Source organism: Pteropus medius, unplaced genomic scaffold, assembly GCF_902729225.1.
Source record: "Pteropus medius unplaced genomic scaffold, Ma_sr-lr_union100, whole genome shotgun sequence".
Classification (NCBI taxonomy): Eukaryota; Metazoa; Chordata; class Mammalia; order Chiroptera; family Pteropodidae; genus Pteropus; species Pteropus medius.
Window position 1 is genome coordinate 6,408,990 of NW_024355206.1, and position 62,687 is coordinate 6,471,676.

The 62,687-nt window shown below is 58.3% G+C and overlaps 3 protein-coding genes and 2 long non-coding RNA genes across 12 annotated transcripts; 2 read left to right on the forward strand and 3 right to left on the reverse strand.

Annotated features, from left to right (window-relative positions):
• Positions 1-8,709: 8,709 nt before the first annotated feature.
• On the forward strand, positions 8,710-12,352 carry LOC120599367 (uncharacterized). Of its 2 annotated transcripts, none has more exons than XR_005651879.1 (2): positions 8,710-9,353; positions 11,709-12,352. It is a non-coding gene; the product is annotated as an uncharacterized LOC120599367 (long non-coding RNA). The 2 variants fall into 2 exon arrangements; XR_005651878.1 differs by lacking the exon at positions 8,710-9,353 and adding an exon at positions 9,370-9,604.
• Positions 12,353-22,741: 10,389 nt separating this feature from the next.
• LOC120599368 (uncharacterized) lies at positions 22,742-24,739 on the reverse strand. The gene is made up of 3 exons (XR_005651880.1): positions 24,641-24,739; positions 23,494-23,592; positions 22,742-22,818 (listed from the first exon to the last, which is right to left on the reverse strand). It is a non-coding gene; the product is annotated as an uncharacterized LOC120599368 (long non-coding RNA).
• Positions 24,740-29,446: 4,707 nt separating this feature from the next.
• Positions 29,447-34,543, reverse strand: LOC120599324 (basic salivary proline-rich protein 4-like). The gene is made up of 5 exons (XM_039858330.1): positions 34,465-34,543; positions 33,762-34,267; positions 31,828-31,937; positions 29,684-30,435; positions 29,447-29,503 (listed from the first exon to the last, which is right to left on the reverse strand). Exons 1-4 carry the CDS (start codon positions 34,541-34,543, stop codon positions 30,216-30,218), a joined length of 915 nt encoding a protein of 304 aa, XP_039714264.1. The 3' UTR covers positions 29,447-29,503; positions 29,684-30,215.
• Positions 34,544-34,651: 108 nt separating this feature from the next.
• DNAJA4 (DnaJ heat shock protein family (Hsp40) member A4) lies at positions 34,652-44,785 on the forward strand. 3 transcript variants are annotated; one of them, XM_039858365.1, is made up of 7 exons: positions 34,652-34,861; positions 38,858-39,038; positions 40,388-40,492; positions 41,363-41,590; positions 41,704-41,934; positions 42,857-42,957; positions 43,049-44,785. In XM_039858365.1, the coding sequence occupies exons 1-7, from the start codon at positions 34,730-34,732 to the stop codon at positions 43,262-43,264; spliced, it is 1,194 nt and encodes a 397-aa protein (XP_039714299.1). In that variant the 5' UTR covers positions 34,652-34,729; the 3' UTR covers positions 43,265-44,785. The 3 variants fall into 3 exon arrangements, with proteins under 3 accessions (XP_039714299.1, XP_039714300.1, XP_039714298.1); XM_039858364.1 differs by lacking the exon at positions 34,652-34,861 and having other exon boundaries at positions 38,551-39,038; XM_039858366.1 differs by lacking the exons at positions 38,858-39,038; positions 40,388-40,492 and having other exon boundaries at positions 34,732-34,861.
• A 776-nt stretch (positions 44,786-45,561) lies between these two features.
• SKIC8 (SKI8 subunit of superkiller complex) lies at positions 45,562-58,721 on the reverse strand. Of its 5 annotated transcripts, none has more exons than XM_039858377.1 (12): positions 58,625-58,704; positions 57,556-57,614; positions 55,871-55,921; positions 55,151-55,178; positions 53,364-53,469; positions 52,936-53,108; positions 49,745-49,893; positions 49,454-49,547; positions 48,612-48,705; positions 47,794-47,886; positions 47,261-47,339; positions 45,562-45,836 (listed from the first exon to the last, which is right to left on the reverse strand). In XM_039858377.1, the coding sequence occupies exons 3-12, from the start codon at positions 55,880-55,882 to the stop codon at positions 45,747-45,749; spliced, it is 918 nt and encodes a 305-aa protein (XP_039714311.1). In that variant the 5' UTR covers positions 55,883-55,921; positions 57,556-57,614; positions 58,625-58,704; the 3' UTR covers positions 45,562-45,746. The 5 variants fall into 5 exon arrangements, with proteins under 5 accessions (XP_039714311.1, XP_039714312.1, XP_039714314.1 ...); XM_039858378.1 differs by lacking the exon at positions 58,625-58,704 and adding an exon at positions 58,397-58,606; XM_039858380.1 differs by lacking the exon at positions 58,625-58,704 and adding an exon at positions 58,322-58,345.
• Positions 58,722-62,687: the final 3,966 nt, after the last annotated feature.

Sequence of the window (62,687 nt, forward strand, 5' to 3'; positions counted from 1 at the left end):
ACAAAAAGCAACACTTAAAACTAGACACACGCAGCTTCGGAATCGTCGGCTGTCGTGGGCACGAGACCTAGCGAGTGCAGACTCCGGTGCCGCAACCAGCCAGGGGGCCTAGGAGACCCGCCGGGAGTCCGCATGCCCTGACCCAAGAGGACGCGGGCTCGGGAACACGCCCCCGCCGCCTTCACGAGGCGCCGGGGGACCCGGTCACTTGCTGTGCTCTTGGTAGAAGGAGTCGTTGATGGCTTTGTACTTCTCCAAGACCGTGAACCGTTTCAGTTTCATCGTGGGACCTAAAGGAGAGATTAGAAGAACTGAGTGAGGCCTGGGCTCCGAGACGCCCGAGAAGGTACGAGGTAAAGACCTCGCCGCTGGCGTGGAGCAGCCAGCCTGAGACGGCCCTCGGCCGTCCGTGCTCCCGCCGGTCACCTCCCCCATGGCACAGTGGCCTTGGTCTGGGTGGCAGTCTGTCACTTCCGAGAACAGTCACGAGAGGCTGCAGCTCCTCTCGCATACACAGTGAAGTGCGAGCCGCGTCCACCTCACCCTCTACCCGCGCCCGCTTCTGATCCTCAGCGCATTTGTCGATCTGTCCTTTGAAGGAGCAGAGGATTCGAGCCACCCAGACAGCGAAAGACGAGTTGGTCCAGGCTGCTCAGACCATCATCCCCGGGGCTGCGGCTGCTGCGTTGTGGGGACACAGAGAGCCCTGTGCAGGGGTCCACTGGTTTGGCCGACAGCCCTCCCGCTCCAGCTGACATTTGCTGTACCCACGGGAGAGGCCCCGCGGGCCACCCAGCTAAGCGGCTGGGTTTCTGGCCCACAGAAACTGACACCAAGTGCTTACTGCCGGGTCACCTGCTACGATAACGAATACGCAAATCCGTCTGCATCTCCGTTGAGAGTTCACACGATGCTGGGCACCCTGCTTTGACCGCCCCGAGGACGGGGGGGTGCCCTGGCTGGGGTCGGCTCTGCCATGGTCTCCGTGAGAGGGTGTCCCCGAACCACCTTTCTTGGCCTTGGTCCCCCCTCGAAAGCAACGGTGAAAGGGCTCCGATTTGAGGTTGCGGGCAGCTGAAAGCCCATTTCGTGGGAGCTGACTCTCAGCCGTGGAACTGGGGACCTGGGCATCGTTTCTGTGAACGGCTTAGCGAGGACATGACCGTCCGGCTGACCGGCACTCCACGTTACAGCAGATGGCCGGACTCACTCGGCACTCTGGGCAGTGTGTCAGCGTGCGGCCTCGATGGGCTCAAGGGAACCTCGTGAGGACACCGTTTCCGCACCCCGCCCGCCCCCCAGCCGTGGACACCCAGGCACTCTGTCTACCTGGCTGATGCTGCACCAGAGGCCTTGGCTGGTTCTGCGGACCGCGGACCGCGGACCACTGCCCATAGGGGGCTTCACTCCCTTACCTGTCATGGGAGCTGACTTTACAGATTATGGTGGTCTCACTCCCTAGAACCAGGTGACTCCAGCCCAAACATTAACGTGACTTTGGTGCCTTCCTGGTGGTCCCACAGTGATTCCGGGGGACAGTGGTTCCACAGTCAAAGCAAAGTCAAATGTTGTATGTTCAAATTAACGAGTTCCAGCACATGTCCCATAATGTGGCAGGCCCTCACAACCGAGCCCACGCACTGAGCAGTGAATGTTCCCCACGGGGAGGACGTGGGTGTTCATCACCCCAAGTACCCTTGGGGACCTTCCTGCAGGCACCTCGCAGGCTCTGCCACGGCCTCCGCCTTCCCACACATCACCTGGCAGAGTCGAAGCTGAAGCCCACCTACCCAGCTCTCCACCCGAGACGGAGAAGTCCCTCTCGAGAACAGCCCACTTCTGGATGTGGTAGGGCTGGGCCATCGCATTCCTGTTGACCCTCTGGATGCCCTCTTCGATGGCCCGGTACACAGCCTCATCCTTCGTCCCCACGATCTCGGACACCGTGGTGGCTGTGCTGCCCACCCGCTGGCAGAACTCCACGGCCTGCTCGGCCAGGTGGTCAGTCGGGTCCGACGTGTCCGGGTCCAGAACGCACTGAAAAGCAGACCGGGTCAGGGCCGAGCTGGTCACGCTGCTGGTGTCGTGGTGGGGTGTCACCGTGAGCTCCAGATCTAGCGGGACAAGGCTGTGGCCCCATCGTGCTGTAGGCGGGGTGCTCGCAGGTGGGACAGAGACCGTGCCCCCGGCGGCCTCCGCCCCGGAGGCCAAGCACCCGCTGAGCTAAGAAAAGCAGCAGCACTTCGTGACTCGGCTACGCCGGGACCCGTGCCGTCGACCGCACCCACGGGCGCGGGAGGGCCTACCCGGGCGCCAGGGGCACCTCGGCCATGCCAGATATGTCCTGGCTGTGCGTGGCTTCCGCTTGGGCCAGGCCCCAGACACACCTTCAGGGTGACCAGCGTGGACAGGAACTTCCTCTGGTCCCCAATCAGCATGGCGCAGCTGACGATGGGCAGCTCCTTCCTCACGGCGTCCTCAATGGGTTTCGGGGCCACGTTCTCCCCGCCGGATGTGATGATGAGTTCTGGGAGGCAAGGCCAGGCCCCGCTGAGCCTGGAGCGGGCCTCGGCCGGCACCCCTGGCACGAGCCGCAGCAGCACTGTGGGACACTCAGGGAGGCCCAGAGGAGCAGCATCCCCGGAAGCCCTCACTCCTGCTGGGGGTGGCACTCCCAGTGGACAAACACTCACCCGGGGCTCCCCCACCCCGCTCATCCCCCAAGACTCGCCCGCTCACACGTCCCGGCCGCCAGGCCTCAGCGGACCTCCTACCTCACCCCTCAGGTCCCCATGTCGCCCCTCCCAGCCTCTGCTGAGTGACCACCACCCGTCGCCTACAGAGCACTGACCACATGTGGGCACCGTGCCAAGTGCTGTGCGCGTGGTAAGTCATTCAACCCTCACCGCAGGCCTGTGACACGGCATCCTTCTTGTTTTACAGATAAGGGGCCCAAGGCACAGAGAGGTCAAGGGGCTTGTCCAGGGTCACGGGGCAGAGCTAAGGGTCGTGCGGTCCCGCAGTCCGTGCGCCTCCCCACCTTGCTGGAGGCCTGTCAGCTTGCTCACTCCTTCCCGCCGGGACACCCTCCCCTTCGCCCTGTCAACAGATGGCCTATTCTTCAGGACCGGCTCGGCCACTTCCTTCACGAAGCGTGTCCAGCTCTGCCGGGCCACACCCGCTCTGCCTCCTCCGAGCCATGCCCATGCTCACAGTGCCCGTCCCCCGGTCTACTCTTCCATTCAAATTTGCACTGGGTGTGTCTGGGCCCTCGACGCTCTTTGAATGACGGCCATTGGATAAACACTCCGTGAGTGATTTCAGCTGGATTGTGCTCCGGTCCCCAGTTCTGCCTAACTCCATGGAAGTGAGTGGGTCCCGTTCCGTGCACAGGTCCTGTGTTGACATGAGGTACAGAACAGGACGAGACAGTCCGTGGCTGCAAGGAGCCCACATTATAGGGGGCAGTGTGACAGGGAGGCATCTGGCCGGTGGCCGTCACGTCCGCTTGGGCAAGGCCAGCAAAGCCCCCTTCCTACAGACGAGCCCCCGGCTTCTTTCTCTGGGAAAGCCAAATTCTTCAGGAGGAATTTCTCTGAGGTCTCGTGTTTTATTTTGAATCCTGTATCCAATCTGTGTTCTACTCTACATCATATCTGTGTTTGCATATAAAAACGTACTATTTATGTCTCCGATATTTGGGGGAGACTGCCTCGTGTCTCTAGGGAGTCCAAATCCCAGCTCCCCCATTTACCGCTGGGTGACTCTGGACAAGCTGCTTAACCTCTCTGGACATCGTCATCGTAAGTCAGGGTGACAGCAGTATCTACCCCACAGGAGACGAGACCAAAGCGACGTCTCTCGAGGTGGTGGCACCCAGGGGCCCACTGCTCATGGCGCGTGTAAACGGTGGCGGCGGTGTCCCGTGCGCCCGCTGCAACGCGCACCTTTGAGACGCCCGGTGACGTAGAGAAAGCCGTCGGCGTCCAGGCGGCCGATGTCACCGGTGTGCAGCCAGCCGTCAGCGTCGATGGCCTCGCGCGTCTCGTCCTCCTTGTTCAGGTAACCCATGAAGATGTCACGGCCCCACAGGCAGATCTCGCCGGTGCCATCTGCGTCCTGGTTCGTCAGCCTCACCTGGCAGCCGGGCACTAACTTGCCAGAGCTGGGGGGAGGGGGCCCGAGGAATGGTTGGAGGGAGCTGGTTCCTCCAAGCCCCCGCGCAGCGCCCACCAGGAGACCTGGGGTCTCTAACCTCTCTGTCCTCACCGATGGGCAGGTGTTCCCTCCCAGGAATCTGGTATTTTAACAGGGACCTAGTGCTCAGTTCAGGGCCCATGAAAGGTTCTAGGGTGAATGAACGAATGAATGAATGAAATCCTAATGAATGAAAACTCGAAGCACTGGGATAGGCGGGCAGAGACAGGAGGTACTGATTCTGCGACTCGCCCCCTCGACTGACCGGCCTCCCTGCCCCCCGCAGGGCTGGCTCTGGCCCCCAACTCCCACCCCAAGTGGAGTCTGAGCCATCGGCAATGCTGGGACGCCCTCTAACACACCTCCATCCTGGATGGGGACAAAGGGAGACTCTCCAACAGAACTCTGTCCAGGGGTCCCGGGGCCGTTATGCTGCCTTCAACCACAGACTCGGGTGACACCGGCAGAGACCGCCTCCGTGAGACTGAGGCCTGGCCGGGGAACTAGGCCCAAGACGGAACTGCTGGCATTCGGGGACCCATTCAGCAGGTGGGCACCAAGGGGCACGGGCAAGGGTGGGGCCATACCTGTACAGCCAGCCGGTAGTTGTTGGGGCTGGATACGAAGTGGGAGCCCGAGGCCTCGCTGAGGCCGTAGCCTGAGTACAAGCGGACGTTGAGGCCCAGGAAGAAGCGCTCAGCCTCCACAGTCATGGGGCAGTTCCATAGAAGCACAACCGGCACCTGGCAAAGCCCGGCGCCTGGCGGACCTTGGCCAGCACCAGGTAATCCACCAGCCTGGCTTTGACGGGCTTCCGGTCTCTGGCGGGAGAGGAAGAACGGGCTACAGAAGGACAAGGACACGCGCGTACCACACTCGCGCGAAAGGGTTGGGCGCGCACTGGCCTGGCCAGTTATCTGTTCCGACTGGTTGGTGCCAATGCTGGACTCATTTCTAAAGCTTTTGAAAACTGGTGCCGGCTATGAACGTGCATGTGCACACGGTGCGCGTGCGTGTAGTTGTGTGCAAACACGTCCCGAGCCAGGAAGTGAGACCAGCAGATTCGGCTATATACAGACACACAGGCGACAACACAGATGCACGCGAGTTTGCACACACAGTAATACGCACGTGCAGAAACTTGAAACACATGTGCATGCACACGCATGGACACACGTGAGCCCGTGTGGAGCCCGTGACTGGGTCAGCCATATCCGTTCACTTTTCAGGTCCGTGCCAGAGAGGTGTGGGTGCAGACACGTGTACACGTCTCAGGAGGCACGATGCGGTTTCAGACACGAGTTGTGGAAAATAATTCCAAATCGGAACAGGCCAGATTGATGTCACTCCCACGGCACTGTGTGGGAGTTTAAAAGGCAACCAAGGCCGCCAGAGATGCACGTGGCCACTCGGGAAAGGCTGGGAAAGCCACATCTCCGGGGCCCCTTCTCAGCCACCCAACACTGAGGTCAGGGGCCGCTACGTGGTGATGAATGCCCCTTGGAGGGAGCAAGTCAGTCCTTAGTTAGAGCCCAAGGACGGTGACTCCTGTGGGGGCTGGGAAGAGGACCGGGTCTCAAGCGCAGCCATCGTTGGGGCCTCTGCACAGGGTCCTCAGAGCTGACAGGCCGGTCGGGCTGGGACAAGCTGGCCTAGTGGATCCCCGGTTATGTACTAGGGTTGGGACCCAGCCCTGCTGCTTCCCCAGGCCTCCCGCCCTCCGCACCTGCCCAGGCAGGTGAGGTTCTGCTCCAGCATCACCGACATGGCCCACAGCAGCATCCTGCGCCGGATGAAGCCTGACCTGGCCATCACCTCCTGGATGCGCTCCATGATCTTCTCCCACATCCGAGGCACCGCGAGGTATATCGTAGGCTCCACCTCCCGCAGCGTGTCCACAATGCTCCCCTGCTTACCGCCAGAGAGACACAGGCCTGCTGGTCCAGGGCCAGCCAGGGGCTGGCGGCCCTGTCACCAGTCAGCGCGCACACGACGCGGCATCCTGCACACAGGTGCGCGGACGGAAGCACACGCACCTCGGCACACACTGTCGGCTGCGACCCAACAGCCATCTGCTCTCTGCTTCTCTGCCCACAGAACCCTGACGCCATTCAGATGCTTCAGAAGCACCTCAGTCCCCAGTCCCGGGTGGTGACCCCTCCTCGGTCTAACTTAACCGTGATATCCTGTCCCCCTGAGCAGTGACTGGCTTAGGAGTGAACACGTGACCCCACTTGGGCCACTGAGAGGCCACGTGGTGGAAAGTGGGCTGTGGGGGAGCATCTGGAAAGTTCTAGTTAGAATAAGAGCCCAAAGAACAGGCGTAGTTGATGAGAGGGGTCGGAGGTCGGGGTGGTGGCCAGCTGTGGCGTTACTTCGAGGATGCCCATCCTCGATGGCAGTGGCCCCGGGACACTATGCTGCCTTGACTTTCCTCTAGGCATCGTCGTCAGCTTCCCTTCCTGTCCAGCCACTAAGGCTGTGCCGGCCGCAGCAGGAAGGGTTCTGACACCGGCACCCCCCAGGAGCGCCTGCAGGGCCCCGAGCACACGCGTGCACGCGCAGCGGCCCGGCTCCCAGACGCGGCACCCGCACGGGCAGAGCGCAGACTGACCTTCAGGGCGTTGGGTTCAGCAAAGCAGATCTTCATCCCCCAGTACATGCCTGTCCACAGGTCGTACCTCTGGGCGGTGATGTGGCTGAGGGGCAGGTAGCTGACCGTCACTTCCCGTGTGGCTTGTGAATGAAAGGCGCTGCTGCTCTGGATGCCGTACCGTGCCGTCCACGTGATCTGGGGAGGGGAGAGCCAGGGGGAGGAGCACCCCTCACTGTTCAGGCCAGCTCACGTCTGTGGCTGCCCAGGGGCTTGGCTATGTCTTTGGGGGACCCCCAGGGTGTTCGCTTTCCTAGGAAGCTCCGCGGGAAGCTCCCAAGGACAGTCCTCTGCTACCCGTGCTGGGCTATCTGGACCACAGACCGAGGGGATGTCCAACCCGTGCCAGCTCCCTCGGCGGAAGGGCGGAGGAGCGTCCCCAGGGGCTGCCGGCCCCGGCCCACCCACAGTCCACTGCACCCACACCTGGGCACCGGCCCTACATTGTCCTGGCTCAGCATCACGCCCTTCGGCGGTCCGGTGGTCCCAGACGTGTAGATCAGCACACAGCACTGGTTGGGCCGCTGCATGTCGATGACGGTGTCCAGGTCTTCCTCAGGCACCTGGGCCCCCAGGTCCAGGACTTCTTCCATCTGGGGCCAGCGGAAGAGAGCGAGCCGTGCAGGTCAGCCGGGCGGGCCAGGAAGGCCTGGCAGACGCCCCGGGCCCCGTGTCCATACCGTGTACACGTTGGCCATCTTCTCTGGAGGAGATTCTCGATAAATCACCACTGCCTTCAGGTGGGGCAGGGTTTTCCATATCTGTGTCAACAGGAAAAGAAGTTCCAATTCCAAAAAAAAAAAAAAACGGTCACCTGAGAAGAGTCCCATCTCTAGGTGTCGCTCTGCCAACAGGCACTTTGTGGCAAGGTTGCTGGCACCCCGGTGCTGACTTTTGACCCAGCAGGACATTAGCCTTCATGCACAGCTTTCCCATGAGGACTTTGGAGCAGTAAAGAGGGACAAGTGGGGGTCAGGGAATGGCTCTCTGTTAGAGGACGATGAGGCGACTGGGGTCCGGCCCAACACTGACTCAGCCTGCGGGTGTGTGGGGGCAAACGGAACTCCGCGGTCCCACCGATTCGGGAGGACAGATCAGAGTTCGGGAAAGCCGAGGTGGCCGAAATCTGTGGGACAGACGCTGGGGAGGGGAGTACCAGGGGGAGGAGCACCCCCGAACTCTCTTTAGGGAACCTCTTCGGTCTTTGGCCGAAGAGCAAGCTGCACAAGCACGGGGCGAAGCTCGGGAAGTGCAAAGAAGGGCAACCACGGAGCCAGTGACGGACCAGGGCTCCTGCTCTGACACAGCGCAGCTGGGCCGCGCCAGGCATCAGGCAGAGACCCCGAGGGTCAGGTCTCAGTGGGGGAGCTAAATTAGCCTTAGAGTGAAGGCTGTCAAAACCTGTCCCCAAATGCATCCAACACGAGGAGAAGGCGTCTCACCCTCTGGCACCCACAGTGTCTCTCTTTATTGTCGCCCACACGCTGTCTGTGGCACCGTCTCTCGAGTGTCTTAATTCAGAACAAAGCCCCAGCTTTTGATCCTCCAGCCACAGACCCGTGTGGTCCCCACTGGCAGCATCGGTGTCCCCAGGGAGCCTGTTAGAAAAGCAGACCCTCGGGCCCCAGACACGGGGCACCGGAAAGGAAGTGTGAGCTCCCTGGTGAAAAAGCTTCAAACTGAAGTTCAGAGAGAAAAAAAAAAACCAGAAGAACAGTGACACGTGGGATAATGCCAACAAGCCTATCGGACATGTAATTTTCGTTTAATTAAATTTCCCCAGAAGTTTTTGTTTAATTGGAAAAAAAAAATGAGAAATTTCCAAATTTGATTATAACTATAAATCTACCAGTCAAAACTCCTGATGAATCCCGAGCAGGGTAATCTCAGGGAAAACCACACCAAGACACAACAGCATGATCAAATTGCTGGAAATCAGTGAAAAGAAAAAAAATCTTAGGAACTGTCAGAGAAACAAGGTAGACCACACGGAGAGGAAGAAAGATAAGAAACCAGGCTCGACCGTGGCGTGGAAGCTTTAAAGTGCTGAAAGAAAAATCAGAAATCTTGGCAACCCAGAATTTGAAACCAAAAGAGAGTATCTTGCAAAAAACGAAGGCACAAATAAACACGTTTTCAGACAAAGAGAAGCTGAGAGAACGTGTCGCCATCCGGCCTGCACCGTAAGAAACGAGCCCGAAGAAAATTCTTAAGGCAGGAGGAAGAACCGTACGAAAACTTGGACCCACATCAAAGAACCAAGAATGCCAGAAATGACAAATATGTGGCTCAGTGTCAAAGACACCCCCACCCCCGCCTTTAAACGATATTTGACCTTTGAAAAAACAACGCGTTTAGGATTTATAACCTATAACACTACGGGTTATAACGGTAAAACGGATGACAGAGGATGGGAGGAGGAGGCCGAAGGGTTCCGGCCCGAGACTCCTCGGTCACGTGTAAAGCAGTGTAACGTCCGAACGGGAACCGGGAGTGGACCGTGGTAAGTGAGAAATGCGCACTAGAAACCTGGGAGCGAACACGAAAGGGGCTGCTCCTTAGCCGGGGGAGAGAGAATGGGGCACCGAACCCCCACTGCGGACGGAGTCAGGAAAGAGGAGGGACGCGTCGGAGAACAGATGGGACAAAGAGGGCACAGCCAGCTGGCAGATTTCTAGTCAATTCTGCCAGGCCGGATGAAACAGCGAGGCCCGAGGACACGCCGCCTACAAGCAACTTGCTTTAAGGACCCGGGTAGGTTAAAAGGAAAACGATGCAAAGATGTGTCCCCCGCAACCATGAACCCCGGGAGGTCTGCAGGGGCAGTGTTACCTTGAGACAAAGTCGCTCCGGAACGAGAACCATTACCAGAGCTACAGAGGGACGCTGACGATAAAGGGGTCGATTCCTCAAGAGGATGGAATCTAAGTGTGAGTGTGCACGACGGACTTCAAAATACAGGAAGCGAAACCCGAAACCTGATAGAACACGATAGAACAGAGAGGAGGAACAGGGAAGTCCGCAACGGGGACGGGAGATGCCGGGAACGCCCCCTCTCAGCGTCTGACAGAACCGGGAGACAGAAAACCAACAGGGATGCGGGTGGCTCAAACGACAGTATGACGCTCTCGGCCAACCCGACATGAACATCAGAGGACACCGCGCCCCCAACTGCTGGACGCACGTTCTTACGGATACGCGTGGCACACTCGCCAGGACACGGGCGGACCCCGGAGGCATGGGGATTCCGGTCCCGACCAGCGCGGCAAAGCGAGTCGCCACCTTTTTTGCTGGCGGAGGTCCTGCCTTCAACTTGCCAAAAACGTGACGTCAGCGAAAACGAGGCGTGCCCGGGGACCGTTATTCTGACTACCACACCTGCTCTGTAGCAAACCGTGCTTCAGGTAGCAGAGAGCCCCAGGTGCTGCTGATGATCGGAGAACCAACACTTTGCAGTCGCTCACAATTAATTAAGTCCGGCAAAGGGTCGTCAGTGGGGCAGGGCTGATGGGGGACGTCACGGTGCATGAGCACGCGGCCACCTAAACCCATTGATGAGCTTCAGCATGATGAGTACAGGTGGCCCCCCTGACAGCATTATGCCAGGGAGATGCAATAGCAAGTCAACAGCGCCACCTACAGGGTGTCCTTGCTCCCCAATTGATCTTTTACCCCCAAAACGTTTCATTTGAAATATGTGAAGCTGCTGACAACAGGAAGTGCAGAGGTTGGAGGAACAGGCTGGACCACAGCAGCGAGAGGAAGCCGGCAGATAAACCCCGGGTGTGGGAGGCTGTTCAGGAGGCCGAACCTAGTTTCTGGAGGTTCTCACACTCGAGCCTGTGTCACAATCACCGGCGGGCGGGGGGAGCATGTTAAATGCGTGGGGGCCCACACTTCCTTTCCGGTGCCCCGTGTCTGGGGCCCGAGGGTCTGCTTTTCTAACAGGCTCCCTGGGGACACCGATGCTGCCGGTGGGGACCACACGGGTCTGTGGCTGGAGGATCAAAAGCTGTGGCTTTGTTCTGAATTAAGACACTCGAGAGACACCACCACAGGCAGCGTGTGGGTGACTATAAAGAGAGACACTGTGGGTCCCAGAGGGTGAGACGCCTTCTCCTCGTGTTGGATGCGACCAAGTCACTGTGATCATTTAAGGAAAAATGTCCTGTTTTTTCAAGGCGCGTATCGCAATTTTCCGGGGATGGAAATGGTGATGTCAGACAGTTGCCTTCAAATACTTCAGCAAAATGATGACTCGACGAATGAGCATGATGAAAAATCATGGGCGATCATTAAACCTGGGCGATCGCTGTATCGCGGTCCATTCTGTGTCTCTATTTTCGTTTGTTCGGAAACTTTCATAACACAAATTTAATTAGCGTAATTACCTAGCGTGGACGTTTCCTAACTCTGGGCCTCGGTTTCTTCAGTTGCCAGTTGGCGGGGGGAATGGGGTGGCATTCCTTGTAAAATTCTTAATCTTTTAGCAGGAAATGAAATGGGACATCTCTCGCAGAGTTAATCTTTTCAGTAAACTTAGTTAACTGTTCTTCCCTTCTTTCTTTGGAAAAAAGGCCCTCTTCCTCAAATCCTGATAATTGCCCCAAACTGGTGACTCAGATCCTCTGGCTCTTGATAAAAGTCATCAGCCCATTGTTAGCAGAAATGGTGTTAAGCCAGACGGGGCCCTTAGAGTCCAAGGGGAGGGGAGGGAACTTTAGGCCAAAGGTCTTTTTCACTCCTTAAGAAATATATTAACCGACTGTTTCCCTTTACTCGCTAAAGAGGCAAATCGATAATAGAAACTAATAGATATTTGATTTACATAACCAGTTTGTATCTTTTCTTTGTCTAGGGACTGAGGTGGCATTTCAGCAGGAAACCCAAGACCCCACCCCGACTGAGGCAGAAAGGGAAAGAGCTCCATGGAACCCCTGTTGGCAGGGACAACGGCCATGCTCAGCAGGAAGCAGATACGGGAGACCTCCTGTCCCTCAACATCCACAGTAATAATAAGGGGGTTCATGGTTCTTAGAAAAGAGTTAGGCAGGAAAATTAGTTAAGCGGTTTCGGGTCTGCCTGCAAAGACACTGAGCTCATCCTATCCCAGAAGGGGGGCAGCAGTGTGGCTGGGAGCTCCCTAATCCGCCCACAATTAAGCAAGCCAGAAGGCATTTTTTTTTTTTTACTCTCACAAAGAAACAAGTAGGCAGAGAATTAGGTACCAGTTTAAGCCACTCACTCGCACCTGCGCAATGAAGAGATTAACGACCTTCAACTCACCTGAGCCTCATTACAGCATCATTATAACATGATGCCCAGAAGTTCATCAACATCGTTATAACAGACTGAATTCTGGGGACAAACATGCGCAGAAAATGAGGAATCACTGAGCCCTGTCAGCCACCAGGCCTTCGAGCCAGGCTTCTCTCGCTCAGGCCCACGTCCACGTCTGGAAGTGGACTTTCCCTTCTAATAAAACTTTTCTTTTCTACTGTGTTTCGGTGTCTTGCTCAATTCTTTGTTCGAGACATCAAGAACCCGGACAACACGCTGGGAGAGGACCCCGCTCTCTGGTAACAGATCAAATCAACATCCGTGGGGAGCAGCTGTCTCCCCGAGGGACAGGACAAATCCCGCTGGGGGCTTTCCACAGCCCTGCCCCGTTTCTGGCGCTGGGGGCACGGTGCTGAGGGGTGGGGCTGCTCCGGCGGGGCAGGGCCTACGAAGCTGCCACCCCTGGTGAACCCTGCAGACCACCGACGGAGCCCGGCAAGCCAGGCCCCTGCCACTACCCTCGAGGTGCCCGTCCCCTCTCTGTGCAGCGAAGGGCCTGGTGCTTAGGGGTGGGGAGGCAAAACGAGCAGGTGCACAGCACCCGTGAGAAGAAGGTTTCTGGAATAACCGTGGAAGGCCGTCGGGAGGGAGCAGACGCAGGTCAGGGCTGGCCAGCGGCCCGGAGCCTGTGGGCAGCGCGGGCTCAGAGGCGCCCCCGGTGGCAGTTTGCCAGCGTGGCGTGTCGGCGCACGGCGCATGCGGGGACAGCTCGATTGGAATAGGTCTTCCTCGCGTCAGGAAGCATCAAGCCCCAGAAAGACCCAGCGGCTCAGGAGGTGTCCGAGCGCCTGCTGTGTCCTCGCTCCGTGGAAGAGCTGCACGTGCCTGGGGTGGCCCGCCTCTGACCCACCCCCGCACAGAGTCACACTGAGGGCTCGAGGTGCCAGGGCCCCGAGCCACGCCCAGTGCACACAACTGTGTCCCCGGCAGAGGACCCCAGCCCCACGGCGGGCACCCTGCCCTGAAAAGGAAGTGCGGGAGGCAGCAGTGGGGCTGGGAGCTCTGGCCCAGGCCTTGTCACGCACTCATAGGTGACGTGGGGCATGTCCCCCGGGCTTTCGGGCCTCGAGGTTCCGACAGGGAAATGGGTAAGAAGCCGCAGCCCTGCCCTGCTCCAGGCCCGTGCACGGGGCCCGCTGCGGAGGGCGCGGAGGGTCCTCTCCGGGGTGGAGGTCGTGAGCACGCCCTGCCTGACGCCCACTCCCCGTGCCCTCGCCCAAACCTGCAGGATCTTCTCCAGCTGCTTCTGCGAGTCCCCCACGACGATGTTGGCGCGGCAGTCGTGGGCGATGTACTGGCAGGCCTCGGGGGAGCTGGTTGTGTAGATGCCCGTGACAACGCCACTGCAGGAGACCGGGCCTTCGTGTCCAGGAGCAGACGGCCGTCCCGTCGGCTCAGCCCCAGCCCCAGAGAACCCGCACTGCCGGACACGCAGGGCTCCCACGGGGGCTCAGCACAGCCACCCCCGCCCCCGCCCCCGCCCCCGCCCCGCGGCGGAGGAGGCCAGGGACGAGATAAGATGCTGGGGAGTGGGTGGGGCCTCTAAGAAGAGACAGTGACCCTCTCTCCACCCCCGGCTCCCTGGAGACTGCCCCTACCCCAGCCACTCACCCTGCAAACACGGTGCCCACTGCCGAGAAGAACCACTCGGGGGAGTTGAAGCCGAGGATGGCCACGCTGTGGGCCCGCTCCAGGCCGAGCTCCAGACGAGGAAGACAGGCCAGGTCAGCAGCCAGCGGGGAAGCGGAGCGCCCCCCTCCCAGGGTCCACCCAGGCGGAGAAGGCCCATGGATCGTCACTCAGCAGCCCCTGCTGTCTCTCCCAGGGCCTTCCCGGGGAGTCGGCCCCTCAGCTCAGCAGCCGGCTTCCGGCCCCCCTGGAGGTGACCCCAAATGGAAAGCTCCTATCAGGTGCCTGGCACCTGGGGAGGGTGCAGCAAACGCCAAGCCCTCGGTGCCAGGGTCGCCAGGTGGGAGGTTGGGAGGGGGCCGTGAGGACCCAGACCGGCAGGTGGCCCAGGAAGGGCCCTCACCTTCAGGAAGCCCTTGGCGGCCTGGCGGGCCAGCAGGTAGTACTGGGAGTAGGAGATGTGCTCCCACACGCCCTGGCGCTTGTAGCTCAGTGCGCAGAGGCCCCCGTATTTGTCCAGGGTCCTGCAGAACATCTGGTGCACGGTGTAGGGGGGGCCGCAGGGTGCTGCCGCGGTCCACGCGCAGGCGGACCCGCCCATCCAGTCGAGTCATCCACAGAGCCTCCTCTGCAAGGTGGGGACACCACAGCTGGGGTCATGCAGCTCGGGACTGTCCCCAGAGAGCCCCAGGTCCCTCCCTGGGCAGAGCGCCCTGCCCGTGGTCTTGGGCTGGCAGAAGAGGCAGAGGCGGTGGGCCAGGCAGGGGATGGGGTGAGCAGAGCCTGCAGGAGGAGGAAGTCGGGCAGCCCTGAGGGGTGGGAACAGCTGGAGGGGAGGTGCAGCCTTAGGGACTGCTGCGGCCTCTGTGGCCTTTGTCCCAGGTGGAATTCACCCCAAGGAGAGGTGGTGAGTGGTGTGGTTTCAGCTCCCTCAGAAAAGCAAAACGAATCAGATCTCAGGGTGCCTTCAGAGGCTCCGCCCTCCTTGTGTTGGCTGAGAAAGGGTTAGGGGCAATGCCCAGGTGAGATAAGGCCAAAGCACCTAAATGGCAACCTTGGTGGGGAAATCCCTCCTCCCAGGAGGTAATCGAACAGTCCAGCTCATTCGTGCTGAGTACCCAGGCTGAGTCCCTCACCCAGGGACTTCCTTAGTTTTAAAGATGGGGCAGCGGTGGCTCAGAGAGGCTCAGTCACTGTCCCGAGGTCACACAGCCGGAATGTGTGCCCGATGCCACAGCTCACACGTGGGGCACTATCCTGAGGCACCACCCAGCCTTCAGGATCAGGTACCCTGTGCGTAGTACGTGGGGACAGAGAGCCACCACCTAGTTGGTGAGGCTCTGGGGAAGCTGTGCAAGCTCCGAGTCTGCTTCCTGGGGGGGAGGGGAGGCCGTTCTCAGGGGAGACGGGGACTCGTGCAGGAAAGAGCCTGGGCCGGGGTTGGTGCCCAGCGGATGCACATGTTCCGTCTTCCCTTTCCCAGCTTCTCCGGACTGTTTGCAAAGGAGGCTTGGGCGAGTGGTCTGGACTTTCTAGCTCATGGGACCTCCTTTCCCTAGGTGGTCACTCTGAGATGACCGGTGGAGGGCGGGGACACTCGGGGAAGGTGGCAGGGGCTGCTCTGCCACCTGCTGGCCGGACCCACGCTGACAGGGAAAGGCCCCACCTCGGCAGTCGTCTGTCTTCAGGTGGCACCAACAGGGTGCCCTGTGCCCAGCGGGCAGACGGATTGGATGACCTTGTCCCTCCTCTGTGACACTCTTAGGTGGGATGCTGACCCCGAGGTTGGCAGAGAGGTAAAGGGGCTGGGACAGGAGTGGCAGACAAGACGCTAGACGGGGAGGGCATGTATGAGTAACACCACGGCAGCCCGCGGGGATGCAGGCCGGGGCAGACAGGAGGCCGACGCTACAGAGGCCAAGGCCACGCTGGCCAGGCCGAGCCACTGCGGACGCCCAGCACCCTCTGGGGGAGGTGTGAGCCAAGGGCTGCCGCCAGCGCCCCCACTCACCGCTCGGGCGTCTCTACGCCCCTTTCCTGTGTCCCGGGACCCCAGTCTGGGAGGCCCCAGTGAGTGGCCTCCTCAGCCTCCAGCCCCTGCACTCTGCGAAAGTCCCGCCAACGGGCAGAGCAGGGCCCAGATGACAGGGTGGCCTGGTTCAGACCCGGTCACCTCGCTGCCGACCTCCCCCTCCCAGCGCCATTTAATCCCCTCGAAGAGCGAGGGGCTGGGGGGGTGAGGGGAGGCTGCATGCCCCACCGTGCCAGGGACATAAAATGATGACGTCGGAAAAGCTGGACATAAATCTACCATGCGACCCGGCCGTTCCAACTCCTAGGTATCGACCCAAGAGAAATGAAGACACGTGTGCCCACGAAGACCTGTACTTGAACGTTCGTCGCAGCTGGCTTGGAAGCGCCAAGAAACCAGCAAACCTCTGTCAGCTGGTAAAGGAAACGAACGGTGGGCCCTCCACGCACCGGAACGTCATTCAGCTCTAAAAAGGAACAAAGCGCCAACGGTGGCCACGCACAGTGAAGCTCAAACGCACGCTCCGGAAAAAGAGGCCAGAAGCAGGGGCCGCACGGCGTCCAGAGCGGAGCCGTGGCTACCTGGGGCCGGGGTGGGGCTGGGGTGCACCCGGGCACTCGGGGGCCTCCGGGGGGACCGAAACGCTCTAAAACCGGATCGTGGCGACGTTGGCACAACTACAGATTTGCTCAGGGTCACCATGTTGCGCACTGAACGTGTCAATCCAAGGGCACGTAAATTATACCTCGACGGAAGCGCCTCAGTGAATGGAGGGACGCTGAGCCCCTCGGAGGGGAGGCTCCCGCAGACGGCCTGGCACGGCCTCCTCGGGGCCTGGGACCGAAAGGCGGGGCGGCCAGCGGCTTGTGCTCCCCTGAGTTTTCCTGCTCACCGGTCGCCAAGGTCAGAGGTGAGTCACGTGATCTGTTACCACAACTTTTCTCAACCAAAAGTTTTAACTTGAACACTGATGGTCTTTTTAGGAAATCACAAAACACTACATCCTTGTTCTAAGAAATCCAAAGCAATTTAGAAGTATCTGATTGAAAAAGAAGAGAGACAGGCCCTCCTGAACCCTACCGCTCCAATCCATGTCACTATGTGGCATTGGTGTACGTCACGTCACGCTGACGGACAGATACGTACAAGGAGCTAGGTTTAATTTGTTGCCCTTCTTGTTATTTTTTATCAAAAGGTTGGTGGGGGGGGGAAGGATCATATTACTGCTGTATTAATCGAGGATGGCAAATCCCAAATGCCTACGGGGCCAGGTGGGTAACGCATCCGCGTCGTAATAAATAATGCGTAACAATAATTCATGAGCGACACGCCCCGCGCCGAGGCACAGCAGCACGGGCTCCGTTCCCACAGAGAAACACGCTCCCTGCCGTTCTCCTTGAGACACGCTGCTCCCACGGTCCACCTTCTGTTTCTCTGCTTTTGCTAGAGACAAGAAATAGGGCGCAGTGTCACTAAAAAAAAAAAAGCCACCACGCAGGGCAGCGATCACTGTACCCACCCAAGCCCAGCTCTGGGAGGCCACGGAGCGGTGGGGGCCGTGGAGGACGCGGCCACACAGCTCGTCCAAGGCGACGGCCGCGGCTCTGGGCTTCGGTGCCCACACAGAATGGAAACCAAGCGTTACCTGAAATCTGGGTGTCTGTGTCACTACCTGATTTTTAATTTCTGGCTCATGCTTAAAAAGAGTATCATGTGGATCAAATCAAGCACTGCCTTTAGCCAAATCATCCACCTTTAGCTTTTATGACATTAATATTTCTCTCTCTCTCTCCCTCTCTCCCTCCCTCTCTTCCCTCTCTCTCTCCCTCTCGTGTGTGTGTGTGTGTGTGTGTGTGTATGTGTGGCTGGCTGGCTGCATAATACTCCATTATTTGGCCGGACAGTAATATACTCAAATGCTTCCCAGTCGAAAGACATTCAGAAGATTTCAGCTCTCGGCTTGTGTTCCAGGCTTTCCAAAGGATAGGTTTCTAGAACTGGGTTTACTGAATCAGAAAAAAAATCATTTACAATTTTGATAGACAAAATTGTCCCTCCCGCTAAGTCACTCCCACCAGGCTGGGGGCCCTCGAAGGCAGGGCTGACCGCTCTCTGGTTCCCTAGCGCAGAAGCTGCCCAGAGCGGAGGTCGGGGGCCTTCGGGGAGGGACGAGTTAGCCCGTCCTGTCCCAACCCCAGCGGGGCTGGACCCAATGACCAGGCGTTCAGGGCACCCAGGGCTTTGCCTCCCGGCCTCCACCATCGTCCCCCAGGGCAGCCTGATAACGATGCAGGGCACGCTGCTGCCCACCTCCAGGGAGGCACGGCCCACAGAGCAGAGGCCTCTCAAGGGGGCCAGGCCAGTCTGAACCCATCCTGCACGCCGAGCGCCCCAGACAGGCCGGGCAAGAGCCTGCCCTGCTCAGTGTCCTTCTAGCCTGAGTCCACCACAGTTTGGTGACCTCAGCTTCTGTGCCAGCAGCAGAGCACACCCTGGGCAGGGGGTGGGTACTTTCTGCCCCTCGCTCTCCCCTCTGTCTGTCTCATATGGCCACCGGTCTTGGCCTGATACTGGCTGTGGTTTATCAATGGCCCATTATGCTGGGTGCCCGGGCAACGGGGAGCGGAGTTCTCTGGGGCTCTGGAACCTAAGGGTCTAACCGGCAGGGGACTCAACTAGTTGGGAGGAGCAGAGAGAATCAGCCTGGGTGCTGAGGTGTCTGGGGACAGCCCAGCCCAGCTCCTTACACAGAGGCAGGAGGCATTGGTCCTGGGCAGAGGTGGCTCGCCAAGAACACTCCTTCAGGGCACCAGACCCCTACTGCAAAGGCCAATCTGGGACGAGAGCCAGGAGGGCCCTCTCTCCTTATGGGGTACCTGGAACACGCTCAGCCCCAGGCCGGGCAGTCCAGGGGATGAGGAAGGGGAAGGGGTCACGGTGGCCTCGGCACATGAGAGCGAACGAAGGCCCGGCCTGGGCCACAACACTCTGTCCAGACTTTGGCAACGTGGTCCGGCACGGACCCGCTAGCAGGCTGGCGAGTCCAGCACCTGTGCCTGAGCCCTCCTGGCAGTCCCAGGGAGAGAGCCCCCCCAGCCACTGACCACTCACCAAGCCTCGTCGTCCAAGGGTCGACTTCAAGCTGTGAAGCGGAGTGACCCTGGGCCGAGCCCTACCTTCCCTGGGCCTCAGTTTCCCCATCTGAATTCGACTGATATAGACAAGAGGGTCCCCACGAGCCCCTGCAAAGTCATTGTTTTAGCTTTTTCGCCCAGGCATGGACCATGGGATGCTGAGGTGGGCTTTACTTGCCCCAAGCGCACGCTCAGGAAATGCACGGAACCCCAACCTGGGACTCCTCCAGCCTGTAGCCGAGGGCAGCGGTGCCCCAGAGCCATCCTACCCAAGCAGGGCCCTACCCAAGGAGGGGACAGCCTGGTAGAGGACACCCAGAGGGTCTGACAAACGTCCAGGCAGGGCCTGCGTGGGCGCCTTGCCCCTGTGGGCTGGGCCTGAGACCCCGTGACGCCTGCGGTCACCAGCTGCTTTGATGGGGGCTGCCTTTCTCCGGGAACCCTGAGGCCTCACTGAGCTCCTGCCCCCGACTCCAGCTCCAAGCACCCAGTGGGTGCAAGGGTCTCCTAGCAACATGGGCAAAGGGAAAGGCCCTGGTGGGGCCCCCCTACCCGCCTCCCGGTCCCTTGCCCTCCCCCGCTCCAGCCAGGTTCACACTCAGCCTAGAAAGGTCTAGAAAGAAAAGTGTCTCCTGGGCTGGCACAAGGCTGCCTTTGTGTGGAGGTCAGATGCCCACAGCTCTGAGGCCACGGTAACTGGGCTGCCCACTGGGCGTACAGCCACGTGGGGGCCGGACTTCAAGGCTGCTCCAGCTTCGTGGGAACTCAGGGACGCCTAGGTGAGACTTGATTCCTGAGGCAAGGCTCCAAGGACAGCTCCCTCTGAGCTACCCAGAGGGGCTGGCAGCTCGGCAGCCAGGAGGCAGGGCCTGCAGGAGACCCACTGTGTGTGATGCCAGCTGGGCCCACTGAGGGGCTCTGGCCAGCTAAAAGCTCCACAGACGAGCTGTGCGACATCTGACACGATCGCTGAACCTCTCCGAGCTCGGTTTCCCCAGTGAGATAAGGGTGATACGAGCACCTACCCTACCATCGCGACGAAGACGAAAATGAAGGAATGCGGGTCTGCCTCTCAGCACCGGGCCTGGCACAGGCCGGGCCAGGTGTGACGCGAAAGAGGACTTAGCCGGTTCTTAATCCCCAAGGGCCCCTCCCAACAGCCTTTGCTGCACTTACCCCTTCTGACCCTACAGAAAGTTCTCTGTGGAAGGGCAGCTTCAGACACCCCCTGTGGCTGCTCCAGTCCCCTCCCCTGTACAGAGCACGGAGCCAGGGGCTGCTGGGGAGCTGAGGAGATAAGGGGTTCTGAGCCACGGGGCCAGACTGGCCCACTGTGGGTGCCCGGTCCACGTTGAATCTGGGTGTCAACAGAGCTGCACCCTAGAGGCTGCCCCTCACCGCCAGGGATGCCACGGGCTGTGTGAAGTGTGTGCAAACCGCACATGGGCCTGGGGGGGGGGGCGCCTTCTCCACACCGCCTCGGGCACTGCCTGGGGTCCCTTGGGGCATCTGCTCTGGGACCTGCTGACAGCAGTGGTGCCAAGAAGCCCCCTTAATCCCTCTCAGACCCTTCCTCTCTTCACCAGCCCTAGATGCTGAACTCCCGGGGCAGACTGCCCCGCTCAGACCCAGGCCCAGAAGGGTTTGAGGGTCCGAGGCTAGGTAGGGGTCCTCCCACCCAGGAAGCCCACCATGGTCACCTCCTCGGCCACGTGTGCCCTTCATCCAGAGCCTGTCTGCCCTCAGACTGGGGGTTCTCAGAGGGCAGGAAGGAGGATCGTCTACCTCGGTATCCCAGCAGCCCCGCTCTGCACACAGGATGGGGGTCCAGGGCTGTTCGCAGCAGCTTCCCAAAGTCCCGATTAACTGAATGGCCTTCCGCCTCCGCCGCGGATGCCGGCCCGCGTCGCCCCCTCATTAAAGCCAGTGCCCCAGCCCGGCCTGGCCCCTTCCCAGCCCTGCCAATGGGGCCTGCTCCAGGGTCCCCTCGTTTGAAACCCACCCATTCCACGGCTCCACTGGGGTGCTTTAGATTAAGCAACTGAGGCCACAGGGCTGGGACCACGTGCCCGTCCCAGCGGACATCTGATGCCTTCCTGGGGCTCCAGGAGACACCGGGCTTTCCCCACTGGTTCCTGCCCTGCCCGAGTGGCCACCACCCACGGCCGGGCTGCCCGAGCGCCAGGGCCCCACCGGATGCAGGGTCTGGAACCCCCTTGAATGCCGCAGAGAAGGAACAGCCTGACCTGGCTGGACCTGGGTTTGAGCCAGCGGCTGGACCTGCCAGCGGTGAGGCAACAGCCGGGCAAGTCCCGAGGTGTCCTGGCTGCGGGGAGGAGGCCATGAAGGCCCCTCGGGCCTCTCTCGGGACTTTCAAACCCTTCCACCAGAAACTAGTCTGTCCTCTCCTTGGCCCAGCTCCTTCTCTGTCCTGTGGAGGGGCCTGGGAGGCAGCTCCACCCTGCCCCTCAGGCTGGAGCCCTGCCAGGCTACCCTGAGACCCTTGGCTGAAAGGAAAGCTTGTCTGAGGGCGACAGCAAGCCACGCAGGAAAGGGGGTGGCATCTGGTCTCCAGGGAGCCCAGTGGCCTGGCCTGGTGTCTCCCCTCTGAGGCCTCTTCACACCTCGGCTTCCAATGAACAGTGGGTGCAGTGACCTGTGCCCAGCTCCCACCCTCCAGCCTGTGACCACGCTTGTGGCAGAGCAGAGGCCCTGACGACGCCAGGCCTGCCCCCGACCAGGAAAGCCAGGTCAAGGAAACTCTGAGGGCCGAGCCCCGAGAACGAGACCCCAGGCCCCGCCTTCCTCCCGCCCTATCCAGAGACCCTTAGAACTGATCCCCCCAGTTAGTACCGCTTTGAATGCTGCCAGCCACTCCTCAAAACCCATACCCCGTCCAACAGTGAGGAAGGTGCTAGGCGTACCCACACCGTAGGACATTCTACAAAATACACGCCCACTTGACACTCAGCTCCCATCCCCTCGCAAGCTCCCAGCAAACGCTCAAGCGAGGGGCGCAGCGGCAGGGCCACCACCGCTGCCTGAAGCTGGGAACACGCGCAGCCATGAAAACCAGCGCCTGGGGCGGGGGGAGGAAGCCGTTCATCCCTGACAGACGACACGGGCCAGAGGTGACATGGGTGGCGACCAGGTGCTCATCATATCCATCCCGAGGACAACCCAGAGCTCGGGGGCGGTGACTGTGCCCTTATCATTTCCATGACTCTTCAGGACAAATGATAACTCTGCCTCACTTGGAGTACAATTATCTGATGGTAAAGGTCCTGAACGGAGCACGTGACTGGTGAAACCTCCAAAACAGACTCTGCCAACCCCTGCCTGCCGGCCCACCCTTCGCCGCAGTGCCGTGTGGAGGTGGCGCCGAGGCCCTGCCCATCGGCAGCCCCGACGCCCTTCAGCTCGCGGAGACCCGGCCCCAGGCAGGCCCAGGTGCCTGCATCCGCGGCCTCTCTCCTTCCCAACCTCCCTGAAGAAGAACCTTACCCCCACCCCCTTGCATCACACATGGCTCTGACGGCGGTCATGACAGAATGGGCGTGAGGGGGTCCCCGGGGCCTGGAGCCGAGTAGAGTTCCAACAGCGCCATCCCCCACCTTCTGCGCTGTGGCGCCCCGGCTTGCGGCCTGTCCCCAGCGCCCCCGGCGCCCCAGCACAGTGTGGTCTTCCACTCCGGCCGAGCCCTGGCCCTGCCCGGTCTCCCGGCTGGCTCACCTGGAGGATTCAGCTGGGCACCCTGCCCCTTCTCTGGGGACGACGGGTCGGGGGCATGGCCCGGTGCCCCTTTGGAGAGCGTGCACGCATCAGTCACGGAGCTGGCGGCGGGGAGACAATGGTTAGAAGGCGGGACGCGCATCTTGGCCCCGGGGCCGGCCCTTGTCCGCCCGGCCTCCGTCCACAGGCGCTGAGGGCTCAGCAGGAAAACGAGGCCCGCTCTGCTGGGATCTGCTGTGCGACTCTGCGCAAGTGCGTGGTCCTCTCTGGACTCAGTGTCCCGTCTGGAAAGCAATCTCGGGGTCCAGCACTGGAGGACTCGGCACCACCCCGGTGGCGCACAGGCTTCCAGCCACAGGGGCAGTCCCCAATCCTCACTCCTCAGGGACCAAAGACAGTCGTGCCCAGAAACTCGGAGTGGGGCAGGGACGCTTCTAGGCCCTCACAGGTCCTGGGCAGGTCCCCAGTGCGGGCCTGTCCTCCTGGGTGGTGCCTGTGGACGTGCCTTGTGTCCACTCGCCCATGCAGGGGACAGCATGGGGCCATGACACCTGGCCCGGTCGCCCTGGACGGCAGACTTCTCCCAGCCCTCACAGCCCGAGGGGTCCACTGCGCACTCAGTGCTGAGCAGGGCCACACCTCACACAGTCCCGGGGCGCTTGGGGCTGCGCGCACGCGGCCTGTGCAGCTGGTCGTGGCAGCCCAGGGGCGGAACCCCGGGCCAGGGATCCTATCTGTGTGTCAGGGGCCCCGTTCCCAGCAGCCGGGCCAGTTACCTGCTTCTCACGTTCAGCTTTACTCCTTGCAGGCACTGCAGATGCAAACTAAGTTTTTGAACACACCTGGGCCCATCCGGTGGCCATCTGCTTAGGAACCTGAGATAGGTTTCAAAGCGAAAGGCGTCAGGAGTTATGAACGGAGGGGGCGGAGAGAAGGGGTCTGGGGGGCCGAGCTGCTCTCTTCTTGGGAATCTCGTGAGCAAGGCCTGGACGCAGGGCTGAAGCAGCCCTTCTGTTGCTATGGTGACGTGCTCCAAGGATGCTGCCAGAGGCCTCGAAGGATGACCAAACCCGCTCCTGGGGTGAGGCCCACTGTGCAGGCAGCAGACAGGGGTTCTGAACACCGAGGAACTCAGGCTGCTGACCGTGACCATGGGTGCCACCGCTCCTCTCAAGGTGTCAAGCAGAAGCTGCCTCCACTTTGGGACAAAGGAGACTGCCTCCTGCAGCTCCTCCTTCAAGAAGCCCTCCCGGGTTACCCCCAACGAGTCTCAGGCTTGCGGCCCTCGGACACTCAGGGGTGGTCTTGAAAGGCCGGATGCAGCCTGAGAGGCTCCTGGAGAGCGGGGTGGCGCCTGACTCCACTCTGCTCTCTGCCCTGAGCACTCGCTGAGGGGCACAGCGCTTGGGCCTAATCCTTCCCAAGTTGTCACCGTGTAGACGCGTAAGTCTAGGGGAGGCCTCTTTTTCCGCAGGAACCCCTCGTGACGGGGACCCTGCGCCTATTTATTTCTGTTGCCCTTACTCCGCACTCGGCACCCGGCAGCCGGGCCACTGCTCTGTATGCAGCAGGGGCTCAGTAAATGCCTTCTTGAAGCAAGGTAGCGCTGGGGTTCACCCGGCTTTACAGGGCGTGTGGCTGTGGCCAAGTTGCCGTACCCCTCTGGGCCTCAGTTTTCTGCCTAAATTCTCTGGCTCTTATGAGGACAACGTGACACACGAAGGACGCTTCGTGCCATCGTGGTCACTGGTGGGCTCTCATGGATCTTCTGCAGAGTAAGTAAAAGGAAACTCTTGGGTACATTAGGAGGTTGACGGAGTAGGGCAAAAACCCCCAAACCCGAGTCTGGGGGTTTAGGCCCAGCTACACCCGAGAGGCAGCGAGGGGGCTGGGAGGTGGGAGGATGAAACCCCCGTTCCTTACATGGTCCTCAGGATGGAGCTGGAGGACCTGAGCAGGATCACGTCCAGCACGGTCCCTGGGGGAGGTGCGCCCCACAAGCTAACCCGGGCAGAACCTCAGAGAACGTTTCTGGCATCCCCCGGGGGGACCACGGCAGCCCCAGAGAGGCTCGGCACCACCAAACCGCCCTGCAACAGAGACGTGGCATTAGTCACGGCCCAGCCGGTGGATGGGGACGAGGAAGTCACCCTCCTTCCTGGCCCTGACTCACTGTGCGAGCATCTGTCTGTCATTTACTGCCTCCTGAGCCCACACGGCATCGCAAGTGGCAGCTGCCTTAGGGCCCGGGTCTCTCTGTTCCCCAGGGCCCATCGCTTACCAAAACCCCAACCACCACGGGCTACCCTCCCTGTCGCCGGCCCAGTTCCCACTTCTCTCTGCTGGGGGGCCAGCAGTCTAAGGGAGAGCCATCCCCCAGAATGCTAGGAAGCAGTTCCAGGGGAGGGCGGTACCCAAGTGCCCCCAAATCCTGAGAAGCCTGAGCAGGGAGAGGAGCAGACTCCGGCCACGCAGGCCGATCCCTCGACAGCAGACGCCCAGTCTGCAGCTCTGCGTCCACACTGGCTCTCCAGTGCCCTGCCCGCCTGCCCCGCGCCCCTGGGTCACCTAGAGATCCGCTTGGGACCCCAATTCCTGAACCAAAGACCCCGGAGAGGAAACGGGGGGCTGTGCCAGGAGGGCCTGGCTGCTACCGGGAGCTCACCTTCGTCCTCGAGGCGGGCAGGCACAGGGCTCCCGTGCTTCCTCAACTAAGGTAACCTGAGTGTGGGAGCCACCCCACCAGTGTCCTGGGCTCAGGGTGATGAGGCAGTGGGGCTGGACATGAATGGGGACTCACCCCGGCCTGCCTGGGGCTGTGTGTCAGGTGTGGTCCTAGACGGCTCTGACCCATTTGGCACAGGCCCCAACTGCCTACCTGCGGGAATTACTCCAGAGGGGGGGAGGCGGGAGAAAAAACGGCCGGTATGGGCAGGAGAGGCCCTTTGTTGGCCGCCCTCCTTGGCAGACACTGCTGCAGCCGGGGCTCCCCTCCGCCCGGAACCCGCCCTGGGCCCAGGAGCCGGGCGGGAGGCTCACCTTTGCCCTTCTCTGCAGTGAACGCACGTACTGCGCCAAGCGCTCGACCCATCTCGGCTCCTTGAACCATCTCAATGGCCCTTTAGCGCACGCTTTAGTAAGAGTCTCGTTTTCCGGATGAGGTGACGGAGGCCCAGAGAACTCCAGACTTTTCCGTGTCCCATGCCCGGCCAGAGGCAGAATCTGGCACTCGAGACCAAGGTATCCACTATGGTCCCAGAGGAGCTAGTGCCCTGAGGATCTGGGCCCGGAGCACAGTTGCGACATTCCTTATCGACCAGTCTATTACATCAGCTGATTGGTCAGTTTGAACTCAAAACCATTATAAACCAGTGGGAGTCGCTTTGGTTGGCACGGTCTACAGCTGCGGTGTCAAAGGGCACAGAGCTCACAGGTCAGCGCCCTGGCCCCCGGGGCCACCTCTCCTGGCCTGGCTCCCTCCCTCCGGGTACCGCCCACACCCCTCGGCCCCAGCCTTGCGCTGCTGTGACAAAAGGAATTCGCACGGGCCAGGCTGCCGCGCACACCCTCCTCGGCCCTGTCCACCGCCCCTCCTCCAGCCTCCCCTCCCACGCCAGGAAGAGGAGGGGGAGGGCAGAGAGGCGGAGGGGACACTGCAGCAGTTGTCACCATCTCTGACTTCAGGACAACATTCAACAAGGCTCAGAGTCCTTTCCTCACGGCTACTCTGCCAGGCCGACAGAGCAGGCATTGTCCTCTTCCTCTGACAGATGGGGAAACTGAGGTCGGGAGGGTGTCTTGTCCAGTGTCACAGAGAGGGTCTGGAGCGAAGCCCCCAGCCTGCAGCTAAGACGGTTCCCGGTGTCGCCGGGAAGCCGGCCACGGAGCCTTTGCGGGCACCGCCTACACACCAGCCCACGGGGTCTGCTCGGCCTTTCTGCACGGTCGAGAGGGTTTTGTCTCCATTTGCACAGAAGGTGATACTGAGACTCAGAGAAGCTGAACGACTCAGCCAGCGCTACGCAAGGGGTGAGGGGCCGGCCCTCCGGCTCGGGGTGTTCAGCTCTCCCTCACCTGCGCGCCCTCCCCTGCACCCGGCAGGGGCTCTGCCTTCTGTGGGGTCTGCAGTGCAGGCTCAGGCCTCGGTCAGCCCGGGTGCCCAGCCTCCTCCAGGGTGTCCAGGCCTTGCTGGGCACAGCAGGACCCGGCACCCCCTTGTCACCGTGGGCCTGAGGCACCGGATGCAAAAGCACTGGGCTCCTGACCCTCCCGCGGCCCCGCCTGCAAGGGGGCCCGGAACCTTGAAAACCAGCAGACCTTGTTTCTCATGCCCGAGGGCTGAGCTTCCGAGGCCTGCCTATGAGTGCCCAGTCGGAGCAGGGGGCATTGGCCCCCAGGGAGGAGGGAGGCGGCAGGACCACCTGCGGCCAGAGCAGATCAGGGGGTGAGGGAGTGGCACTGTCCCTCTGCATGTGGCCCTTGTCCAGGGAGGGACTGGACTTCAAGCTCTAGGAGGCTGCGGGTGAGGAGCACCTGCTTCCGGAAGGACAGGAGTCCACTCTGCATCCTCTGGCCGCCAGTGCTTGGAGGGGCCCCTGCATCTGAGGCATGTTCACACTTCCTTTCGCCCCTTCCTTCCTGCCTCATGCCCCCCGCCCGCCGCCCATTACAGCAACAGCCACCAGCAACTTCTGTCACTGCAGAGGGCTCAGACCCTGTGCGGACCCCTTCCTCCCCCGCCCCGTGCTCCTGCTACCCAGACCGCTCCGGTCCCTGAATTTCCTGTCCTCCCTTACATCTTCTCACTATGGCCACGCTGCTCCTGTCCTTGGCCTCTGTCCACACCCTCGATCACCTAAGGCCTGAGTCAAGCGGCACAGTGAGAAGCCTCTCTCCTCCTCCCCGAGGCCGGGGCCTCTCCCGGGCTCTGCGATTCCATGCGTCCGCCTCCTCCCTGCTCCTGGCTGGCGAGTTCCCAGGGCTGGGACTGGGTCCCACCTTCTCAGGACCCCCATGCCTCGGACGGACGGGGCCTGGAGCAGAGTGGGCACTGGCGAATGTCTGACAAATTGGATTCACTTTCTCTGAATCATAGATTAGCAGAGCACATACGGCAGAAGGGCTGCGGGGAGCCTTCGACCACTCACGTACAGACGGGGACGCTGCAGCCCAGAGAGGGGCAGGGACCTGCCAATGTCATGCAGTAAGCTGCAGCTGGACCCTCTGGCTCTCCCTGTCCTTGTCTATCATTGACCCCACGTGCCAAAGGCGACGGGGGACTTCTCAGTGACCAGAAAATTCCTCCTCCTCCAGCCGCAGCCCTGACTCACACCTCTGGACATGACTCATTCTTCGGGTGAGCCCCTCACGGTGAGCAGCAGCCCGGATGACACCTGTCCCAGGCCAGTGCCACTCCATCTGGACATCGCCCAGAGTTCCCGTTCCCAGATGGAGAAACTGAGGCTCAGAGAGCAAAGTGCCCTGCCCAGTTCACGCAGCACAGCACGGCACAGCCGAGTCCAGACCCTGACTCCAGGCTCAGCGGATGGAGACACGCGACCGCCAGCAAACCTGGTTCCCAGGTTTTCTGGGGTGGTCCCCAAGCTCGCATCCCGCCGGCTGTCCCACGGGGCCTCTCTGCTGTCCGGCATGCTGGGGTCCTTGGGCGGGCAGCTCCAGGACTGCGAGGCGGGAACTGCAGGCATCTGCCGGAGAGAGCTCAGTGTCCCACCGCCCAGGCCGGCCTTGAGTGGGCGGCGGGGGCGGGGGAGGGGACAGCGACTGCAGTGGCCCAAGGCCGCTATTTCCTATTTTTGGATGCTCAAAAATGCTCCTTAGTGGTGAAGTTGCTCAGGATAAAACTCTCCTTTTCTTGGTGGTTTTGATCCACTCAAGACGAGGAGAATTTCATGGAAGCCAGTGTTCTTTTGGATGCAGGTCTGCCCGCTTCTCCCAGGAAGTCTGGCCAATGGGCTCAGGGGCTTCCGGGCCCCCAGAGAACCTACTTGCTGGCTGTAAAAGGCCACGCGGGAGCACGAGGGGTTCTCGGCACCAGGCTGCACCCCGACCCTGGCTGGCTGCTCACCCTGTGTGCCCACACTCTGCGACCCTGCTTCCCCGGGGCAGCCCCGCCAGCCAGGAGAGCGAAGGTGGGTGGGAAGGCGAGGGGGAACGCGGGCGCTTGGGGCTCGGGAGAGTGCGGAGGGACCCTGAGCACAGCGGGGTCTTGGAGCCCCCGCGTAGGGCGGTGGCCATGAGGCCCGTTAACGACGAGGCTGAGAGCACCTTGTCCTCGGCCAGGACGTCCGAGGCCCCCTGTGATCTGGCTCCAGCATCTCCCTGGCCTCTCGCTCAGCCACACTGGCCTCTGTGCTTTTCCCTGTCCTGAGACACACGGTTCCCACACGTCAGCTGACTCTCCCTCGCCTCCCGCACTGCCACGTCGCCTTCCCCAACCACCCAATCAAAGCCGCCTCCCAGCCCACGCGCCCCAGGCTTTATTCTCTCCACGCCCTCGCCGTCGCCTGTCTCCCACGTTCCCTGTGTTTTGTCTTGTCTGTCCCCTAGAACGCAAGCTCCTGGAAGACAGGGGCTTCTGTCCCTCTCTTCAGTGCCTGCTCTCGTGACGGTACTCCAAAACAGTGCCTGGCGGAGAGCAGCTGCTCAGTATACACCTGTCAGAGGACTGACCTGTGACCGGCGAGTGCCCGTGTGGCACTGCTCTACGCCAGGTCCCGACCACTGCGGTCTAATGAATGGCTCCTTTAGGAAATGATCGCCGGATGTCTACAGGCAGAAAGGGGTTCCATGTGGCAGGCGGTATGACCGAGACAATGACTCAACCCGATGACATGCCGTTTGGTTAATAAGAAAGAAGAAAAAGGTGATCAGGAGCACCGAGAAAAACAACTTGGGAAAATAAATCACAGAAGGGGTAGGAATATGGCGAGACCACAATCAACCAACCTGGAGAAAATGGTTTCGAGTCCTCGGTGCGGGGTACAGCGTGTCTGCGCCCCGCCCTACAGGGAAGGAACCGTCGCACCCAGTTGGCTCCACGTGGGTGACGTGCGCTGTCACGGCAAAGTCCTTGCTCACTTGCTGGCTTTCAACTGCGACAGTGAAGACCAGTTCTCCAAGGAATCTCCGAATCCCGTCACGAATTTCACTGCCGGCTTCTGGGATTATACGTCATTTAATCATTTTCTTCACCTCACTTTTAAAATTAAATATTTTAATTTTTAAAATTAAAGACACGAGCTTCACCGTAAGCAGTCAGATATGTGAAAGCACAAACCGAAGGGCTCGTGGTATGTGCTCACACAGATGCAGATCTCCCAATGCGTGTTAAAATTAATAGAGAACCATTCTTAAGTGTTTGTCCATGGGCCACCTGTAATTGATCATAGGACACTTCTGGAATCCGTGATAGAAAAAGCTGGGCGATTTTAATTTCGAGTTCGTTAAAGAACGTAAATGTCGTTCGTAACTCTGAAGTTCAGGGCCGCCGACGGAGGGCGGGTGAGAGGGTCCCTCTCATCTCACTCTGAGGGCTGGGGAGGGGAGCGATGCTGCGCTGTGTGACCGCAGGTGTACATACAGGGCGACGCGGTAGAGATCCGTGGTCGGGGTGGGGCTCAGCATGGTGAGCCGAGCGCGGTGTCGCGGTGTCGCTGATGGCTGACAGATCGACATCTAGGTGTCCGTGTGCTTTAAACCTATGAAAACCTCTTAGGAAAGGTATTAAGAATAGAACCATCGGGGAAAAAAGGTGCCTCACGGCAGGGCGATCAGGCAGAACTGCTGTACATTTTCAGCATCGGTGCTTCTGGACTACTTTTTTGTTACCATGTGTTACTACGATATAATTTTCATTTTTACTGTTTTTAATTTCGAAATGCCGCAGGCTGGGGCTCCAGCTCCGGGTTTCCCGGTCCAGGCCCAGGGCCGAGAGGGTGGAAGTGCGGGCTCTGCTGTCCCCTGCTGGCCACAGTGCCTCCCACCACCTGCCCACATTCTCGGTGAAAGTTCCCAAGCATCTTGCCATCACAGCCTCTACCACCAGACATCCTGTCCCCAGGACACCTCCCAGCCGTGGCAGTGCGGGGTGCCTGGGTCATCTGGTACCAAGGCCCGGCTGTGAGACCCCTGTGCCCCAAGGGAGCTGTGGCCCTGGGCTGCAACGAAGCCTTGGGGCATGAGCTTTCCCATGGGCGCTGTTTGTTAGGGAAACCTGGAATAAGACAGCCGCTTACAAGCTGTGTGACCTTGGATACGTTACTTAACCTCTCTGTGCTTCAGTGTTCTCATCCGTAAAATGGAGTTGTAATAACTCCTACCTCCTAGGGCTTCCGTGAGCTAAACATACAGAAGGCACTGGAGCCGTGTGGACACGGTTGGGGTTTGCTCTCTGCATTGCTGGGCCCGAGACGGCGCTGGATGGGGACACGGGCAGGTTGTCGTGAGAATGTCCAGGGCTCTCATCAGGACAGAGGCTGGGGGCTGAGGACACTGCTGCTGCCCAGGCTGCCCACCCCCACCCCCAGGCTGGCTTCCCCAGGAGCTGGAGAGTGGTGATCAAATGGACACCCATTTCTCAGGAGACTCACCTGGGCAGGGGTTAAGGGAGCTCCACAAGCTCACCCGACCAGAAACCCAGGGAGCACGCACCCCTCTGAGGTCCATGGGTGTCAGCCCCGAAGGACCTCCAGCCCAGTGCCTGGCAGGGTCGTGGCACTGGACAGGGACACAGGGGTGTCCTGGGGGTGTGGGCGTGCAAGCCCTTCTCTCTCCGAGTGGCGGGTCTGGCCTGGGAATACTTTCCTCTGGTACAGACCCCCATCCCAGGGAGCCCAAGGGGGGTCTGCTGTGAGTCTGGGGACCCTCCAGCTTCTGTGTGGGCCATCTGCATCCGTGACCTCCCCCGGGGATGTAGGAATGGGGTGCATGGACCACCAGCCAAGGCCTCGAAGCACTGACGAGTGGCCCAGGCAGAGGAGCCAGGGCGGAGGCAGGCTGGGGCGAGTCAGTGCGCTCACGTTGGAAGCTGCACATCCCAGCGTGGTGAAACTGCCCCCTGCTCGAACCCTGTGTCCTACTTAATGACAAACCTGTAAGGCCAGGCAGGGGGGCGGCGCAGCGGGGGCACCTGCAGCCAAGCCAGGTTCCAGGGGAGCCGCTCCTCTCCAGCCTCTGCTCCTTGGTGACCAGATGGCACTAGCTGGGAAGAAACAAGTGCCCAGATAAGTTTGCACTCAGATACAAGAGGCCACGGTCTGGCTCGATGGTGCTGGGAGCCTGGCCTTCAAACACAAGGACGGGAGCGGGGTCCCTCTGAGGCAGAGCCCAGACAGAACTTGACCCCGCACTCCCCCAGGAAGGAGAGGAAGCGGATTCTCCTCCTGGAGCCTGCAGGGGGAATGCCAACCACGCCTCGACTGTAGTCCAGTGAGACCATTCTGCATTTCTAACCTCCAGGACAGGAAAGGAGTAAATAAATGCGTGTTGTTTTAAGCCACCGAGTCTGTGGCGTTTTGTTACCGCCGTCACAGGAAACGAATTCAGGGCTCCAGGCAAGAGCACCGTGGGGTGCTGTGGTTCGGGAAGCTCGTCCCACGGGCATTTTAGATGGCTGCAGTCAACCCCACGCGTATTGACCAAGCACCTTACAGGCGGCGCCCTGGGCCACGGGGAGACAGAGATGAGCCTGCCGCGGGGGGAGCTCCCGCGTTCTTGGAGGTCGCCCCAACCCACACTGGGTTTCAGCTGGTGCGAGATGAGACTATTTCTACCCAGCAGCCCCGACACAGCAGCTCCGAACGGCAGCTGCAGGGCCCCCCTTTACCGGAAAGGGGCGTTATTGGGACGGCTGCGAGGAGGCTCTGTGGCGAGTCCGTGCCCGCCGCTGCCCGCCGCCCTTTCTTTGCAGAGGAGCCTGAGGGGCTCATCGGGCATGGGGCCGGGGGGAGGCTCCAGGGGGGTTCTCAAAGCACCACGGGCGGCTCTGTGGTGAAGGGAGTGGGCTGCGGGAAGGCAAGAGAGCAAGCCACCCCCGACCCACCCAGCGATTCCACTCTGGGGGCGTATCCAGCGGAAGTGTGAACAGACGTGCGCCCAAAGACACACACTGGAAAGCTCACGGCAGCACGACGACAGCCCCTGGAAACCACCCAGATGCCCACCAACGGCAGCCTGAACGCCCAAGTGTGACAGATGCACACAGCGGAGCGCCAAGCAGCAAGTGACGGAGCCGTCGCTAGAGCCAGCAGCACTGTGATGCTCACCAGCTTAACGCCGGGCAAAGCGACACCTGTTGCACGACTCCATCTACGCAATATTCACGAAGGGGCGCAATGACCGCTTTAAGAGTCAGAACGGGGGTCCCCTGAGGGGAGCATAGAGGTCGGGAGATGGCACGGGGGCCCTCTGGGATGCTGGTGATGCTCTAGCCACCGATCGGACTGGGGGGGGCGGGGTAGGTAGACAGGAGTGTTCACTTTGTGATCACAGCGAGCTGTACACATGTGGTTTGCAGATCTGCTACGTGCAGGTTATATTGCAATGACAAGTTTATTTTTTAAAAGTATTCATGAGCACATGACAGTGACTGGAGTATTTTGGCGGCTATGTGATATAGGGGACATTGACTGGGAGTTTGAAGGCCCAGGTTCTACCCTTCAGCTGCCTGGACGAAGAGACCGTGTGACCCCGGACAAGCTGCGTGACGCTTTGTGGGTGTCAGCTTCCTCACCCCCACACTGGGAAGGTGCGTATGTGAATTCCACTGTTTCTGCAGAAACTCAGCGAGGGGACCGAACTGTGGCTAACCTGACTTGTCGTATAAAAAAGCACTCAACTGTGCCGCACCGGAAGTGCCACCTGTCTCCTTGTTGAGGTGGTCGTGCAAGGAAGTGGCCCCGCTGCCAGTGTCCCGGCCTGTGGCCTTGGCTAGGGGGACCATGGGGACTCTGGGAGCACTCAGTCCGGGCTGGGGTTCCGGCAAGGTCCCCATCTTGGTAGCGTGAGAACCCACAAGCTGCCTCACCTCTTGGAGCCCGTCCCCTCGCGGCAGAATGAGGATGGTGCTGTCTGTGGGGCAGGTGACACGGTGACGTGGAAAGCGCCCAGCGGTCCCTAAGTCAGGTGGGGCCCCTGCCCGGGCCAGGCCAGGCCACAGACGTCGCTGGCCATTCTGCCCACCTGCTGCCCCGAAGCAAGCAAAGGAAGCTGTGAGCGGAGCGGCCCTTGGTGGTGGCCCACGGACCCCTCCCGGGGGACTCAGGCCTGTCCCTGGCAGGGGGCCCCTCCGCTGGGGTTCCGGGTTCACGGCAGAGCAGGGCGCAGGCTGGGGTCCTGCTGACGGTGTGGAGCCCCGGGAGGGGTCCGGAGGTCCCCGTTTTGCTAATCCCGTGGGCCTTCTCCGCGAGGACTGCTGTGTCCTCAGACCGTGGTCTGGAGGGAGGTAGCAGGGGATGGGGACTTCCAGGTCCCCGAGGGCGGCCCGACCCGCACGGCGCGCGGCGGCGTCGGGGCGCCGGTCCGCGGACGAAGCTTCCGGGCCGTTGTGGCGTCACCGTCCCCGCGGAGGCGGCCGCCCGCGCCGAGCGAGAGCCGCCGCGGAGACGCCGGCGCCGAGTGCCGCCCGGAGGGGGCCGCGCCGGGGGAGCCGGGACTGAGGGACGCTGAGGGAGCCGGACCGAGACTGAGGGAGACAGGGGACCGCGAGACAGGACCGCGACTGAGGGGACCGCGAGTGAGGGACAAGGACCGAGGGGACCGGGACTGAGGGGGCCGCGCCGGGGGCCGCGCCTGACGGGCCGGGGCCATGACGCGATTGTGACGTGACGACAGCGGGACGCGCCGGCGCCGTGACGTGGCCGTGACGCGCCCCCGCGCGGCCCTGGGGACGGAGCCGGGACGCGCGGCGACCGGGCCGGGCGCGCGGCGGGCGGCGGGCGGCGCGGCGCTGAGCGGCCTCCTGAGCGGCGTCGCCCGCCGGGGCCGCGGGACGCGATGGTGAAGGAGACGCAGTACTACGACATCCTGGGGGTGAAGCCCAGCGCGGCGCCCGAGGAGATCAAGAAGGCCTACCGGAAGCTGGCGCTCAAGTACCACCCGGACAAGAACCCGGACGAGGGCGAGCGGGTGCGCGCGGCGCGGGCGCGGGCGCGGGCGCGGGGCGCGGGCGGCGCGGGACGCGGGACCCCGGACCCCGGACCCCCGCCGGCCAGACCCGCGGTGCTCGCGTTTTCTGTTAAGCAGGGACGCGGAGGTCCCTAATGTCGCCCAGCCTTTTGGACCAACGGGCCGAGCTTTCGGTGCCGAATGACCCGCGGCTGAGCCCAACTAGCAGTCATGCTGATGGACGCTCCGCGGGCGAGCGAGCCCAGGTCGCCGGTCCCCCTGTCCCCGCCTGGGGCTGGCCCCCAGGGAGGCTGCCGCCCACCTGAACAGAGCACTGCCCCCTGTGAGAGCCAGCTGGCCGGCCCCAACTTTCACTTCGTGCCCTTTTCTTCTAAAACTTAGGGCGTCCCGGATAGTTTGGGGGTCGGTGGGGGCTTTTGTAGTAGCTGATCCCTGGGGCCACTTTCGAAGTCACAGATCACCCGCCTAGCACTCAGACCCCGGGGAACCACGCTGGGATGAAAATACCCGTCTGCGTCCGCCATCCCCAGCTGGAGAAAGCTGCTTGCGGAGGGCTGGCTGGGCCGCGGCAGTGACAGAATAGTTATATTTAGGCACAGGTGCCGAATGTGGCTGTCACAGGTCTAAAATGCTTTTCTGTCTTTACTCGCTGGCGTGCCTTCCCGTCTATATTTAGGTGGCTTACTGTATGTAGCTTTTAAGGTCACTGGCTTTCCACGCGCTGCTGGCGAGTCACAGGCGCGCTCCCTGAATTCATGGTGACCCGTTTCTGGGGAGCTCCTTCAAGGAGAGCAGACCCCGGCTTTAACTGCACATCTCAGCCCGCTGGCTGCAGGCGCCCGCGGGAAAGCCTCTGACCCCGGTTCAGGTGGAGTGTCACAGGGCACACTCGGAGTGAGCTCCTGGCTGTGTGCATACAGGTGGAGGGACTCCGCTTTGGGGGTGATAGAATCTGCTGTGCAGTTCCGTAGAGAGGACTCATTCAGTCACTCACTCAGCAGACACCTCCCGTGTGGTCCTACTTCGTGCCAGACACACTGTGCGGGCCTTTTCTGTACGTGTCTGCATGTCGTCGCTGTCCACTTATCTGTCGTAGGTGGAACCTTTTTACTTTTTCTCCTGAGTTTGTCACTGCATTATTAACGTCTCTTCAAAAATAGATTAAACCAGTTCTCCCCACCCCCTCCCTTGCTCCGGGACAACTGAGACGCTGTTGGTGTGCTGGTCTTTGTTTTGTGCCGTTGTCCTGCGTTGCTAAGCGTCGGGCAGCCTGTGTTTGTTGTCGGGTGCTCCGCATGGAGTCAGTACGCGTCTCATCTGTGGCCGGTTTAGCACGCTCGTCCCTTTCAGGCTGTTGCCGTAACTGGCTTTTGAGATGAGTTTGGTCTTTCGTTCGATTTCACTGTAACTTTTAGTTTTAATAATATTTGCAAGTTAAAAAATTATAAGAGCATAATAGTGCAGAAATGTTCAGAATTGGGAGGAAAACCCCCCAAGTATACATCGCCCTAACCGCTATTATTGTGTTGCTTCTGAGGCTTTTCCCAGGATGATCATATTTCTCGCCGTTTCATATTTTATCACAGTTTTCCGAGTTGCCACGTGGTCCCCAAAGCCAAGGCCATTTTTTTCCCAGCGGCACAGCAATTTCATTAAGGTCCTGCGGCCGAGCATCACATTCTGAGAGTTGAGCTGGGCAGAGATGGGGTACAGGCAGGAAGCTGAATCAAGACTCGGAGCGCTGGGCCCCCAGAGGGAGGGTGGACGGACCCACTAGCGGTCGTGGGAGCCCCCGTCCCATGTGAGACCTGGCCTCTGGTTGAACGCTCCAAGTGACAGGCATTCCTTTCCTTCTTAGATCAACCATTAATTCTGTTAAGTCCAAGTGTCTTTCGATTATCCAGAATATTTGGTGTTTCTGGTGGACATTCTCACGAAGCATATTTATCTAGTCTGTAACCTACACACGGGCCCAGAAAGTCTCCGAGGGCAGCTGGCCTTGATGCACTGTGATCTTCCGTGCCAGGCACCTAATCCCGACACCTGCTCTCCTGCTGCGGAAGGGGCGGCAGTGAGTGACACCTACCTCTTTGCAGAAATGGTGTCAGAATGAACATATCCCAAGATCTAGCTGCCTCGAGTATGATTCTGATGTCTCTCCAAGATTTAATTTCTTTCGTTACCCAGTTATTTGTTAGCTAGTATCAACTATCATTTATTAGTTACTTATCAGATCCCAATCGGGGATCTGTAATACAAGAGAAAACGTAGTTATCAGTCAGTTTCTATCTTCACAGCACCTTTTTCCTGGATGTTTTACGGAGCCAGCCCCATTATGGGGCATTTACGTAGACATTCGTCTCACAGACTAAACTGCACCTCTGAGGGTCGAGACCTTATGTCATCTATTCATTTCCGAATTTCCAGAACCCAGCCGCTCATCTAACAAATATTCACCAGTGTCTTCCACACGCCAGACCCTGTTCTGGGTTCGAGTCACAGTGGTGAACAAAGCCGACCGAACTCCCTGTCCTCCCACAGCTGACGCTGCAGAGGGGACGCGGTCTGAGCAGCGAGTGCCCCGTGCTGAGGAAAAGCAAGGGGTCCGGCGGGGCGGAAGCAGGACCGCAGGAAGGCGGGGGCCGAGTGTCAGGCTGAGCTCATAGGTCCGAGCAGGACCGGCCTTTACTCCGAGTGCAGTGGGCTGCCTTGGAGAGTTTGGGGCTGAGGGTTGACGCGACTGGCAGGCTGGGTGGAGAACAGCCTGGAAGCTGGGGTGAGGACGGACGATGGGGGGACCACTGAGGGAGGGTACCGCAGTCACCCGGGCACGGGGTGGTGGCCTCTGCCAGGGCAGGTGGGGTGGTGGTGGTAAGGGATGCATTTTGGATAGTTTACAGTGTTCGGATTTTCTTGTAAAACTTCCGTGAACCTACAGAAAAGATGAGTGGTCCAGTGAGCATCTGCATTTCCTTCGCCCGGTTCGGCTGTAACTATGTCGCCACACTTGCTCTGCCTGCCTCTCACATTCCATTATTATTTGCTAAAGCTTTTGAGAGGAATTTGCAGACGTCATCATCACCGTTCGGCCCTGAACACTTCAACACGTTTCACCTGGGAGAAACTCCCCTCTTGTATGTAACCGTAGCACGGTGGCCAAACTGAAGAAGTTTAACATCAAGGGCAAGCGATTCACATTTCTTCGGTTATTCCGATGTCCCTGGTAGCCATTTTTCCCCCAGTGCACGATCCGACCCAGGACCACACACTGCATTTAGTTTCTCTCTCAGTTTTGCAGAATGTCCTTCGGTTTGGGTTTTCCGATTCTTACAACTGGCTTCCAATGAAATGCACTTGTTAGGAACGTGACGTGGGGTATTTTTTCTGTCTTGGGGTACTGGAGAGATTTGAAGGTAGCAGCAAAAGGCCTCGTTGACAGATGAGATGGGAGGTTTGGGCGCTGCCAGGGAGCGAAACATGGAGGACTGTGGTGGGGGCAGGACTTTGTGGAAAAGGTCAGGCGTACAGGTTTGCACAGCGTGCAGCCTGCACGCAGATGGTGCTCCCGGGAGGTCTGTACTTGGCCTTCATGCTGGTAAAGCAGAAAGCACTTCTCACGAGCTGGGAGGTGGCGGTGGCGGCGGCGGCAGCGTATCCTGGGCTGTCCCGGCTTCAGGTTAGGTCCTGGCCCGGGCTTACTGCGTGCGTCCTGTTCCACTCGACTTCCTCCTGGCCGGTGCGGCCAGCGTGGGACAAACTGTCCTTCCCTGCGGCTCTCCTCCTCATTCTCTGCAGTGGCCCTGCCACTAGCCCCTCGATAACGTCTGCCCCATGTGTCTGTCCCACTTCACAAGAGGAGTAAGTGGAAAAATCAGGCTCCAGATCAGGGACAAAGCGGCCGCTTTGGAGGGGCGGGTGCAGGACACCTCTGTGGTTGCATTCATGTGGTGGGTTTGCTTAACGACTCAACTCAAACCTGCTCTCTTTCTTTTCAAGTTTAAGCTCATCTCCCAGGCATACGAAGTGCTTTCAGATCCAAAGAAAAGGGATATTTATGACCAGGGCGGTGAGCAGGCCATCAAGGAGGGAGGCTCAGGCAGCCCCAGCTTCTCCTCCCCCATGGACATCTTCGACATGTTCTTCGGTGGCGGAGGGCGGATGGCTAGAGAGAGAAGAGGTAAATGCTTTGAAAGACACTCGGCAGGTCATAGTTTCCAAAGTGCACGCTGCTGGAGCCGGGGTGGACCGCGCCCTAAAGGGGCCCGATCGTCACGGTGTGGCCTCATGAGCGTTAGCTGTGCCAGGCTACCTGCAGCCTCCTAGCGCGTTCAGCAATTCCCTGTCACCCTCCAGACATCACGTGTAAAGGAACAGGTGCAGTGATGAGTAGAAGGGAAGAAGGTCAAGTTCATAGTGCCCCTTCCCCCCTTTGTTGAGAACCTGCCTGCCTCTTTCAGAATGCAACAGAGTGAACGAGGGACGCGGCCCTGAGCCGCCTGGCCCCAGGCTGCCGTTTTTGAGTTCTGGGGTTTGCTCTTCCTCATTTTTCTACCTCTCACCTCCTGCCGAGGCTATGAGCTGTCGCCTCTGTCACTAGAGGTCTCTAACAGCCCCTGTCCCTGTTCGGTTTACTGTCGATAAGCTTTGGATCTCGAAACCAGATGGATAACCAGGCTTATGACAATCCTGGATAAAATCGGAGAAACCAGCTCTGCACTGGGGCTTGGGAAGGCTGCTGTGGGTCAGCAAGAGGCCGCTGCATACATGAGGCTGCACCTGTTCTCATATCGTAACTGACTTCGAGCTTCAAAAAGCATGACTGCTGAGTCTGAGCAGCATGCTGAAAATCGCAGTGTTTCTTAGGGAAAAGGCCTCGCCCTGTCGTCTGGGTGCAACGAATGGCGTAGATGTGACTAAAACCTTGGGCGTCTCTGGCCCAGTGCACTCTGCCTGGAGAGGAACAGCCAGTAAACAAGCACAGCTGGTCTCAGGCAGGGCAGCAGGGAGGGTCCCGACAGGCTGGCACAGCGCCGAGCAGACGCCCGCCGTCCGGGACACACAGGCGAGATTTAGGCAGAGCGAGTCCCCTCCTGGCCACGACTTAGAAGCAGAGCGTGTTCCTGTCGGGAAGAGCTTCCGCTGAAGGTCCAGAGGGCGCTGGTCACGCGCCCATCCCTGAGGAGAGCTTCCTTCCTGGGTGGGGGGCCTGGTGATCCCTCACTGTGACACTGTTCCAGGCGGCTCAGCGTGCTGTCCTCAGCTCTTCTTCGGAGACAGAGATGGAAAGTCTTTCCACTGACATCCATAAATGATTGAGTAATTAGCTCACAGCTAGAAAGGGCATCAGCTCTCACTGCTGGCAGAGGGCCAGAGGCGTGGGCCAGGTGTAATGGCAGCTCTGTCCTCACGGGGAAGGGAATGAATAACACGGGCACAGCTGTGAGTCTCGGCAGCGTGTCATCGGGGTGGTATTAATACACTGGAGTCAATACAGTATCACTAACGTTTTTTTCTCCCTTTGGTAAGGCAAGAATGTTGTACATCAGTTGTCTGTAACTCTTGAAGATTTATATAATGGAGTCACAAAGAAATTGGCGCTCCAGAAAAATGTGATTTGTGAGAAATGTGAAGGTAAAAATTAATTTCTGAGTGAATCTCCAAGTTCCGATCCCTTAGATCTGAAAACAATTCAGATTGTTTTATAATCCAGAAAAAAATAAGTTATCTTTTCACGAGTGAGTGTCGAACAGGTTGCAAACAGGTGACCTGAGGGCCAAGTCTCATTTGACCCTGTACATTGTTTATTCGGAATGTACATTTATTTAATACGTTGACAATTATTTAAAAAACTTAAAAATCAAGACAATTCACCCAACCTAGTCAGCAAACTTCCTTGGGAAAGGGCCTGATGGTAAACCTTTTGGGTTTTGTGGGCCGTGGGGTCCGTCACTGACTGCACGAGCAGCTGCAGACACCGCGTACACGAGTGTGCATGTCGGTGTCCCAGCGAACCGGGACTCAGCGAACCAGGCGGCTGCCGTAGATTACTGACCCTTGACTTGAATGTAAACGTAACTTTTATTATTTGATTTTTCAAGAAAAGGCAGCTCCACATCATCTCACCGAGAACTGGTGAGCTGGGTGGCTGTCCCCAGGGACAGGGTTGTGTCTCGCTCCCTACGGCCCCGCCTACTCGCTTACCTGTAGGCATGGGTGTTACTCCACCCCGGGTGTAAGAAAGCACAGTCGATGAAGCTGTGGCAACAACTGGGCTTGGCACAGCCAGAACCCCAAACGTTGGAGACCTCATGATAACACCTGCCTATCATGTGCTTGGCTGCAGTCACCCAGGCTCTTGCACATTGCTTGTCATGACTGTAAATAGCCAGGATTGAAACCCGGGGTACAGCGAGTAGCTCATTCCCATGCTGCTGTGATGCCCGGCAGCCATGTTCCCAGGGATGAGCACAGCTATCATTCCTGTCGCCCCCTCCCCTGCAGGCATCGGTGGGAAAAAGGGGTCCGTGGAGAAGTGCCCGCTGTGCAAGGGCCGAGGGATGCAGATCCACATCCAGCAGATCGGGCCGGGCATGGTGCAGCAGATCCAGACCGTGTGCATCGAGTGCAAGGGCCAGGGCGAGCGCATCCACCCCAAGGACCGCTGCGAGAGCTGCAGCGGCGCCAAGGTCATCCGGGAGAAGAAGATCATCGAGGTGCACGTGGAAAGAGGTGAGGCCCAGAGGCCCGCCCCACGGGGCCGGGAGCGCTGAGCCCACTGCGAAGCTTTGTAGGCAGCGCGCTGCTCACAGAGGTGGCTAATCAGAAAGGTGTGCTGTCCCCAGGCATGAAAGATGGCCAGAAGATCGTGTTTCACGGAGAAGGAGATCAGGAGCCAGAGCTGGAGGCTGGCGACGTCATCATTGTGCTTGATCAGAAGGACCATGGTGTCTTCCAGAGACGCGGCCACGACCTGATCATGAAAATGAAGATTCAGCTTTCCGAGGCCCTTTGTGGCTTCAAGAAGACGATAAAAACGCTGGACGACCGAGTCCTTGTGATCTCATCCAAACCAGGTACTGTCTCAAACGCATGCCGCGCCGTGGCTGTGTTGGGCACGATGCTGCCGGCAACACGGCCTGGTGTCATGAGGTTGACTTCTGAACACAAGTGAGCGTGACTTGATTTTCTCTCAGTTTAAGGTCATCACTAGTGACTTGAAAAGGTCATGAATTTTTTATATTTTTCTAGAAAAAAATTCACAGTTGCGGGAAGAGCCTCAAACAGGAATCCTTGGGGTCGAAATTCTAACTGGAAACTGCCAATTTAACTAGTTTTAAAAAGTTAATTTTTGAATAAGAAAACACAGCCGATAATAGGTGTTTTTCACAGCCAATAACAGGTGGTCATCTGTGTCGATTCATTCACATTGTGCCGCCGACTCCATGTGAAACATTTAAAAACTGGATTTTCCCAAAAAAAGACCTTGGCTGCGAGCTTATCCTTGGAGGTGCGCATAGATCTGCCCCTCTGCACACCCACGGGAGCTCTGGAGGGGGCTGCCTGAGGGACCAAAAGGGTTCTCGGGGGCGTGAGCGCTTAGCCTGCTGGCTCCTGTCACATACCAGGGTCCCCGCTCCCAGGGGGGCGAGTACATGTGGGCTCCAGGGCACCTCCCTGGAGGGGCTGAGGGGATGGCAGGCAGACTGGAAAAGGGAGAGGCCAAGCTATGATCTTGACTTGAAGCCCCCTCAGAATAGCACATAAGGTCAACCGTCCATGTCAAAAGAGGCCTGGACAAGTATGCTGGTGGCAGAGCCGCCCCAACACCCTCGACCCCACCACTGCCTGTGAGCACGCTGCTCTGGTCCCTCGCTGGCCGCAGAGTGAGGAAGTAGTTTTCCCTGTGGGCATCTGAGATTTGACATGAGGGGCAGGAGGCTGACCCTTCATGCCCCCTCCACTTCCTGTTCCCTAACGGAAGCTTCTCTGCGGCAGGTGAGGTGATAACGCACGGGGACCTGAGATGTGTGCGTGATGAGGGGATGCCCATCCACAAAGCACCCCTGGAGAAGGGGATGCTCATCATCCAGTTCTCAGTGAGTCTGTGTTTAATCTCCTGGGCGCGCCGCTAAGGGCCTCGCTCGGGAAGGGGAGTAACTCCTGCTTCTCCCCACTCGCCCTCTGCAGGTGATCTTTCCCGAAAAACACTGGCTTCCTGCAGAACAGCTTCCTCAGCTGGAAGCTCTCCTCCCTCCTCGGCAGAAGGTGAGGGTCACGGATGACATGGATCAGGTGGAGCTGACTGAGTTCAATGCCAACGATCAGAACTGGCGCCAGCACAGGGAGGCCTACGAGGAGGACGACGATGGGCCCCGGGGGGGCGTGCAGTGCCAGACGGCATGAGGTGGCCCCCCGGGCTAGCTCGCGACGATGTAAAGGTGGCACAATGAAAGCGGAATCACTCTAACGGCCTCTGTCTGGGGTGTCCTGCGTGTATGTTCAGCATTCTGTCTTTTCGGGGTTTTTTTTTGGTTGTAACTTATCGCTTAATTTATATTTAAATGTTTTAAGTGTAAATCACCTCTAGTCTGCACACGGAATCTGTTTATTTACAATTCCAGGATGCTTTGGAGATGCCGGTGACTGCACTGACACTTTGTGCTTCTAGTGGCTTTGCCATAATTCAGTTCCACCCACTCAGCCCCTGGGAACGTCCAGCCCCACGGGGTGAGCTGGCCCATCTCTGGCCGGGGTTCCCCCCATCCCTCGCACAGGTCCTAAGGGTGTGATCTCAGGGCTGCCAATGTGACATTTCTGGGTCTAGATTCCAGCCGATCCACCTCGAGTGTGGGTCACGCTGACTGGGCTGCAGGGCCGACTCGGCTCCCAGTGTTCTGTGCCCCCGAGTGACGAATGGGGAGTAAGTGTGTCTGATCACTGCTCTTGGAAGCTTCCAAGCCTCGTGGTGAGGACAAACCCATGTTCTACAACGAAACGCCAAGGAGCTGTCTGCCTGTGCCCCGGACCTTGTTCTCTGTGGTTTTAATGATCTCCTGGTGACGACTTTTACGATGGTCACCCACCAAAGTGCTTATTTGTAAAGAAATAGAAACCTTCCGTGTCCCCAGCAGCCTCCGTGCAGCAGCAGGAGCCACGGCAGGGTGCTGGTGGCTCGGCACGGCACAGCCCACCCCCTGGGTGATGTGAGGGTGTGGAGGACAGGCCGCCTGTTTTCCGGCTCATTCCCCGACTCAGCCTCTCTTCCAGACCATCGCCCCTCTCCCCGCCCAGCCGTAGGCTCCTTGCACGGACCGGTGGCACGTGGCTGTGGTCTGTGTGGGCGCCACTGTGAGTGACGGCTTGTCTGGAGGAGGGCTCGGTCAGTACCTTACTCCTGGCAGGGTGACAACAGTGTATGTATTGGGGTCGCCCGCAACCCATAGCCATTCCCACAGTCGTGAAGGAAATCCACCTTCTGTGCAGCTGAGTCAAAGCAGAGGCTCCCGTCAGCCCCATGGCCACTTGGTGACACAGTACCTGCGAGTGACTCAGACCAGGGACCTCCCCAGAAGGGTCAGAGGGCAGACCAGACCCACGGCAGGTAGGGTGAGCATCGTGTGCTCCAAAATAGGTACATATGGCCCACCTATGCGCCGACCACTGACCGGGACGGAGACGACACGTATTCTTCCAACCAGGCCCACGTGAAAACCCACTTACAGATGGACCACAAGTGCAGGGTGGTGTTTCTGCGCTGTGACTTCCTAACCAATGACTGCGAGACAGCTGTTTAGTTGCTGACGGGGCAGAGTTACATTCAGCTCCTTCCCTGTCACGTAAACGGAATCTGGAGGGTGTTGCTTAAAATTCATCCTACCTGTACATCTGTCACTTTTAAAATTAAAGTTGAGCTGGTATGAGAAACGGCTTTGGTTTTCATTTTCTGGAGCTCAGAAGAGCAGGGTGAGGTGCCGATCTGCCTCGCACTGGTTGGTATAAAGGCGTGGAGTTTCCAGCCACTTCTCTTTGGGGGATCAGTGCACGTACCAGGCAGCAGCGACTGCCAGCAAGAGCAAGCGTAATGGGGAGAGTGGTGGAGAGAGCGGAAGCCTCTGCGGTGACATCTGAGCAGCTACCAGGACGCAGTGAGAGACCCTCGGGTCAGGGAGGGACATCCCAGGCACAGGAAACGCCCAGGGCAGGGCAGGGCGAGGAGGCACGATCAGAAGAAGGAGCGCGGTGCCAGCTACTTACGCGCTCCCCGTCCGCAGGCTGGCCCGTCGGGTCCAGGCGCTCCGGGGTGACAGGCAGGGCTGCGGGCTGCTCGGCACAAGCTTGAGCCTACAGACTCTGTTAAAGCAGCAGTACCTACCAGCAAGCTACAGGCTTCCCTACAATTAGTAGGGAAAAGACAGTGTGGCACGGGCGTTGCTAATACATCGAGTAGCAGGGCGCCCAGGCGGCAAGGATGACGGGACGGTCCCAGCCAGTCAGGTACCGCATTCCGGATAATCGGCTCCCTCCCCAGCCTGGGAGCCCAGGGCGAGCCCGCATGTCTAAGCCGGAAGCCCTGGAAGGCCCGGGAAACCTTCACCCTGGGCCGACGTTCGCTCGCACACAACATCGCACACAACAACGCCAATGCCTGTCACGGCTCGCCAGTAACGGCAGGGGGGAATGAAGCACGTCGGGAAACGGTGTTGGCATTAAGAGCACTTTACGTTAAAGAACGAACAGCATTTCCAACGGAACGTGAAAAGACTAACGTATCTACGAAACGTAGGTTTTTGCCAGTGTAAATGTGGTGTTTCAAACTCGAAAGGTAAGGAATGTCACGTTCAATCTGTGCTTTCTCTCCGCAGCATTAGCCTGGAGACTCTGATGTCTAAACTGGACAATCACAGATGTGAATTTCCTGGTCATCTCCAACAGACACAATTTTTGAGCCATTTCCATTGTATTTTACTCCCCAGACCTGTAAATAAAGGGGGGAAAAAGTTGTACCGACGCCTCCATTCTTTAGGAACGAACACCCTGACTCTGCTGTCGTCATCCTGAACCTAGAAAGCACCGGCGTGAGGGGGTTCTGGTGCCGTCTGAGCCAGTGAGGACCAGGCACTGCCCCCCACCGCCCCAACTGCAGAAAACTCCATTTCTAAATACGAGTCGAGTTGCCTACGAACTTTCCACAGGTTCAGAATCCAGGGAGTAACTAAAAGCATGGAGCCCATGAGGGGCCAGCACGGGGTCTCACGTCTCCAGGAAGGGGCCCCGCCAGGACCCTGAGGTCACCGCCTCCCGGGACGACTGCACATGGTGTCCCCACCCCAACGGCAGCGTGGGCACTGAGCCACACCCCTCCCCAGGCAGCACTGGCGTGGTCAGGGTTTGACCAGGTCAGCCTGTCGCCCTGGCCTGGGGTGCGGTGTTCCAGCCCCGATTCCAGCGTTGTGACTGGGCCAGACGCTGGTCTCACTTACACTCCAGACACCTTCCTCAGCCAGCAACACGCTCTGACCCCCACACGCAAGACGCAGCGGCAGGACTTAGGCCCGGGAGTGGAGGTCAAGGGTAAACGCCCTCAGCTTTATTGGCAACGGTTTAAGATTGAATGTAAAAAAGCGTGAACAATCACATCAGTTACCTCTGAATGCTTTCCAAAGGAGAAATCCGTGCAGTCATCGTGAAAACGTTTAGAATGTACTAGAAACCACTCTGTACTACCATGGGCATCCATTTTTTCATACTGACTAGTTACCCAGGACCCTGCTACTCAAAGTGTTGAGAGAGGAGCACTGCCCGCCTCCCCGGACCCAGTCAGAAACGCAGCTGCTCGGGCCCTCCCACGCTGGCCGAAGGGCCACTGCATTGCTGCCAGATCCCACGCAGGCAGAGGAGTGTCCTGCGAGAACAGAGCCCCGCCTCCAAGCTCAAAGGCCGAAACAGAAGTGACCAATATCGTGGGAGCCAAACAACCTGTAACAGTTCTGCCTTCAGGAACATTCAAAAGAAATCGTGTTTCCTGGGACAACTCCCCAGATGGCAAGTGCTGACTGCGTTTGGGCAATGGAGGCATCTGAGGGGTGGGCCTTCCTCAGCCCCACAGCCAGGCTGTCCCCAGACACAGGCCCCAGGCGCTCATCCCCTGGGCGACAAGCCCACGCTTCTGCGGCCTCTGCACAGGGGAGTCGCATCTCGTGGGCCACTGGCGGACAGCACGTGCCCGACCCCCGCACCCCAGATGGTGCACACAGGGACACGGCTGGACGGAGGCCCAAGAGGGCGAGGTGCTCAGGGCCGACAACTCGAGCAGCAAGGTGCGGAGGGGAGGGGTGGGCACCGTGGTCAGGCGGTGCCAGCAGCCCACAGACAAGGAGCGTAAACGTAACGACGCCATACCTGATCCTGGTGATCGAAGAAGGTGTGAACACAAGTCCTCGTTCCAACATCCCAGACTTTCACGCTTTTGTCAGATGAACTATTTTAAAAAAAGGAACGTTAGTATCAAAAACAGTTCTCAGACTGGTCTGAAGTTGGAAGGAATGTGATTAAAAATTCCACACTCCTTTGCTCACTGACCCTCTGCGTGTGTGCACCTAGGAGGTGGCCAGGGTGCTGGCATCACTGGGCAGCCTTCCTGCTCACAGCGCGGCCACGTCCTTGACACTGTGACCTGCTGGCCCTCACAGTAAGCGTTCTCACCAGGATGCTGTCATCCCTTAAGCAACTGTAGGTAGAAGACTAGATGTATAAGGAGAAACTAAGATTTGAGCTCTTGGAAAGAATCCACCTCTGTTCCAACTAAGGACAACTAACTTCACAACTTTAAAAAGCACTGCAGAGAATAAATGACTGAATAAAAAACGAGCCACGCCGCCTTGAAACTCTAAGGCAATTCGTACATTTTAGAAAGTGCTAAGAATCATAAGTACCTGGAAACAAAGTGCGTGTCATCAGGACAAAATGCCACGTTCAGCACCCAGGATGCGTGGCCACTCAGTGTGCCAGCCAAGTTGGCGTGTTGTCTGAAACGGGAACATGTCAAACAGAACGGATGTGTTAACTCTCAGGATAAGTCACTGAAGTGGAAGGTGTACCATTAACTCTGCCCGTCCCCTTGGACCAACCCTGCTACCCTTATAACGACAGTACGAGTGTCCCCAAACTCCCTTTCCAATGCAGGAGCATCGCCCACTGCAGAAACAGGACCTTACGATGGCATTAACCCGACTGTGTTCACGCCACCGAGAGCCAAGAATAAGAGCAGAGAGCTTAGCAGCTCAAGAGGCAGGAGGAGCCGCACTGCGGAGGCTCAGCGAGTCGGCTAAGATGAGGGCGCTATGATGATGGCAGGGGCCACCCCGGGACGGCATCGGGGTCCACACGGGGCAGAGCCTGCACTCCAGATGTGCTTCTGACCTACCCAGACATTTAAAATCAGCGAGCCCACAAGGGACAGGATGCCTGAAAGAGGAGGAAGGGTCTGACCCCTGCAGGCAAAATACCGCGTCCCTCATGATGCTGGCTCAGAGGCGGGGTGGGGTGGGGGGATGAGGTGTGTGTGTGTGTGTGTGTGTGTGTGTGTGTGTGTGTGTGTATCGCGCACACGCACGCGTCCATCAGGGAGACACTGTGGCCTGCTGTGGCCACAGTGTCTGCTGTGGCCTGAACATTCCTTGACAATAACAGGAAGACACAAAACGGGCCCCGGTGTTGAGCGCGGAGCCTTGCACCGTGACAGGTAACTCACACGTCGTAGATCTTGATGTAGCCGTCGTCTGAGGCCGTGACCAGGAGCTGAGAATCCGGCGAGAAGGTCAGGGAGCGAATGGGCATAGCGTGGCCTGAAAGCGACAGGGCCGGTCAACGTGGCGAAGCACCGCCTCCCAGGCCCTCACATGGGCTCCTCCCCGGCCACGTCCCTCTCAATGACACGAGGTGCACTGCCCAGGTGCTTCACTCAGACAGGGCGGTACCGACTGGACCCTTCCTCCTAGTGCTCTAGAAGCGTCCGCATAACCAGACCCCTCCTCTTGGAGCCGTTTCTCGTCGGTCTCCTTCCCTGACCCGCTGGGCCCCTGTGCACATGGCTTACGGAGAACTCTGCTGCAGACGCGGCCAACGTGGAGACATGCGTTGCTTCAAACGGGACGCGCTTTCCCACCCGACCCTGTCATCGGTGAAGGGTACAGGGGGAGGCAGCGTGCTCACTCGGAAACATAGGAGAGTGCGGGGCGGAACTGTCCCTCCACCCGCCCAGAGGCCACCACGCGGAGGTGGGCACAGCACCTTCGCCTGCCTTCCGACAGCCAACGGAAAGGGTTTGCTTCCTAACCACAACGAGACCGTCGTCTAGCTGAGACACAGCAACTCGTGAATAAATGACGCGCGTTTCACACGGGTACGAGGACTCGGGAGTCCACGTGAAAACTACGGTGAGAAAACTAAAGCGCGAGGCGCTTCCCATTTCTAACCGCACCCGACGGTTCGCAAACCTAACGCTCACTTGCCATCCAGCGGCAGTTCAATGAAAGGATCATTCTTCCTCTGTGACCTGATAACCCCCTTTGCACAAAACGAAACGAGCCGCACCTTCCAGCGTATGGAGGAGCTTCCCAGTCGCAATATCGAAAATGTTGATGATCCCGTCTATGGCCCCGCTGGCCAGGTACTTCCCGTCAGGGCTCTGTGCAGGGAACACGTGGGGACCGTGAGGTTCCGCGCTCGACACGTCTCCTGTTGGCTGCGGCTGTCACTGGCTGGCCAGCAAAGCACGCCAGTGACGCCGCCGCTGCAGTGACTGCGGAACCTGCAGCGAGCACACGACAGGCTGGACGAGTGAACGAACAGTCAGAGGGAGAAACGCGGGCGCGGTTTCCTTACATATGCGATGCTGAGAATGAATTTCCCTCTCGTGTCCAAAGAATACTCCTTTTTCCCACTTTCCACACCGAAAATGTTCACTTTCCCCACGTGGGTCCCTGTGGCCAGATACTGGGAATCAGGAGAGAAGGCCAAAGTCCAGGCGTCCACTGAAAAGGAAAAAAAGGGAGAAAGTAGTGAGAACAGATGCGACCTTAATCCAAAAACTTTTAAACATTGGCGGGAACGTAAAATGCTACGGCCGCTTCAAAAACCGTGTGACAGTTTCTTAAGTGAAAACGAACACTTATCATAACACCCGGCAAGTCCACTCCTAGGCATTTCCCAAGAGAAATGAAAACGCGGGCGCGTGCAGACTTGTACACGAATATTCACGACAGCGTGACTCATAAGAATGAAACACTGGAAAGCACCCAGGGACCCATGGACAAAACGTGGCACATCCTTAGCGTGGAGCACCACGTAGCCGTACGGGACAAACCGCGGTGCGCCTCGGACTCATGTCGAAGCAAGGATGAGACGTCCGACGACACAAGTCCACTCGCCAAATCTTTCAAAAAGCCAGAGCTAGAGACCAAGTATGCCAGCGGCCGCCTGGGCTGCGGGCGGGAACACGGAGGGACTAGGAACGGGCGTGAGGGGACGTTCTGGGGCGCGGCAGTGTTCGAAACTGAACTGGAGAGATGGCGGCACAACCGTAAAATCTGCTGCAACTCGCCGAACTCTGTCGTTACACCGCATCGATTTCACAGGGCGATTACAGCGCTGAGGTTTCCCCTCGACAACGCCATGCGGGTCGGGGTCCAGAAACCCTCGCACGCAAACCTGCGACACGACCGAGTGTTTTCCGCAAATTTATAGAAAATAGTTTTTAAAAAAATCGACTAGGTCTAAGTTACCCCGCACAACTCAGCTGACCTCGAGGGCTCTACCCAGGCGCTGTCGGCAGACCCCTGCGCGGCCGCGTGGGCCTGACGGCATTCTAGCCTCTCTCCTCAGCTGTGCGGACCCCACAGAGCTCTGGGAGCCTCTGGGTCAGCGCCCAGAGGCCAGGGAACGATCCAGGTGTTCGCTGCCCGCCACGCCCCCTCTCACAGGGGACAGGCCCGCCCTCAGTCCTGCCACAGACACTGCTGGTCACGTCGAGGGAGAGGCTCCATCCCCAGGCCCTCTCTTCGTCCCCGGCACAGGGCTCAAAGAGGACATGCCCTCCTCGGCCCCAGGACAGGGCAGGGGAGGCCCTGACCCATGCAAAAGGGGCTCCCATCACGAAGGGTCAGCGCCACGTCTCGTTGTTTCAAAATAACACATACGTTCAAAGTAATAATAACTCATTTAATCGTTTACCTTATGAAATGTTTGTTTCAAAAAAGAAATTAACTTCAGAAGTACTCACTTAACCCAGACGATCTGAAAAAGCTTTTATGATAATCTCTCAAGGAGCTGCTTTTTACTCTTTATCCCTAAATGACAATGGCATCTATTCTAAAAGGATTATGTTTCTTATTCCTACCTGGAAGTAGCTGTTTAGAGAAACTATGGTTATCAGAAAATTTGATTGTTATTCTTTGAAGTTTAATGACACTTCTGAATTATTTTTACATTTCTCTACTAACTGTTTTACAATATAGAACTTTAGCATCAAGTGTCTTCTGCTCAAAAATGAAGGCATTTTATTCCTCAATCAAACCCTGCACGTGAGCGTTCAGACATTTTTTTGGTCCCTAAGCCCTGTCCCTGGCCGAGAGAGGAGCTTGTCTTCACTGTGGGGCCGTGACCCTCGCTGCCACCCCCTCCTCAACAAGCACTTCGGGACAGCTCCCGCCTGGCTGGGCCACCAACGCAGGGCCCGCCCGCCCTGTGCACTCCGTGTACATCCGGGACGCTCTCCCGCTCCTCTCTCTGTCTCTTGTGGTGGTGCACATTCTCCAGGCGCATTTTCAAGGCAGGCACGATGTGCGTGTCCATGTCCCTCAGCGTCGGACCTAGCCTCGGCACAGTGCGTCTGTCGTCAGGTGAGTCTGGACACTCTGTACCGGCTGGCAACAGTGCTGTGCTCGCTGCCCTAGAGCAGAGTCCCACCGGGCTCTGCGGGCTGGCTTGGGGACCCCCACCTTCAATGAGTGATGTCAGTGGGTAAGGACACATGCAAACACAATCACCTGGGGAATCGGAGTGTGTCTGGGGAGCTCTTTCCACATACACACCCAGCCCACACACCCTGGTCCTGTAATTTGGTGGGTCCCAAAAGAGGACTGGGCACGTGTCTGTCTCTTACAAAGCCACAGCAGTAAGTCACAGACAAGGAGCACTGCCTCTGAGGGGTAACTCAGGCTCCAGACAACCGAGCCTCTTACGCGCTCTGGGACCGTCATGCCATCCGGCATAAGGGTGGCCTAGAGTGGCTCCTGAGCGGAACGGAGAGAGGCGAGTCCACCCGGGGCTCCAACCAGGGCGTCACGTCAAGGACACACCTGGGCGGCCCCGCTGTCATCAACCCACAAAGGAGCGTGCCCGCCTGGGCTGGGTTTTCCGCACTTGCTGGCGGCCACCGCATCCTGGCAGACAGGCACTTACTTACAAGTGACTAAAACGTCGTGCGGCTGGTTCCACAGCTGGTTCCACACCGGTCCAGCCCAATTTAGTCACTTCCCCCATGACCCAGATGTTTACCAAGGCTGGTGGACGCGACTGTGCTGTCCTACAGAACTGAAGACCAGACTCTGTTTCTGTAGAAGTTTCGTATCTATCACGCACTGGAAATCAGGCATTGAACCATAATGAGTCGAGAGTGCCAGCACACAGACCCGTGAGGAGGCCCGGCTTTACGCCATCCGAGCAGAGGTCCACCTCCCAAACCAGCAATTCTCACACCCAAGGCTCTGAGAACTGCCTACTTTTTAAATAAGCTTAGCGCCGAAATTCACCTGGCAGGAAAAGCCGACTGGACGCGACGAAGGCCACTGAGAACCTCCACCTATCTCTCGGGACGAACACTCGTGTTTAGTTGCTGATGTTAGTGTTGACTTCTTATGCTGTCCCGGACTCACCAAAGGTGTCACATACGTACAGTTCAGGCACCTGCTTCCTTCCCTCAAATCCAGTCACTCCGAACTGCAACACCGTCTACACCTAACGGTTCTGAAAAGGGACAGCGAACCTGCCGTCTTCCCCAAGAGCGAAGCCCTTACCAGGTCCTGCATCTATGGACTTGATCTGTTTGCCGTTTTCCAAGTCCCAGAGACGAATGTGAGCATCGAGAGAACTGGACGCAGCGATGGGCAGGGTGTGGCTGATGTCCACGGACACCACGCCCAGCTGATGTCCCTCCAGACTCCACTGCAGGTCCAGCCTCTCGTCACGCCTTCAGTGGGGACAGAGAAACACAGTTCACACACAGCTCACTGCACTGCCTGGGCCCCTGTGACATGCATTGCCACAGAACACCAAAGGCCACCCAGTTTTACTCATGGGACTTTTTTAAAACTAGAGGTCTTGACGGTGAACAAAAGAACGAGCGAGAACACGCTGCCTCTCCGCAGCGACAGACCGCTGCTGCCGTCCGGCCCAGAAGACCGTTACCGCTGCCCCCCAGGCTGTGAGGAACGGGGGTACTCACCATTTCCAGACCTTCACCAGGTCATCCAGCGATCCCGTGACCACCGTCTCAGAGTTTTCTTTCTTGTTTGTCCCCCAGGCAACTGACCAAATGGCGTCATCGTGGGCTAGAAAGGAAAGCGTGTCATTTAAAAAGTCTTCGTGCAGCTTCTGAATCGAACGCGCTGCATAAAATGGGGCTGAAACACCGTCCCGGCAGTTCTGAGGCAAGTCTACGCGAACCCGCTTCGTTGCTCTGCAAAGTGTATTCCTAGGGAGCTTTGACCACAACTGTGCGGCCGCACGTGAAACCCGGGGTTTCCGAAGAGGCCACCGGCCCGGAGCACAGGTTTACCAGGTGGGGCAGGGGTGATGCTACGTCCTTCCCACTTTGGCACACTGTCCGGCACACGTCCCCGTCTGCCACAGCTACTACTACTGACCGAAATGACCGATACCAGCGGGGAGCCCTCCCCCCGCCACCCAGCAGCCAAAAACGTGACCGTGACTTGATAAGGGCTAGCCCTTAGAGACCTCCGGGAAGCAGCAGGCGACTCAACCGTGAACAGCATTTCGGTGCTAAGCTTATTTAAAGCAGCGCCTACTACACTCTCCACATGGGCTGCTGTAGCCACACGTCCGTGATGCTTAACGGACCAGGTACTACACCAGCCTTTTCTAAGTGCCATGTCAACTAATCACCATGACCCTACGAAGCAGGCACGGTTCATGTCGCCTTCGTTCACAGACCAGAAACTGGAGGCTGAGAGGCTGAGCGGCTCACCCAGAGTCAAAAGCAAGGGGCAGAGCCGGGGGTGCAAATCCAATCTGTCAACTGGAGTCTGCCTTAATACTCTAAGTGTGCGAGCTGCACATCCAGTGGGCCACACTGTCGGGTCTGCAGACCTGGTGCACGTGTGCGAGTGGAACAAGTGCGTGTGGAAGCTTCCTTCACAACCGGCTGCGATTCTCCAGGGACATCTTTCGGAGGCGTGAATGTAAGGTACCCAACTAAACGACGGTGAGCTACATGCAGCATCATGGCTTCAGCCGCCATCCCCACCCGACCTGAGCCTGCTAGCTTGCCACCTGGATGGCCTTAGCAACTACTGACCCATTCCAGCCAACCTGGGAGAAAGCTTTAGCTTAGACTTCAGACCACCCGTTACCCACGGAGAGCGGGAGAGCCTTTACTCGGCATTCTGCAAGTTCCTCCGGGCTTGTCCTAACTCACCCAGGCTGTGGAGAGAGAGGACACGTGTGTGGACGGTCCACGCACACACTGCTTTCTAGGTATGGGGCCCAGCATCACTGGCAAGCGACAGTCCCAGCACAGACTCTGACCTGCCTCCTGCCCCCGTGCGCACTGCCAGCGCCGCAGTCCCCAGCCCTCCACACACACTCATTGGCCTTGAACAAACTCGGCCTCACTGTTATCTCCTCCACTGTCGTTAGGGTCAAAGGTCCTCCGTGGGAGTCCCTATAAGTGGAGAGGCCGAGCAAGAACCCCTCAGAGGAGCTGCCATCAACAGTCCTGAGGCTCAAAGCGTCTCTTTCTTTCACGCGGGAACTGGGGCGCGCAGACAGGAAAGCCTCTCTCAGCCTGCAGACTCCTGTGGATTCTCTTTAGTTGCCTGCTTTTGCATTGTTGCTGTTTTTAAGTATACCTGTCTTCAGATGCCTCTGCCAAGTTTTCTGCAAAGTGAGTTTCTTTGGGAATTGCACGTCTGGTCGGCATGGCAAAAATCTTAAGCCAGGGACGACGCGGCTCTTCCCGGGTGAATCTGCTCGAATAGGCAGGCTGCTTACCTTGCTCTTGTTTGAAGAGAATGCTGTACTAAAAAAGGACAGAGGCCACATTAAACCAACACTCGGATTTCAGATATACCGCATCCCCTCCCTGAAGCACTCCTTGGCACCCGACCCACCACCCAGCCCCGGTGGATACAGTCACCACTGTGTCAGCTACTTCCCGTGCCACCTTGACCTCCTGTGAGCTCCTGGATTCCTGACCATGCGAGATGTGTAGCGTCAACAGAAACAAACTAATTCTTAAAGAAACTGTCCTCTCCCTGCCCCCGTCACCCCCACGACCCCACAAAAGGAGACTAATAAATTCTGTGCTTTCCTGCTCTGATCGCCAGGAAGCTCAGTCCACATTGCAGGTTAATTTTTGCAGTTGTAGAAAACTGCACAGCCTATACAATAACCTGTTAACTTGGTCCCTAATCTTCCTATAAAGATGTTTTTCCTTTTCTGGTCTTTGTGTCTTTCTCGTTTTTGTGTACTAATTCTTTAAGCTTCTTCAATCCCTCTGTAAACTGTCCCAAAACTTAGATAATACAATCCTCCTCTTAGTGCTGTGTACTTTGCTAGTGCCACCTAACCGTTCTCTGGTGACTAGGTGCCCGGGGTCACCCAGCTCTTCCGGAGCAGAGCAGGAACTGGATGCTACACACCCAAACCATGCACTGGGCTCAAACCCCCCAAAGAGACAACTGATGCTCCTCTCTTCACCACAGGCCTTACCTGGTTGGTCATTTCCTTAGCCAAGGATGAAGGGCTAAAGGCCAGACAGTTCTGTGGAAACAACATCAGGCGTTCAGTAAGGGCGGTGTCATCAGGACAGAGGGGGTTACAGGAGGGTCCCCTTGATCAAGAAAATAGGCAATCTTTTGCCACAGAGTTGCCCAACATTCTTCTATGGATCAGTCCCAGGAGCCCCCTCCTTCTTCCTCCCTCAAAGCCCAGGACTCAACTAACATCTATTCCATCCCATGTTTTCTTCTAAGTCTGACTACAGAGAAGGACTAGGCTCTGTCCCTTTCTGCTCTTCAGAGTGATAAAACCATAGGCCTTTTAAAATATCATTTATCAAAAATCACTAAGCAAACACAGGGGAAGCAAAGTTCTTACAGTCCATGCAGGGGTCCCGACTAAGATGCCTGCGACACCCTACGGGCATGTAAATGAGGGCAGGAGCCGAAAGGAGATACATGTCTGCCACGGGCATCGAAGTTTTCAAGGACTCAGCTCAGCTAAACACAGACTTACTTTAAGAATAGATTTAGTTTCTCAGGCCATCATGAGGGTTCTTAATGTATTTTGCATGTTTATTGTAACAGCTTTGTAAAGCTGTTAGAAAAGAAATCAAGCGTGATCAATTTTTGTTATTCGAAGCAATTGTATCCTATAAAGTTGCCGAGAACACTGATCCGTTGCTCCCGGGGGACATACTGGGTTAGGGTCCTGCAAGCCTCTGGTAACATTGTGGTCAACCCGATCAATACACAGCTTTGTTTTATGTGAGTTTCTGTTTAAAGACATCTTACTATACACTGGTAACTCATTAATACTGAACTCGTGGCCGACAGCACTGTTTGCCATGAATGAAGCTTATCTAACACATGTATTTTCTTCCCTAAGACACATCACAGCCTTCTTGCACTTTGGAAAACTAAGACAGCACTTTAGCACTGTGCTTGGGGGTTAAACAGTGAATCCACCAAAAAAGGCACAAACGTACAAAAATCATGGCACTAAACAGACTGAAAAAGGACATTGACAGTATGAGCTGAAACGAGAAGGCAGAGCGTCTCATTGTTCAACTGTCATGTGTGCATCAGGTGACGCAAATTTTTCACCACCTCGAACATGTCCTCAAAAGACTACAAAAGCACTCCGAGTATTGATTTTGGGGCCACAAATACATTCTAGCATGTAGGCAAATTTGCAAATACGGAATCTGAGTATAATGAGGATCGACTATATACCAAAATAAAGTTTTACCAATATACAAAAATCAATATGTGATAATGTAACGTGATTTTTTATTAATACATTACATAATGCTACCTATCGGCAAGTCTAGTAACTACCATAATTTCAAAGTTGTAACGAGCTTACACAATATCCTAAGACATAAAAATACCTGTGATATCTACCGGTGACAGAGTCACCCTGTTAACACTGTGGTTTGTCGTCTACATTGATAATCGCAGGAAATGCGAAAATTTCAGAGGTTACAGAAGGGTGTAATTTTTTTTACATCCATGTGCATGGTCCCCTCAAGGCTATCCACGAACATAAGCGACCATACAGCTAAGGCATCCAGGTTCGGGTTACTCGCTTTACATTTGCAAACCCAAAACGGCTGCGGTGAAGGGTTTCCCAAGAATAACAGAGAAAACAAAGGATTTCTAAATAATTCTCACCCGTGAAGCTCTCAGTCAGGTTAGCAGGGCTCAATTCATTTGAGATGCAAGACACAGTCCTGTCCAAGAGGAGGAAGGACGGGAAGCAGCTCGAGCCAGTCTCGCTGACATGAACGGCATCCGACCTCTGCTTGGCCACCAGCCCTCCGCCCAGCGAAGCACAGGTCTGCCCTCGCCCCTTCTAATCCCCACCTCGCGTTCAGCGACACAGAGACACCAAGAGCAGGCAACCTTGCAGGAAGCCCACGGCCAAGAGGCCAGCCTGAAGACAGAGCTGTGCTTCTGCCAAGGAACGCACGTTTGAGGATGTGTTGATTCGGGCCCACTTTGCAGGGCTACACGTGGATCGCTTCCCTGAACACTCGTACCCCACTGAGTAGGTACTACCATCCCCTCCTCCTTCCTGGGAAGGAGCGTGAGCCTCAGAGAGCCTAAGGAAGCTTCCCCTGTTAGTCTGACAGTAGAAAGTGGATCCGAGCTGTGCCAGAGGCTACCGAGCTACATCACCTCTCACACTTGTTTGTGACAAGTAATTTCAGAGCTGCGAGGACCCCAAAACCCTCTTTTGCCACTTTCTCTCTTTAGGGAACTTCCCCCCAATTTCCCAGGCAGAATTCACTGCTTGCTCCTGTGTTTCCAAAGGAACGCTACGCGTGCCTCTATGAAAGCACTCGGGCAGGTCGAGATCCCGCAAAACCACCCGGCACCTAAAGTGAAGCGGCCCCAGCCTGCGCTCGTCCCTGTCCGGGGATGGGAAGCCACCTACAGCGACGGCGTGGCTCGCTCTGGAAAAGTTCGGTTAGGACGGCCTTCCATCTAGGGGCACAGAGAGCGCCCTCACCTCGAGGCTGCACAGAACGTTCTCAGGATGCAAGAGGAAGCCCGGACCCCGAGAGGCAGCAGGACAAACGGAGTCACAGAAGCCGCCTCGGGCCCCGCGGCCGGCAGCACCCTCGCGCACGCCTGCTTGGGGACAGCCTCGGGCCCGCCCTCGCGCATCCGCACTCCCGCCCGGGCCGTCGGCGGCCCCGGCGACTGCCACCCCCACCGGCCAAGAAGAGCCACTCACCGACTCTCTGCCCCGTCGCACTGTGCGGCGCACGTCTGACGCCAGCGAGGCGCGACCGCGGCGCGCGGCGATGAGCTCACGAAGGGGCGGGGCATTTCGCCCATCCCCAGGGCGCCGGCGCACGACGCTGCGCCCCCTGCCGTCGCCACGCCCCCTGCCGTCGCCACGCCCAGCGCGGCCGCCGCCGGGGTGGGCGGGGACAGGCACGGAGGTCACGCCCCGTCCGCCGTGGGGCGGAGCCTGGGGGGGCGCCCTGCTCTCCGAAGTGCGGGTTCAGGTTCCTACCGTGGCAGGTGTGGGCGCTCGGGGTCTGGTGTCTCCATTTCAGCTCTGCCATTCGACTACCCCTGCTGACTTCTAGGGTTCTGTCGCTTAAAATTTTAATTTTCAGTCAAGTAGAGCTTTGTTTTTCAGACTGCAAGTCACAACCTGGTAGTGTGACAGATATCAATTTAACTAAGTGCTCCGCCTCCAGATTGCTCTGAGAGCACACTGGTCTCCTTTATGCCTTTTCATCTGATCTGCTGTCAAAATATTGAGGCTTTCACCCTTCCGTTCCCTTGCTTCCAAATCTGCTGCTAGTGATTTCTAAGCGAAGCAAATCGTTTTGGGTATTAACTCGGTTTTTGTCAGACATTACAGTTGTTCTGATTAAAAATTAAACTAATCATCTCCCAGAAAAGAAATACAGTAGGTTAAGGGAAAATAGAAGACGTAAGAGTGTATCATGCATAGTAAAGGTGCGCTGTTTTATAAAAAATGTTTTATATTTGAATATGTGAAAATAAGTTACGGGGCTCCCTCTCCCCAAAACATTGACCACATACATATTGTTAAATTTTTTTACCATGTGCCCACATGCGTATATTATTTATAAATCACGTGTGAGTACTACTCTGCTAATACACTTACATATATTATAAAACAAATACGAAAGCAGAATTTAGAGTATGAGATAAAAATAACGTTTCCTTCCCATACCCCACTGGGTGGTCTCGCTCACTATCTAGGGTACGCATCCCACTTTGGAGGCTCCGGTGTCTCCCAATTTCTGCTTTGGTTTTGAACTTTTGAAGAGCTGCAGTGGCGAATGTGCTGACTGGGCCAAGCACAGAATATTTATGACAGTGCCGCCGTGTACGTGTTACACTTATTTTATGCAAAGAAGGAAACTGACCCTAAGGGACGCAGTGACTTCTCCAAGGTCACTTAGCCAGCAGCTTGCAAAGTAAGGATGGGAAATCGGGCCGAACTGGGAGACGGCTGTGTCTTTTATTCATGCTCAATTCCACAGTGTCATGAGAGGGGAAGGGAGGCGGGAAATAGGTCACAGGAAGGAAATGAGTGGCTGGGAGGGTTGGGCAAGATTTCTGTGGGGCACGAGGCAGGAGTCCGACTTCAAATCCAAACATACACGGTGCGAGTTCCCCTGCTCCATCTGAGAGGCTGAGCTGTGGAACCACCAGCCTGGGGCCTTGCCGACGATGGCCAGAGGGTGGCAGTCTCTGCCTGCTTTTGGCCACCTCTCAGGTGCTCGCCGGCTAACAGGGATGGATGGAGTGACTGGCCCAGGTCCTCAGCTCCTCCAGAAAGAGAGGCAGTAACTATATGCTGCTGAGACACTACAGGACCCCAAGCAAGGGCTTCTCGGGCCTCGATTGCCTCATCTAGACAATGGAGGCCAAAACACCACAGCCTTAATCCCTAGAAAATGGGCAGAAGCCACCGCACACTGAGGGACTGAGTTGCATACCCAGGGGAGCCAAAGGGCAGCTGGAGGGAACAAGTCCTGGGCAGGGGGAAGGCCGGGGGCTGGTGGGCCCAGCAGTGCATAGGAACCTGCCGTAACGGGGCCCACCGTGACTTTGGCGCATTCGCCAGCTCACGTGGGAGGCTGCAAACACAGGCTGCCAAAGACACTGAGTGCAGGTTGGGTGGGCCAGCGAGGCCAGGGTACCGGGCCTGCCCGAAGGCCGTGACCCCAAAATGGTGGCAGGAATTGGGTGGGGAAGCTGTGAGCCAGCACCACAGTCTGCGGAGGATGAGGTAGGAGAGGCTGGTGGGTGACGAGGGAGGTGGGGGCTTACCTGGATGATGAGTCTCAAAGGGCAGAGGGAGAAGGAGCGGGGTTCAGTGTGCTGGTAAATGCCCGACACAGGCCCTCGAGGGCAGGAACTGAGCCCCGTTCACCGCATGTGCTGGCTGCTGGGGCGTAAGTGCAGCTCCCGCGGGCGATGCCACGTCACCGAGGCGATGCTGCTGACCAGTGCGCAGAACCTGATGTAGCAAGGGGGTTCGCATCAGCTCCAGACTCCCCTAGCGATTCTGATGTAGCAGTGGGGAGGTCACTCTTGACCCCAGAGTGCCTGGGGTGTGGACACCCTGCAGCGTCCACTCCAGAGGCTGCTGGGAGGGGTGCCCTCTGGGGCTGAGCCGGCTGTGAGCTGGGGCCCCTGATGCCCATTCCTCTCTGCAGCCCTCTGCCTGGCCAGTAAGGGTCCATGGGCTTTGGGGGTGTGGCCACCTATGGCTTCTGGGCTGCTGCTGGCACTCATCTGCCCTCCAGGGAGGGTCCGGGCCCATGCTGGCCCTGTGGGAAGACAGGCTGGAGTCCCTGCCCTCCAGAGGCAGGGAAGTCCCACTCACCCCAGAGCCATACGCAGTGTGTTCGTCGCAGAGTGAGGGAAAGTGCGGGAGGGCGGTCAGGAGCCCGGCCTCACTTCACCCACCTGCAGTCGCGTGGAGCCCAAGCCGTCACTGGGACCCAGTTTCCCTAATTTCAGAGACACATACACAGAGACACACACTCACACGGGCCCTCAGCAGTAGCCAAGGTCTCAGTTAGCCCAGAAGGGCAATGAGGTCTGGCCTGGCTGGGGATAATTCTGCTCTCACAGAAAATGACAGCTCTATGGGGCAGGCCTCGGGGGCCGTGGTCCTGACTCCCAGCTCCACCCCTCCCCCAAGGCTACTTTGTCATCGGTCTGTGCTTGCATGCATCATTGCCCGGCCACCCCCTGGTCAGCAGGTGGTCCCAGGGGACTAGTTGGAGGCCCATTTCTGGGGCTGCTTGTGGGGGATGATGGAGGGCCATCTGCACACACGTTGGGCCCTTTGTCTCTGAGCTGGTAGGGAAGACGAACGAGGCCTGTCGCTAGGCCTCTGCTGCCTGGGGGACATCTGGGGCTTGGGACAGACCTGGGCTGGGTGCCGGGTGGAAAGTGGACAGAACCAGATCAAACGGGCTTAACCAGAGAGAGCTGAATGGGGCAGTCGGGACAGGAGGCCCGGAGAGCCCGTGGGGGCGGGCGGGCGCCGGCCTGATCCACGCCAGCGCTTCCCACGAGAGCGGGCGCCCGGTCTCAGGGAGCTGCTGTTCTATTTACAGTGTGTCAAGTCCCGGCCCACAGAGTTCTCAGACCAGCTGGAGAAACCGGGGCGTGAGAAAGCCCCGGTGTCTTCAGGAGCCGGCAGCCAGGCCAGGATGGGAACCGAGCGAGGGACCCCCACAGACTCGCCCACCCCACTCGGCGCAGGCGCAGAGGCACCGACACCTGGCGTGGGCTCGCTCACCTGAGGGTCTCTGGTGAGTGGTGCTGAGGGCTGCTGGCGGTTGGGGACAGAGGTCCAGGCCAAGTGAAGCCCAAAAACGGCTCGGCAACCCAAAGCGACATCTGCACAGGAGCAAGCAGAACCCCATGCGGGCGCCGGGCCACAGACAACTGGGGCCGTACAGCAGCCCCATTACCGTCTCTTCCGCTTTGCTCCTGCCCACCCCACAGAGCTCACAGGAGGACTGTGGCCTAGGACGCGACACTGCCGGTCAGCTACTCTGGCCCGACTTTCCAAGTGAGCCCAGCATGGGCACAGCAGGACAGTGGACATTTTCGGGTTAACAGTCCTGGCTCTCAAAGGTGGGACCCCTCGTCTTACTTAACTGCGCACCTAATCGATGGGGGGACCTGCTCTCCAGGTTGTATGGAGGACGCTGAGGCTCGAGGAGAGAACATGACTGGCCAAAGCCACATGGCAGGGGAGCAATGCAGCCACGTCATACCAGATC

Coding starts and splice junctions, on each gene's coding strand:
- LOC120599324 (XM_039858330.1), bottom strand. CDS start 34,543: ATGGCCCCGGCCCGTCAGGCGCGGCCCCCGGCGCGGCCCCCTCAGTCC. Junction 34,268..34,464: donor GTCCTTGTCCCTCACTCGCG/GTCCCCTCAGTC, acceptor ACGGCCCGGAAG/CTTCGTCCGCGGACCGGCGC. Junction 30,436..31,827: donor CCCCCTGCCTGGCCTTACAG/GTTTGTCATTAA, acceptor AGGTTTTCATAG/GTTTAAAGCACACGGACACC.
- DNAJA4 (XM_039858364.1), top strand. CDS start 38,693: ATGTGTCTGTCCCACTTCACAAGAGGAGTAAGTGGAAAAATCAGGCTC. Junction 41,591..41,703: donor CGAGGTGCACGTGGAAAGAG/GTGAGGCCCAGA, acceptor TGCTGTCCCCAG/GCATGAAAGATGGCCAGAAG. Junction 42,958..43,048: donor TGCTCATCATCCAGTTCTCA/GTGAGTCTGTGT, acceptor CGCCCTCTGCAG/GTGATCTTTCCCGAAAAACA.
- SKIC8 (XM_039858379.1), bottom strand. Junction 53,470..55,150: donor TCTCTTCAAACAAGAGCAAG/GTAAGCAGCCTG, acceptor TTTCCTTTCTAG/CCCACGATGACGCCATTTGG. Junction 45,837..47,260: donor TCTTCGATCACCAGGATCAG/GTATGGCGTCGT, acceptor CTTTATTTACAG/GTCTGGGGAGTAAAATACAA.